The sequence below is a fragment of the Gossypium arboreum genome, chromosome 1, assembly GCF_025698485.1.
Source record: "Gossypium arboreum isolate Shixiya-1 chromosome 1, ASM2569848v2, whole genome shotgun sequence".
In the NCBI taxonomy this organism is placed as follows: Eukaryota; Viridiplantae; Streptophyta; class Magnoliopsida; order Malvales; family Malvaceae; genus Gossypium; species Gossypium arboreum.
In genome coordinates this window covers 118,869,017-118,941,105 of record NC_069070.1, presented here as the reverse complement: position 1 = coordinate 118,941,105, position 72,089 = coordinate 118,869,017, and the positions used below count along the sequence as shown (strand labels likewise).

The 72,089-nt window shown below is 31.6% G+C and overlaps 6 protein-coding genes and 2 long non-coding RNA genes across 10 annotated transcripts; 5 read left to right on the top strand and 3 right to left on the bottom strand.

Moving 5' to 3' along the window:
- Positions 1–8,059: 8,059 nt before the first annotated feature.
- Positions 8,060–8,774, top strand: LOC128289660 (uncharacterized). The gene is made up of 2 exons (XR_008279309.1): positions 8,060–8,133; positions 8,496–8,774. It is a non-coding gene; the product is annotated as an uncharacterized LOC128289660 (long non-coding RNA).
- An 8,442-nt stretch (positions 8,775–17,216) lies between these two features.
- Positions 17,217–18,233, bottom strand: LOC108482311 (glucan endo-1,3-beta-glucosidase-like). Its single transcript, XM_017785435.2, has 4 exons — positions 18,054–18,233; positions 17,848–17,876; positions 17,531–17,765; positions 17,217–17,426 (listed from the first exon to the last, which is right to left on the bottom strand). Exons 1-4 carry the CDS (start codon positions 18,109–18,111, stop codon positions 17,401–17,403), a joined length of 348 nt encoding a protein of 115 aa, XP_017640924.1. The 5' UTR covers positions 18,112–18,233; the 3' UTR covers positions 17,217–17,400.
- Positions 18,234–20,123: 1,890 nt separating this feature from the next.
- Positions 20,124–22,966, top strand: LOC128289385 (uncharacterized). The gene is made up of 2 exons (XR_008279034.1): positions 20,124–20,257; positions 22,557–22,966. It is a non-coding gene; the product is annotated as an uncharacterized LOC128289385 (long non-coding RNA).
- A 501-nt stretch (positions 22,967–23,467) lies between these two features.
- LOC108482675 (receptor-like serine/threonine-protein kinase At1g78530) lies at positions 23,468–26,389 on the bottom strand. The gene is made up of 6 exons (XM_017785797.2): positions 25,735–26,389; positions 25,413–25,566; positions 24,999–25,337; positions 24,661–24,915; positions 24,433–24,566; positions 23,468–24,161 (listed from the first exon to the last, which is right to left on the bottom strand). The coding sequence occupies exons 2-6, from the start codon at positions 25,546–25,548 to the stop codon at positions 23,964–23,966; spliced, it is 1,062 nt and encodes a 353-aa protein (XP_017641286.1). The 5' UTR covers positions 25,549–25,566; positions 25,735–26,389; the 3' UTR covers positions 23,468–23,963.
- A 9,376-nt stretch (positions 26,390–35,765) lies between these two features.
- LOC108481687 (putative disease resistance protein At4g10780) lies at positions 35,766–37,937 on the top strand. Its single transcript, XM_017784784.1, has one exon. It carries the CDS (start codon positions 35,766–35,768, stop codon positions 37,935–37,937), a length of 2,172 nt encoding a protein of 723 aa, XP_017640273.1.
- Positions 37,938–41,775: 3,838 nt separating this feature from the next.
- LOC108481686 (putative disease resistance RPP13-like protein 1) lies at positions 41,776–46,008 on the bottom strand. Its single transcript, XM_017784783.1, has one exon. The coding sequence runs from the start codon at positions 46,006–46,008 to the stop codon at positions 41,776–41,778; it is 4,233 nt and encodes a 1,410-aa protein (XP_017640272.1).
- A 17,576-nt stretch (positions 46,009–63,584) lies between these two features.
- Positions 63,585–66,648, top strand: LOC128289384 (putative disease resistance protein At5g05400). Of its 3 annotated transcripts, none has more exons than XM_053025143.1 (3): positions 63,585–63,765; positions 63,849–63,925; positions 65,489–66,648. In XM_053025143.1, exon 3 carries the CDS (start codon positions 65,504–65,506, stop codon positions 66,074–66,076), a length of 573 nt encoding a protein of 190 aa, XP_052881103.1. In that variant the 5' UTR covers positions 63,585–63,765; positions 63,849–63,925; positions 65,489–65,503; the 3' UTR covers positions 66,077–66,648. The 3 variants fall into 3 exon arrangements, with proteins under 3 accessions (XP_052881103.1, XP_052881106.1, XP_052881101.1); XM_053025146.1 differs by having other exon boundaries at positions 63,846–63,925; XM_053025141.1 differs by having other exon boundaries at positions 63,585–63,925.
- LOC128280879 (probable disease resistance protein At1g52660) lies at positions 66,144–66,614 on the top strand. The gene has a single exon (XM_053019499.1). It carries the CDS (start codon positions 66,144–66,146, stop codon positions 66,612–66,614), a length of 471 nt encoding a protein of 156 aa, XP_052875459.1.
- Positions 66,649–72,089: the final 5,441 nt, after the last annotated feature.

Sequence of the window (72,089 nt, the reverse complement as noted above, 5' to 3'; positions counted from 1 at the left end):
GATAAAACTATTATTGATGAGAATTTTGAACTAAAACGCACCTTAGTAATTTCAACAAGCTGGTCTACTCCACTCTCACCAGGAAACAGAGGTTGGAGTCAGAAAAATAGTATTTGTTAAATAATTTAAAGGGAAAATGCATATAAATAAGCAAAAAAAGTATGCAATGAAACATGTACCTGCCCAAGCAATAGCTTAGCCAAAACATAGCCAGCAAACCAGATGCCAATGGCTGTGCTGTATTCAGCTGCACCAAATATTAATTCAGGAGCTCGATAGTACCTAAAACAGATCTAAGATATGTTTGGTTCCCCTTTCACCTGACAAAGTTAAAATCAAAATTAGGCTCATGAACAATAAGGTAGTGACTGAAGAAGTGACTAGACAAATAATTATAAACAAATAAAACTTCAACTATTCAAGAAAGTCCACAAAATCGACGGTTATGATAGTTTGATAAACCTTTCTCGGCTATGATAATAAGATATGGCTTTTTCGGCTCAAATATGAACTATGTTGCTTGGATTTGATGGGTACGGTTATAATCAAATTTCACAAGTTTCTTCTTACCATAAATGTTGATAAAACTATGGGCTGGAATCTTAAAAATAAAGTCAACTAAGCCACTGGGTTAGAACCAAATGGTCAACCAAACTAGCGTGTCTAATAAGTTAATTTACTTGATAATATGAAGGCCTTTAAATACCAAATGTTCAGAACCAATTGAACAAAAGTAGATTAAATCTTTCATTATAAGAGGGGCAATTATTGAGAAACTATGTGCACATGGAAGGAGATTTGAGCAGAGGATATGCTTTATTCTAAGACTGGAATGTTAAAACCATACAATAACATTACAAACACATTACTGATTCTATTGGAATTTCAAAACAAAATATTGAAAGGCTAAAAAGAAAGGGGCAAAAAAAAGATGCTAATTCAGGAATATAAAGATTTATTAATCACTTCTAAAAATGATGAAAACCTAACATATATAGGCTGTTTCGGACAGCCATAAATAAGAGACCTTAAATACTTGATATTATGATGGAAACTTCCCATGCACAAACTGTTTCGGACAGCATTAAGAAGACAATTCATGACATTTCAACATGCACATTCTATCATCAATTTGTCAAGACTTTACACAGCATTTAACATGGTACAACACAAAACTTATTAAGCTAATTTCACCTTCAATGTGTCTAAATTTGGACAGCATTAACATAGAAATTCCCCATGCAAAAACATGTTTAATCTGTCCAAAAATTGGACAGCAGAAATGCAGCCATTATGCATGCCTTCATTCTTAAAAAACACACAAACAGAGTCAAATCATCAGCTGATTATGATACGAGGTTCATGTCTTAAAAAGCCTACAAACAGAGTCAAGTCATCAGCCAATCACACATTTCATTTCAGCCCCCCAGTCTAATAACGACAAAAATCCTTCAAAGATAAAAGCCTTAGCCTTCTCTTTGTAAACATTTTAAACACCCTTCTTTCCCTCTGCCTTTCCCTCCTTCCTAGTATCCTTATCGATTTATTTTAGCTTTAATTAACTTAATACATTCCTCCTTTTTTTTCTCTCCCATTAACTTGGATTAGAAGGAACTAAATGGAAAGAAACACCAGTTCCAAGTCTGACCTTCCTCCTGGTTTCAGATTCCACCCTACAGATGAAGAATTAATCATGTTTTACCTCAAAAACCAGGCCAAATCAAAGCCATGCCCTGTTTCAATAATCCCAGAAGTTGATATTAACAAATTTGATCCATGGCAACTGCCTGGTTAGTTTTTCTCTTTATTAATATTATCACCCAAATTAATATAATTTATGTTCCACGCACTTTGATGCTAAGCTGAATTTATAAAGTTGGTTTTTGTGTAGACAAAGCAGAGTTCGGTGAAAATGAATAGTATTTTTTTCAGCCCTCGAGATCGAAAGTACCCGAATGGGGTTCGTCCGAATAAGGCCATGTTTAAACAATGATGCAAAAAATGAAGTAGTAGGGATAATTCAATGTCAAAAGTCACACAAACCTCAATAGCATTAGAAAGTCCTACAATAGTTGATATGTCACCACCAATGACTTTTAGAGTGAAATCCAACTTTTTCTGCAAGCAAAAAAATGTACATTAACCTAACTATATCAACTTATTAAAACATTGCCAAACTATTTAATGTCAAATTCTCTGACAATATTTAAAAACTAAGTATTAGTGTTTCCTTATTCCCTCAACAAATATAATGAAGCTTAACAAATATATTTAACTCAATATAATTGGCTATACTGCTAGAGTTTTCATACTGTGATAATCAAACTGTGAGCACTGCTAAACAATTAATTATAAAATATGTTTTATTTTCTTGAGCAATAATCAAACTCTCATCACATCACACTTTATGGTTATTTAATTATTATTTTAAAATATTAAAATATAATATCTAAAATTATTTTAATTTTGCACAAGTAAATCCTCCTAAAAGTAATGCACTACATATATAAATATGTATTTCGTAAGTATTCATATTCAAATATATTTGTTTCATTTTAAAATACTATTTTCTTTATTTAACAATGATTTTTGCTATGACTATTTAAAACACCATCACAGCCTATTACCGACAATAAATACTTTCAACAAAGAAAAAATGAAAAGAAAAGAAAACATCCCGAAACATAAAATAACTGTCGTAACCGTTTTTCGGTAAAACGACGGGAATCGATTTGGATTTTGAAAATGAAAACAAAAAAACGGGAGTCGCCACCGATCCTTTTTTGACGAGGTGTGATCGGGTCACCTCGTAAAAGTGGTTGTTTTTAATAAATGGTTTGATTTATTTAAACAACAATTTTAGTCTACGCAAATCAAGAAAACAGGTTCGGGAGTCAGTTACGCACGAGGAAGGATTAGCACCCTCAATACGCCCAAAATTGGTACCTAGTTGATTAATTAGTGTCTTAGTGTCGAAGATTGAAAACTTGAAAGACATTGAAATACGATCCCTCTTTGTAAAGAAAATGCTCAAATAGTAAGGACCTTCTCGTCTCAAAATATAAAATGTCACATCCAGTGAGTTAGGAGACGACATCTTGAATTTCCGAGAGCGAGCTTGCCTTCTATAAAATCTGTGTATTTTATTAAAAAGGTATTCGATTATTTAGAGTAAACGAGAGAAATCGAAACCCAGTAAGTTAGGGCACGTTTTCTCGAATTCTCAAACACCGAATATTGCCTTTATTTCAAAACAATTTCTTATTTCGAGACGACAAAATGTCATACCCGGTAAGTTAGGGCACAACACTTCGCATCTCCGAGAATAAGCATTTTTCAAAGCTTGTATAGCAATTTAAAAGTGTATTCCGTTATCTAGGTTAAATGAGGAAAATCGAAACCCAGTAAGTTAGGGCACGATTGTCTCGAATTACCAAATACGGAATATCGCTTTTATGAAAGAATTATTTTAAGGTATTGAGTGGAAAATATAATGTGATTTATCGTAAAACGTAAAACCAAATCATGGTGCTAATACACGATAATAAGTGCGACAGTATCAATAACAATGATATAAGTGATTATAAAAAAATGAAAACAAGGCTAGCAATATAAAAACATAAAACACAAGCATAAGGCAAATGATCGAATAAAAATAAATAAAACATGGCAAAATAAAAATGACAATGATAACGAAAATGATAACAAAAATAATAATATAAATAATAATAGCATAGAATGATAATAATATATATGGTATTAAAATATATACGTAATAATAGAAATAAAAGTATAACATTAAAAATATATATACGGAATACATATGTGAAATAAGCACATAATAGTTATAAAAATATGAATAATATGATATTTACAATATATATACATAAAAAACATAATGACAAATGATGTGCATGATATTAATATACATGATATAGTTTAAAACATAAACGTAAGATAATATAAGAAATGAAAATATATAAATGATATAGTATTAAGGTATATGTATAACAATAAAAATACAATATTAAAATATATATATACACGCAATATATAAAAAATGTATCCGTATATGTATACATAATAAAATGCAATATTTAAAATATTTACATAGTATATACATGGTAAAACATAATATGATATTTACAATATATAAAACTATAATAAAATGATATACACGATATAATATTAATTTACATGGGCATAATATGAAGTATAATATATAAATATATATTAAAAGTATGTATATATGACACAAATGTATTAACAAAACAATAATATCAAAACTAATAATAACAATAATATATAAATGTATACGTATATATATTAAAGATATATAATAAATATTAATAATATAGAGGTAAAATAGATATAACAAAATGTACATAATAGAATATTTGAATATGTATACATAAACATATATTAGGAACAATAATAATATATAAAACAACTATAAGAATATATATAATATGTATTTATATAGTATTAATTTAAAAGGGCTAAATAATAATAAAATATGCTAAAATAATAATACAAGAATGGTACAATAGAATAATGAATAATATTAAAATAATAAAGAGTAAAAATAATATAGAAAGTGTATTAAATAGGAGAAAGGGACTAAATTTGAAACAAATATTAAGTTTTGGGGCCGATTTAAAAAGCTAATAAAGAGAAGGGACTAATTTGAAAGCGCAAATAACATACGAGGTCCAAAAGGGCAATTTACCCGAGCCCTTGAAACGGTGTCGCTGAAGGGAAGACCAACTTGCAAAATGCGATAAACCTCGGGGCTAATTTAAAAGAATTAAAAACTTGATTGCAAAACATGTAAAAATCGGAAGGACTGCGCAAGTAATTTGTAACGCCCCAATTTTTGGGAATTCTGTGAATGTTGGCAAAATTTCATGCTTTAATTTTGTCATTTGTGAGTGAAATTATGAAATAGGACCTATGTGAAAATGTTTGAAAATGCTATAGGCTAAATTGAAGTGGGCCAAATAAATAGGAGTGCAAAATAGGATGATTTGCATGACAAACCTCCCATTTTACATGAAGTGGCCAGCCATCATGTTGTTGCAGACAATATGAGCACTTGATATCCATAATTTATGGTACAAATTGATACAAATTGATAATGGGTTAGGTAAATGTTCCATGATAATGGATTAGGTAAATATTCCATGATAATGGGTTAGGTAAATGTTCCATGATAATGGGTTAGGTAAATGTTTCATGATGGGAATTTCATGTCTTTTGTATTAAAGAATTAAATGGATGAAATATGAAATTTTATTAAAAGAAAAAGGGGTGAAAAGAACAAAGTTTTGTCCATCTTTGTTCATCATAGCCTAAAGTTAGAGAAGGGAAAGGAGAGGAGAAAGCTCTTGAGTATTCGGTCATTAGGAGGAGGAAAATTGAAGGTAAGTTCTTGGTACCTTGCTTCTATTTTGAGGTTCATGAGTTCATCTTGATTCTACCTTAACTCTTGAAGCATATTTTGGTTTTTAGTCATGAATTAAAATGAAGGAAATGGTTGTTGTTTCATGTTCTTTTGATGAAAAATGGAAGATAGGTGAAGTTGAGCCAAACAAATGAGCATGCATGTGCCTTAGATGCTAAGGGAAAAATCGGCTAACATGTTGTACTTTAAAATGATGAAATGGAGATTATACTTAAGTAAAATCATAGATATGTGATGATTGATTGGTGATATACATGTTTAAATAACAAGCATGCAAGTTAGGTGTGAAAGAGTGATTTGGTAATAAATCTGCTTGGGACAGCAGCAGTAACGTGACTTTGGAAAATCACCATAAATTGTGGGAGATGAGTTAGAAGCTGCATAAATTATGTAATTAAAGATTAATGAGTCTAGTTTCAAATGGAATAAACGAGAACATATTTTGAATTCTGTACAATGAGAAATTTGATTCGTAATGAAGAGTGGTCAGATTAGTCAAACAGTAAAACATGGGAAACTTTGAGAAAAATCTGGTATTGATTGGGTGAACCAAAAATTCTGAAAATTTTATGGATAGAATATATATGAGTCTATTTTCAGGGAAAATTAACGGCACTTGATTTGGAGTTTCGTAGCTCCAGTTATAAATGATTTAGTGACTGTTGCTCAGGTAGACAGCTTGCAGTGAAATTATGATTATGTGGTAAACATTGACAAAAATTTGTTAATGAGTTGCTTATTGATTTCTTATAAGCTTACTATGATCTGTAGGTGTGGTTGGCCGAATATCGTAAGGGGTTAATCGTAGTTTGTATTTGAATAGTTAGATTAACGTGTTAGTAATCCAATTGTAGGCGGTTCGTGTATGGATCTCGTCAAGATATCGTCATAAAAGTGTGTAACTAACACCCTCTTTCTTAGTCTAGATCGGCAAAAGTCGAAAAGCGAAATGCGAAAACCGGTATTTTGTAGATTTGCGAGTGTGCGAATGCTCGTGAGGTAAATCGATTAATGTTTTTGGTAAGCTGCAATGTTTGGACTGCAAAGTGCATGATTTCTGTGCCCTCGATATTTTTGGGCTTAATGGGCCAAAATTGGAATGACGGGCCAACGGGCCCAATTCGGTAAGAACCCTCGGTAGTGATTCTGTTAGTACGTGAAAGGAAGGAATATGCATGAAAAACCCTAAAATAGATAAATTACTGAAATACCTTTAAAAGTGGAAAATTTACAGTTTTACCCTTAGGAGATAAATTACCGAAATACCCCTAGGGTTAAATTGACCTAAATGCATGTTTGACTGTTGTTATTTACTGCATGCCATGTTGTTATTATCGATGCATGGATGGGATATTGACGGAGGAAGTAATGAAAGTGGCTTGTCCACGTCTTGGAGGCTTTGCCTCGAGTTCATCGATAATCTGAGAAGCAAGGTCGCAAGCTGTGGAGTGTTGGGTTGGGTGGGTTGAGCTATCCTCACATGGAGTGTATGGCTGGTGCGGGTGGAGTGTAGTGGTTGGTGGGTTGAGTAGTCTCCCAAATGGGCTTGCATATGTTTCTTGATGTTGCATGTATTTTGAAATGGGCCTATGGGCCATCTTGTTATCTGAATAAGGGACTAAGGCCCGGTTTATTGTAATCTAAAAGGGCTCGGTCCATTACCCATCATTACTGAATGGGCTTAGGCCCAATAGGCTTGAGTGACTTGGGCTTTGAATGGGTTTTCCTTACACACCGAGTTTCCCCAAACTCACCCTTTTATTTTCATCCACGCAGAAATCCCCAACCATAGTGGGCTTGGAGCCGTGAGGGAATTCAAGTGGCCACCCGCTCGAAAGTTTGATTTTCTTCCGTGAACTGGACATCCTTTTATTTATGTTTGAAGTTTTGGGTTTTAAATGTAATAAGGCCGCTTAATTATTTTTGATGGTTTTAATATGTATTACTAAGATAGGTATTACTTATTTTAACTGTTGAAATTGGATAGCTTTACGGTAGCGTTTTCAAAAACAACAGATTGATTTCAAAATAACACGACAACAAGCAAAGCTTCCATAATGAAAGAATTTTCCAAAATTAATCAATTTTCCTAAAATGACTTAATCGAAATGGTTTCCTAGAAATATCCATGACGTTAAGGTGTGGCAATGGCGGTATGCATGTCTAGGATTGGATCCGAAGGAGCTTGGTACTTAGCGATCCGATGGACTCACCACCTCTTTTCCGGTTTCCTACACGGTGCACGACTTCCATTCACTTTAACCCTTAATGAATTAATCTTTTGAACATCAAGTACGATTTTCTGGACTTAGAATGGAAATTTTTTTTTACGTTTTTGATGTGGCATGCCGGATCCGGCCATAACTTCTGGGCCGGGTTTGGGGTGCTACACAATTAGACCATGCTTGCAAAAACACACGGATCTTTCGGGCGGACGGGTCGGGTCGTGGATTGGGTAGGGCGAAACGGCGTCGTTTTGGTGCTTATGGGTGCCGACCAAATCGACGTCGTTTTGTAATATCTATATAAGTTAAAAATTAGCCTTTTAAACCCATTTGTTGTTTGTTTTAAAAAAAAACTGAACTTTTCTTTGCTCTCTCTCTGCAGGTCCAAGTCCGGTCAGGCCCCGACGAGCTGCCACCGCCCTCCGCCGTGCACGGCGGTCGGAGGTAAAAATTTCTCTTTTTTTTTGTTTTAAAATGTATTTATTTTTCTTTTGTATATATTGCCTATTCACACATATATAGGTATAAAATAGATCGATTGGCCATGAAATATCAACGAAAAGGAAAGAAAAAATAAAACTAACCACCTTAGGACTACGGCTTCTGTTCTTGAGGGCTTTGGGTTTGTTTGGATGCTTTTTTCTTATTTCTTGAAGGCTAATAATGTTGTTTTTAGCTTGAATCTATGTTCCTTTTTTGTATTTGAAAAATGTCCGAAATTACAATGGTTTTGGATTCGGCCTTAAATAGCCGTTTTACATGCCTTCCTTTTCTACTTTCTATCCCTTCTTTATTAATGCTTGCAGGTGCAACTTGGGGCGGTGGGGTGGTGCTGCAGGCGTCGATGGTGGATGGGACAGGGGTCAAAGGCTGAACGGCTAGGGTTTTAGGTTTTCCTTCATTTTTCTTTTTTCTGTTTTGTGTTTGGGCCATGTGGGTTTGGGTATGTTTTGGTTAGGGCTAGAAAAGGGTCCATTGGGTTTGGGTAGGTTATTTAGGCCCGCAAATTGGGCTTGTACAATAACGATTCCAACTTGAAGCTATCCTAGACTTCGTTAAAAAAGGGAAAGGTAACCATTAAAGAATTGCTTTGTTAAACATCAAGAACAGGAGAAATTGACGTTTTTAATAATGTTCCAAGTTAAATAGAGATAATATATTTAACACAGGCATTATATTCAAATTTTAAAATTGGCTATACTGCTAGAGTTTTTAAGTCTGTTTCAGAAGCACCCAATGATGACAAACCCCCCATAATATTTGCTGTAAAAGATGGAGAGGAGATAATACCTAGTGATAGTCGGCGTTGAACAGATATGCAAGAATCGGAAGAGGTTTTAACTTCATAACCCCATCTATCCAGTTTCATAAACACCTCAAAGGGACTTCACGAAAGTAAAAGGGATTTCGATTTGGGGATTTTGGGAATTTTGAATCGGGAGAATTTTTGAGGATTTGAGGGTTCCGATCGTTGGGGTATTAAGTTGGGGAAAATTTAGGGATTAGGAGAAATTTTGTTGGGGGGAAAAATAATGAGTTTAGGTATAACGGTAGGGATAAAACTGATGAAACCAACACGACGCCGTCTTGGTCAACATAATGACCTTTTGTGGAGTTTTCAACAACCGCTGCTAAAAATTAATCTATTGCGGCGTTTATTAGATAGCGCCGCTAATGAAACGCCGTCCTTTTACAAGGTACAGAAGTAAAATAATTTGTATTAAAATTTTAAATAATTTTATTTTATTTAAAAGTAAATTAATTTTATTAAACTTTTAAATAAAATAAAATTAATTTGTATAAATTTATAAACTTTTAATAAAATTATTAAACTTTTAAATAAAATAAAATTAATTTGTATAATTATATAAACTTTTAAATTATTTTATTTTATTTAAAAGTAAATTAATGAAATTAATTTACTTTTAAATAAAATAAAATTAATTTGTATAATTTTATAAAATTTTAATAAAATTATTAAACTTTTAAATAAAATAAAATTAATTTGTACAATTATATAAACTTTTAAATTATTTTATTTTATTTAAAAGTAAATTAATTTTATTAATCTTTTAAATAAAATAAAATTGTTTTGTATAATTTTATAAACTTTTAATAAAATTATTAAACTTTTAAATAAAATAAAATTAATTTGTAAAATTTTATAATTGTGGACGAAATTAATCTTAAAAATGAAACCAAACCTTAAACTCTAAAATCATAATCCCTAAACCCTAAATTATATTACAAGGTGCAAAAGCTATTAAAATTAATCTTATTGTTTAATAAAACCTAAAATAATTTTATTTTATCATTTTATCAAAATCCCTAACCCTTAAATCCTAATACCCTAGCCCCTTAGAACTATAAACACTAAGACAACACTAAACCACAAACCATTAACCTTAAACCCTAAACCCAAAATAACAATCATAACCCCTAAACCTTGAATACTAAACATTAAACCCTAAAATCTAAAGCCTAAAGCCTAAAATTATATACCCTAAACCTTAAACCCAAAATAACAAACCCCAAGCCCAAAATAACAAACCTTAAACCATAAATTTAAAATACTAAACATTAAACGCTAAATTGTAAGTAAAAACGCAATCTTATCATTTTGATAGCATATATTTTTATAATTTTGAAATGATTAAATCAAAAATTTTCCATTTTTAAAGGGATAAAGTGCAATTTTACCTTTAAAATTTTTAAAAATTTCAAAAAGCCTAAATGAAAAATTTTTCATTTTAGAGGGGTCGAGACACTTTCAACTCCCTAGTTATGCCCCTAAATATATATTAATTATAGAGTTTAGGATTTAATTGAATATGATTCACTTGAGATTAACATACTACCAGCCCATGGCCATTAAACCTTAAACTATAAAACCCTAAACCATAGACCTTAAACCTTAAATATTAAACCCTAAACCCAAAAATAAATTTAATCAATATTAAGTATTGCTTCCATAATTTATAATGAACATAAGCTTTTCATTAATATCTATGTATATACACATCAACATCCATATATATATATATATATATATTTGGGGTTTAGGGTTTTAGGGTTTATATATAGATTATTGTTTATATATGGTCTATGTTTAGGGTTTAAGGGTTTAGAGAAAGCCATACGGAGTCGATTTTAACAACTTGATAACTTAAATGAAAACTTCTAAATAGTTTAGTTATCAATTCGTAACTAAAATGAAACTTTCTCATAGCTAAGTGAATAGTGTAGTTTATATTTTTTATAAAGTCAGTTTCAAATATCAAAATAAAATCAAATTCAAAACAAAAATAAGAAAATAATAAGAAAATTAAATCGGATCAAATCTGTAACAGCCTAATTTTCAGTGGTGTTGGAATAGTGATTCGAGATCACTAAATCTGACAAATGAGTAGGAAATATTATTAATTTGGTGAGTATAAGTTAAATGTGAAGTTAGGAAAAATTTTGAAATAGTGAAATGTACAATATATATATATATATATATATATATATTAAAATAATTAGAATTGAAAACGAGGTATCAAGACCTCGAAATTTAATCGAGCCATAAATATTTTTATAAATATTTATGGAGCGTTAATAAGTTAGTATTAAAGTTTCAGTCAAGAAATTTTAAAATCTTGATAGCTAATTGAACAAAAAGGACTAAATTGTATCAAATGCAAAATTGTGGGAAATTATTAAATAGCTTAAATGATAAAAGAAAGAGGGTTTAAAAGGAAATAGACCCAAGGTCTATTTGGGCTGGACGGCAAGAGCATGAAATCACCAAGAAAATAAGGGCAAAATTGGAAAATTGTAAAATTTACTTAATAAAGCTAGGACTAAAGTGGAATTATCTAGATTTCTCTTTATTTTTCTGCATTCTCATCAGCAAAACACCATGGAAGAGTTCCCTTAAGCTGGTTTTTCATATTTTTACTGCAAGTAAGTTCAATTCTTGATTATTTCTTGAAATTTTTGTGTTTTTGTGACTTTTACAACTAGGTCCATTTGTTGAATTCATTAGTTCTTGATTCTATGAAAGAAATTGAAAGTTTCTATGAATATGTGCTGGAATTATATGATGATTTGACATAGAATTAGAGCTTTAAATTGTTTATATGCTGATTTTATTGAAAGAATTGAATAGAAACTGAATGTTTGGGACCTAAATTGTAAAAGAGTTTGAAGTTAGAGTTTTATGTGGAAATTCTGAATTTCAATAGTTAAGAAATAACTTATAATGTCTAGGAAAAGTATTAATTGATAAAATTAGTTTAATTGAGGGGTTAATTAAGTAAGGACTGAACTGTATGAACTATGAAATTTGGGGCAAAATGAAAATCAACATTTTGCATTAAAACAGTTTTAGACAGCAGCAATAGTCTAACTTTGAAAAATCTCCAAAAATTGTAGAAATCTAATTAGAGGATGAATAAAATATAAAATTAAAGCTTATTGAGTCTAGTTTCTTATAGAAGAAACGGTGTAAGCAATGGAATTGTAAATCATGAGATATAATAAGTTTTGTGAGACAATGTCAGAATGATTTCGGGTTCCCCTGTTCTGACTTTGGAAAATCATCAAAAATTGGAGAAAAATAATTAATGGATTAAATTTATATGTTTAAAATACTTAAAGAGTCTATTTTCAATAGAAATAAGCAGGAACATCATCCGAATCTCGTACGATAAGATAATTAATTCTTAGTGAAGAAGGGTCGGAACTGTCAGACAGCAGAATAGGGGAAACTTTAAAGAATAAACTGTACTTATTGGCTAAACCAAAAATTCTGAAAATTTTATGGTAATAAGATAAGTAAGTCTAGTTTCAGGGAAAATTAGCGGATCTTAATTTCGAGTTCTGTAGCTTAAGATATAAATAATTTAGTGACTATGACGCAAATGGACAGTTTTGAATATACATAAGTAAATAGTGAAATTATTGATAACGTTACTTGTTACATGTTATATAAATTAAGGATGTGGAATGGAGAGGAGGAGGAGGAAAATATGTATGAATATTCAGCTAGCATGGCTAATTTGTATGTTTTAAGCTCATGGACTAAATTGAATAAAAGTAAAATTTTATAGGTAATTTTGTAAAAAAAATGTTAGAAATGACCAATTTAAATTACAAAATTGAATGAAATTATTAATTTAGCTCAAGATCAGGGAAAAACATGTTTTAAGGATTAAATTGAAAAGTGTTGAAATTATGGAAAATTCTGACATTTTATAGAATTCATAGGTTGTTATCAATTTGTGTGAGAATAACGGCTGGAAATAAGGATTAAATTGCAATAATTTTATTTTATTTTAACCTAAGGATGAAATCATCATTAATTAAAAGTTTAGAGGTAAAATGATAATTTTGTTTAGAGCATTAGTTGAATGTATTATAACATGAAATAAATGAAAACGACGATCAAATTTCTTTATAAAGATCCGGATGACTTGAATACGAGACTTGAACGTGGAAAAAAAAAGATATCGGATTAATGAAATATCTGATAAATAAATCGGTAACTCTGGTAATGCTCCGTAACTCTATTTCGGTGACGGATTCGGGTTAGGGGCGTTACAAGATCGAAACGAGTATCGGTTACCCTACTCGAAAATGGATGCTCAACTTTTTGTGGTGTTTGGACCAAAAACGCCACTATAGATAAAACTTTTTGCAGCGTTTTAACCAGAAACGCCGCTATTGCTCGATTTTTAGTGGTGTTTGAACCTGAAACGCCGCTATTGCTCGATTTTTAGTGGCGTTTGGACCTGAAACGCTACTGTTGCTCAGTTTTTAGTGGCGTTTGGACCTGAAATGCCGCTATTGCTCGGTTTTTAGTGGCATTTGGACATGAAACGCCTCTATTGCTCGGTTTTTAGTGGCATTTGGACATGAAACGCCTCTATTGCTCGGTTTTTAGTGGCGTTTGAACATGAAACGCCGCTATTGTTCAGTTTTAGTGGCGTTTGGACCTGAAACGCCGCTATTGCTCTGTTTTTAGTTGCGTTTGGACCTAAAGCGCCGCTATTGCTCGGTTTTTAGTGGCGTTTGGACTTGAAACGCCGCTATTGCTTTGTTTTTAGCAGCGTTTTAATGCTCAGTTTTTAGTGGCGTTTTATTCTAAACGCCACTAATGTATACTTTTTGCGGCGTTTTTTGTTCAAACGCCGCTAAAAATGCCGCTAAAGCCCTATTTTCCTGTAGTGTGCATATGAATTAACTTCTAAATTAATTGTCTTAATTTCAATCTTTCGATTTCTTCTTCGACAAATTTGATGAAATCTGTATAATGAAATTTTTTTTGTTCAAATAGTACCGGCTACCATCCCTAGAGAAGAGGGAGCGAGGATGGGGGGAGAGCATTGGGCTTCAACATTTAACTGACCCTATCATGACATCCAATATTTTAAAGAAAAGAGAACAACATTATAATGAATTTCATGCTATGTGATAAGCTAGTTAATTACGTACCTTTAGAAGACAAAATAAACCACTACTTTCTTGAAGCTCAATTCAATTGGCAAAGTTACAAGAATTCATTGTTGCAGTTAAGGTAGAGGAAAAGGTCTGACCTGTGTTTGAGGATTTGATTCGTGAGTCACCTTGGTTGGTGCTGCCGTAAAAGTTGCATCAACAAATCATCATTTATTGTGAATACCCAACAAACGTTTCCATAAGGATTAATGTTGGCCCTCAAAAAGCTTATCAATCAAATTTTGTCCAAATAGATTCGCAAAGTAAAATTATAATGGAGAACAAGATTAGAGTAGCTCCATTTATAAATTAATGGCTAGGATTATGAAAGGGAGACGAGTGGAAAAGAAAGGAAGAAGAAGAAGAAGAGATGGAAAAAAAGGAAACAAAAAAAGAAAAGAGAATAGGGAAGTTAAATTAAATTAAATTTTAAACAACTAAACTGCTCAAAAGGAAAAGAAATATGATTTTTATCCGAAATGATTATTTAACGTGCCATGTTTGCTCGCAGAGGCGAATCTAAGGGGGTTGGCAAGGGTCCCCCCTAAAGACCATTTAAAATTTTTAAAATTTTAAATTAATAAAAATAAAATTACACTTTATCCCCCTAAAATTAATAAATTTTTTATTTAATCCTTTAAAAATTATATTTTTACTATCGTAAAAATTACAATTTAATTTCAGCCCCCTAATATAATTTTCTGGCTTCGCGCTTGTCCGCTTGATATTATTCCATTAACAGCTCATTGAGAAAAATGTAACAAATCGATAGCCTTAATGATCATATTATAATTTTTAATATTTTGCGATCAAATTATAATTTAAACCATATATAATTGGCTAAATATAAAAGATATATTGTGAGTAAATATAAAAAAATGTTATTCAATTTTATAAAACTTTTATTTTATGGCAATATAATAGGACATCTCAATTTGAATTTTCATTTCTCAAAATTTTATTTAATCTAAACTTAATTCTTTTTTTCTTAATTCGCTACTGTTTTGTTCAATTTGAAACATCTTCAACTCGTAAAAATTGTTTAATGGTAGCTACCAGTATAATTTACCCTATAAATAAATCTCTCCAAATTTCCCAGATAGTCATCTCTCCCCTTTTTTGTAATTATGTTGAACATTTTCAACACGTAAAAATTGTCTAATAGTAGCTGCATCCATTATTGCACCGTCCTAAGGACAATCTATTTGAGATTTGGCCCACTTACTTCTTACGGATCGTAATTTGTGTTTAAATTTTCTTTTTGATGTTTTAATATTTATTGTCTTTTTTAATAATATTTTCAAATTCTGAATCTGTGCCTATTTTTAATAAATTTGAATTCAATTTTAAATTATTATGTTTTAATCCAATCAATATAATAATTATATTTTAAAATTTTATGAACATGATGTATGCAATTATATTATAAATATTTTAAAATAAATTCCATCTTTCGTTTATTTAATATATAATATTCGTAAGATATTTAAGATTTTGAAGTTTGCCTAATTAGTTTATTTAATAATCTGACGTGTACATCGCACATGCACTTTACCTAATTACTTTTCTTTTTCTTTTTCTGTAAAGACTCTATAAAGCTGAATAAAATATAATTCATCAGGAACAAAGACATAAAAGAAATTAAAATTAGTTACCGAAAAGTAAAAAGTTTTGAATAAAATTATCTGTATTAATAATTTATTTGGATAAAAAATAAGAATTATTTTCTAAATAGGACGCTCGAGTAAGACGTTTTGGTTCGTGCCTAGCCATGAATTAGTTATTTATTGTTGTTTTGCTATCATTTTATTATTATATTTTTGTTATTGTTTGGATATTATATATCTCTTAATTTATTATTAATTTTACTACTATTTTAGAGTATTTGCTTACTAAGTTGTGACTTAAAGACTTTTTTAATATATTTTTAATTGTTGGGAAACATTTATTTTAATATTTTAGTGTATTTGATGTATTATATTTTCTAAATTTATTTTATATAAAAATAATCAAAGATAATAATATAGGCAGACTAAGTCGAGCTGAAACTAGAGCTAATCATGGGCCGGGCCGGGATGGGCCCAAACAAAATTTTAGGCCCATTTTCTAGGCCTGGGTTTGGCCCGACCCGGCCTGAAATATGGGCCTAAAAATTGTCCAAGTTCAGCCCAAAATAAAATTGCTAAGCCGAGCCTGATCCGGCTCGACCCATATTAAAATTTTTTAGCTTATTTTATTAAATAATTTTTTAAATATAATAAATCAAATACATCTAAAACATAAAACAAATATTAAAACAAATAAAAATGATATTAAAACAATTCTTAAAACAATACATAAATTGAAAATATAATAAAAAGTGATTATATTAAAAATTTAAAATGATTAAAAATAAAATAAAATATAAATTATTATATAATTCCGGTCGGGTCGGGCCAGGCCAGCCCTAGGCTAAAAAAATTTACCTGAGGCCCGACCCTTTTTCTAAGCTGGCCTTTTTTTTTTTGTCCAAGACCATTTTTTGGGCTTATATTTTTGCCCAAACCCTCTCATGTTTCAGGCAAGCCTTTGGGCTAGCCAACTGGAACTTAAAATATGAATCTAAAATTTTATATCGATCCAACTTAAATTTGATCTGCTCGACTCATGATCAGATCTGTATCTACTTAATTTACTGTAAATGTTTCCAAGATTTGTGTTGTAAATATGTAATATCCACTAATGCTGATTCCTTTTATTTCATAAATATGAACAAAATTAAAGATAACTATATATTTAATTTACTATGGTATATAACTTTATATAGTAAAAATAAATGACTCAATATTACCTACTAAAAACATAATTACTGAAAGGGACTAATCATAATTATTTAATTCAAAATTCTTGCAGGTGATGAAAATTGAATAATAAATTTTATAAAATTAAAATATAATTTTATTATATATTAATTTATAATTTTAAGAATTGAAAAGTCCTTTAGATTCATTAATTAATTATTGAGTGTAATTATCCTACTATCAGTATATAAATTATACACAGATAAATTCACACCTTAAAGAATTAGCTTTCCATGAGAATTCACTTTTATCAACCTAGTTAAATACATTTACATAATTCTTAAAATTGAAACAAAGATGATAATTTAAGCTACAAGATTCCCTTTTTCTCGAAGGAATTACAATATGTAAAGCGGCTTAAACCACACCAATGTCCAGTCATAAGCTTAGGCTAGTCATAAATGCAGTCAGCATAACCTGCACAAACATCAAAAACAACACAAAATTTTAGCACATCCAACATATATATTAAGAACAAATCACACCAATTAATCAAAGAAACATAAACAAAATCCACTTACTTGGATTAGTGATGACAATAAGACCTGAGCCTCTGAAATCACAGTTCCACTTGTTTCTTCCCTTGGCTTGGTAGTAAAGATTCATAGCAATGGAAGCATGGTTCATCAGATTATCAGGGCTGAAACAAGGACAACCCTTTTGCATTACACGGCAATCCACTTGAGAACAAGCGAAATTAATGTTTGCCAGTAGAGTTGCCTGATCCGATGATGGCTTAGCCACACACCAACTTTTCTGCAAAAATTTACCCATTTTCAAAAGCTTTAACACAATTATTTTCACCATCAACTAGTTTCTGAGTTCACAATGAATTTACCTGTCCATTTACCATCATCAAAGTTCCACCTAAAAATAAAATTAGAAAAACCAAGTAAAAACCCAAGGTAGAACTGAACTAGATTCATGAAAAGCATGCAAAGAAAGAAAAAGATCCACAAAAGAAAGTACAGAAAAAGAAAAGTGTTTTTTTACTTGGTACTTTGTAATGAAAGTGTGAAACCTAGGATTACTAATTAAAACTACCTGGAATGAAGGAAAAGATGAGGAAAGAGAGAGAGAGAGCTGCTGCTACTTTAGCCATTGACACCTGCTGTTGTACTTGAGAATATGAAATGACGACTGTGAACTTCAAATCAAAAAGATGGTTTTTCTTTATTGAGAGAAAACAGAAAAAGGCAAAGGGGGGATTTTAAAGGGTAATAGATAAAAGAGAAGGAAAAGTCAGTGTAACGGCTAGTTAGTGGGCTACAATACATTGCATTGAATGAAGAGCCGTTGGGGAATCGTTAAGGATCTCTTTTTGAAGGAAATGGATAAAGGGGAAAAGACTTGCACTTTGATGGCCTACTTTATTGCCCACCTTTCCTCATTCTACACTCTAATTGGTTTACACCTCCATTCTTAAATTTATTTGATTTTCAATCCCTATTTTTTATTAAATTTGAAAAATTAGTCTCTTTATTTTAATTTTTCATATTTTAGTTCAATTGTTGGTAAACACTTTAATAGTTTTTTTTGTTAATTTGTAGCATATAGATTGTTTTACTGCTGACTTTTGTTAAGTTTTGCATATATATATATATATATTATTGAATGGTTAATCTTCAAAGTTAGTGATTTAACAAAAAGGTTTTATAGCAAGTTTATTAATAAGACTAATTTCTTAATTTTTATAAAATAAAATAATTAAATTTTGATAAAATAAAATAGAATGATTAATTTCTCTATTTTCCTAAAGTAAGGAGATAGTATCCAGGCTGAAATCAAAAATTTTTTAGGAGGTTAAAATTAAATTGTAATTTTATAATAATAAAATGTAATTTTACCATTTTAATAATTTATATCTTTATAATTTTTAAAGGATTAAATTAAATTTTATCACTTTTAAGGATTCAAAGTATAATTTTACATTTACTAATTTAAAATTTTTTAAAATTTAAATTTTAGGAGGATCGGGCACATCCACTCCTAAAACGCATACGATATTATCCAAAATTAGGCCATTAATTTTCAAAATTTTAAAATATAAAAACAAATTCCAATTTTATTTATTTATGTACTTTTATTGGTACATGATATGAGTATATTTATAATATATATTTACTTATTTTAAATAAATATAGTTGTAAAAATAAATAAATAGAAGATAAGTTTTATTAAAAAAATTATGTAACATCTTATATATAAAAAGAACGTCTTTTGGACTTTCCTTCTGCTGCCACGTGGCAACCCAATGCTTTTAGTATTATTTACAAAAATAGTTAAATATCAGATGTAGTCCCTTTAATATGCTTGATTTTAAAATTTAATCTATATATTTTAATTTTTAATATAGTTTAGTTTCTATACTTTAATAATATTTTTAATTTGTTCAAATAATTAATATTGTTAACTCTTTTGTTAAAACATTAAGTGATTATATATAATTTCAACACTTAAAAGTTTTACACGTGCTTCTAAGATTCCTCTTTGGTATTTGATCTGAACTCTTATCTTTGCATTCGAGTTTACTGTTTCTTGTACCACCTCAGCAAGCTCAAGCATGGTGAATTCACCTAGGTTTCCAAGATTTAAAGGTCCAACATCTTCTCCATGAGGCCTTCCACCAAATCAAAAACATATTGGAAACTCTCTGTCTTCTCCACATCACCATACTATAGAGAAATACGGGCTGTTATTTTGTTGTTTACTCCATCATCTGTTTACTTGAATAAGATCACTTAAAGCATAACATTTCAATTCAACTCAAAATTTAATTGATTTAAACTCAAAATAGTCTAAACTTTAACATCATGTTTGGTTAGCTGTAATGGCTTAGCATTACAGCTAAATTCAGTGGGCCCCCCATTAAAACTTTGTTTGGTTGGGTGTAATGGGTTATTTGACCTCATTCAATACGGCCTTATTCAACGCAAAAGTGCGTTTACAATTCGCACCTCCCCACGGAATAGGGATTCAACGAATGGTGGGTAAAAATTATGTTGAGACTTTCAACTTTACCCTTCTCTTTCTCACGTCTCAAGCAATCTCGCTTTTTCATTCTTCTTCCTATTTTATTCCAAACTTGTCTCCCTCTTTTCATGCTTCATTATCACCAACTCTATCTCCCTTTGATAAACCCTAACAAGGCCTTCAATTAAGATTCATTTTTTTAACTCCAACCCTTAACAAGGCTTTCGATTGAGATGGAAACTTGAGAAGTGAAACAATCGGCAGTCCTCCCTCAGGTAACTCTTCTCCAATTTTGATTTCTTTTTTTTTTTCTAGTTTTTTTGTTAAATTAGTAGAAATAATAGGCATTTTCAAGTTTTTTAATCTATTTGCTGATAATTTTTGTTAACTTTTTTGGTTTTTTTTTTAATCTTGGGGTGTGAAAACATGTTGATGTAATCTTCAGTTTTTACTATTGTATGTGAATTGGATTTTCCCCATGATTGGAGAAATCAAGGCTGGAGTCTCGATTAGGGCTCTTTTTTTGCCAAAAATCCTAAGAAAAAGGGTTTTTTTTGGAAAGAAATACCGAAGGAACTCGAGAATTGGCGTACGTTAAGTTTACGCCATAGGCCTTTGGTCTTTGGGGGATCCATTTCCATTCAGTTCGCTAGATCTGTTGCTCTTCACATGTTTCAACATCAAGATTCAACTCTTTTTTCTTTCATTTTACACTTATTTTGAATTATTTCTGAAAATCATTTTTAATCCTTTTATGATGCTTCAAAATGGATCATCATGTTTCAAAATTTCAATAACGATTTTGATTTAGCTTAATCAATACAATTTTAATCAACCCAATTTTCTACTTCTAGCAGATTCATCTATTTGTTTACCTATATTAGCTTGAATTTTGTTGTAATCTCCTATACATCTTTATAGATCTAATAGTTTGTCAGTTTGGGTTCATAGGAACAATGTAGATTGAATCAAATTAAGTTTTAAAATTTTCATTTATTTTAGATTTTGCCAATTTGGGTTCGGACTGTTATTATTTGGGTTTTTGTTGTTTTATGACCAGCTAATTTGGATTTGAAGCTCATGTTTTGGTCATTTTGTATTTGGATCAATTTGGGTTTAGGTCAAATGGATTCCGGTTGTCGACTTTATGGTTGGATTGTATAGTGTTGGTCTACATGTATGAATATGTTCGGGTTAATTCAGTTTTAGGTTAAATGGATTTCCATTTTCTAGTTTATGTTTGGGTAATTGTTGAAATCTTCAAATACCCAATTTAGTCTTTGGGTTTATCTTTTACTTCTAATGTGATTAAATATTAATGTCCTAAGCTGAAATTAGAAGATGTCATAGTTATAATTAAGATTTCCTACTGCTTGATCTTGATTAAAATGTAAGTATTTATGTTGTCTTAAACCATTATCTAAAGTGGATTAATTGTCGTAATTTAAACGGTCTTAATAATGAAATTGTGGTATCTTCAAATGACAAATTAGGAGGGGTTATAGCTGTGATTTATAGTGCTTTGGTGCCGTGGTTAAAATGTATAACTCTGGGATTGATATTGATGATGTGTCGTTAATGAGTAAACTGCGTTTTATTTGCCGAATGACTTGTCATTTTAGAAGTACAAATTGAGTGTTGCTAATGGTGAGTTTTCTTTAAACTCATTTTGTTATTTTCATGCTTAAAATATATATATATTAAATTAGAATTGATGTTTCGGCTTTGATTTAATGGCTGAAAATGTTCTTTAAATTTTCAAGGCTACTTACTATCTGGCATTAGCTAGATTCGTTTATTGTAAGTTTAAATGCTGCTCGGAAATAGTGTAAAAATTACTGCTATCCAATTTTGTGCCCTTATTTTGCTGTCCAAAATTTGAACAAATTAATGGTTCTATTTTCATGTTGATTGAGGGCTGTAAAGACAGTCCCATTTGTTGCATTATGCTATTTAGTTTTGGGACCAAATAATTGAGTATTACTGGATTAAAAATCATGGATTGTTGCTGTGATGAACTAATAAATTTTAATACTATTGAGTGTGTTGTTGCGGGATACAAATGCCCTGCATGTTGCTGTCTTGTGCTGTCCAAAATAGGACAAATTGAATGTGCTTGTGAGTGAGTTTTTCAAAGGAAACTTTGCAAATTCTCATGTTTAAATTCTGAAGTTTGCATGCAGGTAAGCTATGGTTGTAGGGGTTTATAAATCGAGTTTAGTAGCTAAAATATTATGTTATTCTTACTAAGTTCGGTTGTTAGTAGTGAAGTGAAAATTTGACAATTAAATGCTTAAATGACTGCTGGAAACTACAGCTTGAAAGCTCATTATTCCAGCATATAAATACTTATTTGAATGTGTTGTAATATGTAGAGCAATTGGTCTTTGCATGTATGAAATAAAAGAAAAACAATAGTTGTTAAATATTAGTTTTGTTGCTGATCGAAAAGGTTAAATTCGTTGTTAAAGGGATGTAAATTGGTGTTAATTAAGTCATCGGATAGGGCTAATAAAAGCAGTTTGAATGTGATGCTATTAAGCTGATTTAATGTAAAGTGAACTTTTTTTTCAGAAACAAGCACATTATGATTGATCTTGGCATCGATAATAACAAGATTAACTGGGCTCTCAAGGACAAACAGGAGTTCAGAGACATCATTGGGACTGTATACCGTGAGGCATGGAAAGGCCGTGGTTTGAAAGATTACTCGAAAAAGTACTGCTATTGAGTATTCTTCCAACATGTAGTTGATCAGAATGTAAATTGTATGTAGATATGTGTGTCATTTGCAATGTTTGGTTGCATGAATGTGGAGGATAATCCAATTTGAGATGAAACTTTGAAATATATATTTTATGTGCTCTTTTGATGCTTGTTTACAGTATAGCACCTTAGCTTGGAGTGACTTTCCTTACAGTTGTTTGATAAGGAACAAGTGTTTTAATTTAACTATATAAAAATATAAATGATATGTTTATAAAGATGATAATATGTTGATTCACCATGGTTGTAGACGAATTTTCCAATTAACTCAATTGAAGATTATATAAACTTGATTTTTATTATATAAAAGATAAAAGAAATTTAGTAAAGGAAGAAAAAGAGTGCAAGGAAAAAATAAATGGATAATAGAACATTTAGCACATTAAATATGTGTTTAAAAATAATAAAGTAGTTATATATTATTTTATAATATTATATATTATGATTTTATTAATTCATAATTTAATAATAATATTAAGAATGTTATTAAATTATATATTATTTTATTAAATTGTATTTAATAATACTTATGTTAAAATATGATTAAATTATTTATTATTTATTATTATTTTTATTAAATTATATTTAATAATAATTTTATTAAAATTTAAAATAATAATCATTTATCTAAAAAATTCTACTAAGGGTATTTTAGTCATTTAAGTCTTTTTCCTTATGATATTACAACATCTATTCCATTCAACCAAACACAAGAATACTATTACAACTCTATTCCATTCCATTCAATCAAACAACTGAATTATTCATTACAGGTCTATTCTATTACAGCTCTATTCCATTACAACTCTATTACATTACAGCTCTATTCCATTCCTCCCAACCAAACGTGCCCTAAATGATTCGATTAGAATGAACTCAAATAAAATGATTGATAACAAAATAATTCATACTTGAAGATAATCCAAATCCGAATTACTTCACACTAAACTTGAAGTAATTCCATTCAAACAAACCTAATCCAAAATTTATCAGCTCCAGGAGTGATGTTTCATATTTTTGAGTTGGCCCAGATCCACCCAACATGCTCGTAAATGAGATTTGAAACGGACACATGGTTATGCAATGGAACAAAGCATTTTACACAGAGATGTTAATAAAAAAACCTGTCCAGTTTCACCTCTTTTGTGACCATTTCAATCAAAAAGAGGGGGAGATAAAAAAAGGGATGAGTAAAACTAAGAACACCATTAAAAATCAGTTACAGTTTTCTCTGACATTGATCTGCTCCAACATCTTGACAACCTCAGCCATTGTTGGTCTCTTGGAAGGATCTGTTTGAAGGCACATCAATGCTATATCGAATGTAGTTTTAATCTCAACCACTGGATAGCAACAACCTAAGTTACTGTCAACCACATATTCTTGCTTCCTTTCTTCAACAACTACCTTTACCTGTCGTAATATTTGCACTAACTATCATTAATATTCTCATGGTAATTTATGAAGCTATCACAAATGTTACAGAAATCAGACCGGATAGATTAAATGGGGAACTAATAACCTATCTGGTCTAGCACATTCCAAGAATCAAGGTGTTAATAAATCGGTTCAATTGATTCAATCTGTTGAATTAATGTGTCACACTAGTTTGACACTCTGATCAGTTTTTTTTTTTAATTATAAAGGTTTGAATTAAATATTGATGAAACAATAAATAAGTTACCCATGTAACAAGCTTTGTTCCTTCTTCAAGAAATGCTTCATCCATGGGTTTCTTTCCAGTTAAAAGTTCAAGCAAAACAACTCCGAAGCTATAAACATCGCCCTTCGCCGTTGCTCTTCCGGTATCGAAATATTCTGCATAAAAAAGTACCAAGTTTTAACTTAATTATCAAACAATCAAACAGATCAGATGAAAAAAGATGTCTGCAAATGTTGTTTTTTCATAAACCTGGGGCTAAATATCCAAAGGTTCCAGCCACAAACGTTGAAACATGAGTCTTGTCTGGTTCCATCAATGTGGCTAACCCGAAATCCGAGACTCGAGCCTCCATGTTCTGGTTCAGTAATATGTTGCTTGACTTAATATCTCTATGGATTATATGAGGGATACAATCATGGTGAAGATATGCTATTCCTCTTGCAGCACCTAAAGCTATTTTAGATCTTGTTGGCCAATCCAAAACATTGTCGTCCATTGATTTTCCTGCATCACAATTTAATCTAACAGTAGCATCAAAGTCAAGACTCATATGTTACTCGGACTCGTATGTGAGTATTTATGCATACCATGGAGAAAAGAATCCAAGCTTCCATTAGGCATTAGTTCATAGATAAGAAGATTGTAGTGAGGATTGGTGTAATATCCATGGAGAGTTACAATGTTGCGGTGTTTGATATCGGCCATGGCTTCCAATTCTCGTTCGAATCCTTTATCTCTATCTGCAGTTCCTCTGTTAAGCCTTTTTACAGCGAAGACCATGGTTTCATTTATCATTAATTTGTAAACTGTACCATACCCTCCAGCACCAATGATGTCTTTGTTGCTTAATTTCAATGTGTTTTTTAAGAACACATCAGATGATAGTGATTGCAATAATGGAGATCTGAACATCACCATTTTCCCCCCTTTAAAAAAAAATCATCAAATTCTACGGAAAAAAATAATCAATTTATATTCATTTAGAAGGCTTAAATATATACCTGAGAAATCGTGTTCATAAATGGTATTCTTTCTTTTCCATCGCTTGTAAAGGAGGATCATAAGAATGGTCTTAGATATGATGAAGAATATGCAGCATATGGTGATGTAAAATGCTATTCCCAGATCATTTGCCATTGTTAATTTCTGCAACAACTTGAAAAAGGAAAAAACTCAGACAAAAAAACTCCAATTGGCTGCCATTGATAGATTTCTTACAGCAAACACAGATTTTGGAAGCTGTAACTTTTGATTTTAAAACCACCATTGACAGCAACTAAGGTGCCATTAAGAAACAACATCTCCCAATTATTAGGAGCTTACCTGGTTAGCAGCTTGTTAATTAAGAAACCCTTACATTCAATCATTGTTTCTTAGACCAAAACTCTCTCTCTATATCTTTTCATGCATAAGAAATAATTACTACAAGACAGCAAACTGGGACCTGCCATGGGACACTAAAATTCAATTTTCTTCAGTTTTGACCATACCAAAAAAGTGTAAACAAACAGAGATCTTAAATTCTGTACTAAAAAAAACAACGGAAAATGTGAAGTATATGAACTTGCCAGTTGCCAGAAGAGTCTTGAAAAAGCTCGAAACAGTCTTGTAATGTAGGTATCAGCTGGACCCTAGAAAATCAAAGTGAAACAGACAAATACAAACGCCTACCTCTGAAGACAAAAAAAAAAGGGGTTTAATTTGTTGATTATTCAACATTTTTCTGTATGCTTTCTTTGACATTTAAGTTTGGTGCATGTCAACCCCCTTTCACTTTCTGGCGGAGGAGAAGGCTATTTTTCTCGAGAATCTTGGATGGCCACGTCATCTGCATATGTGGCAGTCGGTGTATGATCTGACACCTGTCTGAACCTTTATATGATTCATGTGTGGAGACAGATTTTTGGGCCAACTTTTTTGTTGTACAAAATTCTAACCAGTTTTCATGCTTCTAATCATTTCTGATATTGAATTCCCTTGCTCTATTTTTTCTGTAGAATTTATTCAAGAAATACATATATATTAAAATATGATTACAAAATTACGATTTCTGAAAGAACTTATCAAATACTCATAAAAAGTTTTGTTTTCACCCATATCGAATACGTATTCTAATATCCGACACTCACATCAGAAGTTCATCATGTGAAAAGTGGATGCTGTGACCATAAATTTTCCACCATCTGTCCTTTACTATTTATGTGGGGGAGATGGAATTTCCTTTTTAAGCCAATAGGATGTTATCTATTTGTTTTGATGAAGCAAATTAAGTGTAAAAGCTGTGAAGGCAAATTGGTTAGGTACTCTTTTGTTGTTGAACTTTTTTTAATCCATTAAAGTCTGCCTTTCACATTTGGTGTCTGATACAAATGGTAGGTTTGGATAAGGATCACAGCTGAGCTGGTTACATATATGCAAATATTTTAATTTGAATTTATATAATTGTTTTAAAATTTATATTTTTTATATGATTGGAAGAGTGGGAGTAGACTACTTTTCTAACCATTCCAATAAGTTTAAATCCTAAAATCATTGTCGGAGGACTTTACTTGAACTTGATCGTTGGCAATGGATGCATCCTTTGGAAGATCAGGTTCGATGTTCTGCAATGACACGAGACATTTTGCATCCATCATGTAGTGTAACCATAAGAAATAAAACTGCAAAAAAAAAAAAAATTAAGAATAAAAGAAGGGTGCTGCAGCAGCAGGTAATCTCTAGCATTGCATGGAAAGTGTTCTTGCTAGAGCTGCAGAAAACTCCATAGTAGTACAAGGTACTTGATTTCTCCCAACAATTCGTTCTGCTACTCTTTGCTGAGCTATTTGGCAACCCATCAATTGCTTTGTAAAATGATGGATAATAAGCAATCTGTTAGATACAAAATGGCATGGTAATGAGTTCAAGCATGGCATCGTCAAGAGATCGAAGTTACATTGCTATTGGAACTAAGAATGAAAGACGAATGAAGTTAACAGAAACTTGAGCTTCAAGGCTCGAGACTTGCTGAGCAAACACACAGGATCGGGCTTGAAGAACAAATGAAAGCAAAGAATTAAGAAAAAAAATTGATGAAGAATTCTAATGAATTTTCATTAACATTGAAAGATGGCATAATGCGAATACATATACTAGACATAAGCTGGTCAAAAATGAGCAAATTGTCACCTAAATATTACCTACTACCACTAAGTTACATTGAAACTCATAAAACATGACTTGTACACTTTATAAAGCTGATTTATCAGCTCAAACTTCATCTAATTACATCAAATATGTTACCTACTTAGTTCAAATCTGACTAAATTACAAAACAACAATTAAAATAACAAAATAAAATGAAATACAATAGCAGCAATGTGCTTCAGCAGTTGTATACATGGTTCGAGCGACTTGTTCTGCTTCTTGATGCTTCATGTGCTGCATGCAGGCCAACTTCAACACTCCTCCTTGGCTTGCATGATGCAAACTCCCATTTTGCCTCTTAAATCCATGAATCTTGGCACACTTAGGGGCTTTGTCAAGATATCAGCAAGCTGATCCTCAGAACTGCAGTGAATCAGTTTCACTTCTTAAGCTTGTTCCATTTCCTTAACAAAATGAAACTTTATCTTGAAATGCTTGGTTCTCCCATGGAACATTGGATTCTTTGCAATTGCAACAGCAAACTAGTTGTCACATTTGATCTCTGTTGTTTCCCTTTGGTGTAGGTTCAAGTTTGCCATGATTTTTCTTAGCGATATAGTCTGTTTCAACATTTGATTGAGCAACGAGATTCTGCTTCTTCGAACTCCAACAAAAAATGGCTGAGTAAACAGATACCCTGTGGTGCTTTTCATATCATCCATTGATCCAGCCCAATCATTATCAGCATAACCAAGTAGCTTTATGCTATCAACCTTGGTGAACATCATTTCAAAGCTCAATGTACCTTTGATGTACTTGAAAACTCTTTTGGCAACTTGAAAATAACTTGCATTGTAACAATGAATGAACCTGGATAGGAGATGTAATACCCCTAACCCATATTTGTCACCGGAACAAGGTTACGGAACATTACCAACAATTTCAAAACAATTACAAATAATTCAGATAAATTACTATTCATTTTCCGAGATCATTCATAACGTCCCTTAAATGGGTCCTCGAGGCCCAATATGAGTATTAGAATCGAGTCGAGACTAAATCAGGGGCTCAAAGAATTTTTCAGGAAATTTCAAATTTTTTTCAAAATGTAGGGTTCACACGCCCGTGTAGTCCAAGGGACATGCCCGTGTGACCGTAGGACATGCCCGTGCTACAGGCTGTGTTCAAAACTATGTAGCTCTCTGACATGTGCCACACGGCCAGCCACACGCCCGTGTGCTAGGCCGTGTGGTAAATTAAATTTTCCAAAATTAGGTGCACGTTTCACACGACCAAGATACACGTCTGTGTTTTAAGCCATGTAGCACACACGATCGAGACACATGCCCGTGTCTCTACCCATGTGCTCAATTCTGGGTATTCTGTTTCTCAAATTTAAGTTGCAGAGGACACATGACCAAACCACATGCCTATGTGCCAGGCAGTGCGTCACACATAGTCAAGACACACACACCCGTGTGTCTATCCGTGTGGACGAAAATAGGCCATTTTAAAGCCACTTTTCTCACCCTTTACACAACCAACCTGCACACAATACTTTTATTTACCAATATACTCCAATCCAACAACCAATACAAGTTAAAAGTCATATTTTTCCATAGAATGTACTATCATAAAATTCATTTTTGCCAAACTTATCAAAATAACCTCATTCATCATTCTACCATAACCATCAACTAAATATATGCATACTAACATGCATTTATATACATGTACATCTCTAGCACTCTTAACTTAGGTTTAACCTTTTTCCATTCAACCCTATACATGTCATATAAACCATAAGTTGTAAATCAAAAGTTCTACCGATGAAATCTATATAGTGTGCTTTGATGTGTTGATCCGATCCACCGATCTCACATCAATCTACACAGAACATCAAACACACAGGAGTAAGCTTATGGAAGCTTAGTAAGTTCATAGGTTTATAGGTATATCTTACCAAAATGAGTTATAATTAAAACAATAAACGAAGCATTTCACTAATATTCCCTGCCAATCACAATATCAAATGATGAATTCACTTGATTGAGCTCAATATCAAAACTGATTGAGTTCTATCACTTTAATTCATATAACTCTTACCATTTCTTGTCAAATTAGAAAATGTCTTACGAATTTGAGTATATAATTTGCTTAATGCTATAGTCCAACTATGGTCTTACACATATGTTGTCATGAACCAACCATGGTCTTGCACTTTATCACAATGCCATAGCCCAGCTATGGTCTTACACTTTATTACGATGCCATAGCCCACTTATGGTCTTACACGTATATACATATAATGCCATAGTTCAACCATGGTCTTACATTCATGATGCCATAACCCAATTATGGTCTTTTCACTAAAATGCCATAGCCCAGCTATGGTCTTACATTCACACAATGCCATGGTTCAACCATAGTCTTATCCATCAATCATCACTATAGCACGAAACAATTGTACTCAATCCAGCGTTCTGCTGAATTTGAACTTTTGCTTCGATTTTCATATTATCACAATAATCATAATTCCATAACAAAGATATGAAATAATACAGTATATAATCTCTAATTTTAAAAATAAATCATAAAATTCAACCACATGAACTTACCTGTGTTAATTTGTAGAACTTGTAAAGATTCATGGACTAGTCAAAAATTTTCCTTTTTCCGCGTTTATCTTTAGATTCTTGATTTATAATATAAAATTTTCAATTCATTAGCATCTAGTTCAATATAATTCACTTCACACTTTATGCCCTTCAATTTTTGAAATTACACTTTTACCTCAAATTTTACAATTTTTACAATTTAATCCCTAATCAATTAACCCATAAATTGAGCTTATTTTTCTCAATTAACACTTTATCTAATCATTTTAGGCTATTATATAGCCTTTTTATTCATAATTTCAGCATCAAACACTAATTCTCAACTTTTCACAATTAAGTCCTAAAATTAATTTCGTTAAAATCACTTAATAAAATCATCATATAATGAAATTAAAGCTTCAAATACATGATAATTCATCATAAAATTCTAGCACTCATTCATAGTAACTTTCAAAATGACACATAGAATAAAAAACTAATGAATTCAATAGTTGGACCTAATTGTAAAAGTCACAAAAACATAAAAATTACAAAGTAAAAGCAAAAATTGAACTCACATGGTGTAAAATATGAAAAACCAGCTTGAAAGACTCTCCTATGGCGTTTTGGCTGAAGAAAAATGAAGAAATATCTAGATTTTTCAATTTAGTCTTTGTTTTATTTAGTTAATTTGCAAAATTTCTAATTTTGCCCTTATTTCACATTGTTTTCTTGCTTATTTCTTTGTCCTTGCCGTCCAGCCTATTTAAATTTAGGCCCAATTGCTCTTTAAATCTTTCTTATTTATTATTTGAGCAATTTAGTCATTTAAATAAACTTTGCACCTTTTTCAATTTAGTACTTTTTATTAAATTAACTATCAAAATGTTAAAATTTTTTAACGAAACTTTAATACTAACTCAATAACACTCAATAAATATTTGTAAAATATTTATGGTTCGATTTATGAATTCGAGGTGTCGATACCTCATTTTCAACCTAATTTACCTCATAAATTCTTCTAATTCTCAAAATTCACTAATTCAAAAATACTTTTAATGTCACATTTGACTCATTATCTTAATTTTATTAAATTTTCAAACTCACCCGTCAGATTTAGTGATCTCGAATCACTGTTTCCGACACTACTGAAAATTAGGATGTTATAGGAGACTTACAGCAAACATGATGTCTTTGAGGATTTAAAATAACGGGAATAGCGGCCCGTTATTGTCGCAATTGGCTGTTACCCATTAAATTACGACCGCGATCCACCGCTATTGGTGTGAACAGCAATAGCGGTTTCAAACGGTGCCGTTACCACTATATAACGGCCGCTATACCGGTATCGGACCGTTATTTAAATCCTCTTTTGGAAATGGCATATGATGTGAACAATAAGATAGTGACAGTTCCTTTAGAGCAGTGAGGTTCTGCATGTTGAGAAGGTCTCCTAAACCTTGACAGTCTCTAATACAAAACGACTCGAGTTTTTCGGCCGGCAAGCCACTTCTGTCAATGAAACCAGACTTTGACACTGCAAAATATTGATCTTCTCAACATGGTTGTGCTTGTTTAATCCTTGAGGTAAAGATTTAATATTTCTACAACTCCAGATTTCAAGAATTCCAAGATAAGATGTTTCATGGATTGTGTGCACAATGGCCAAGACAATCCTTTATCACTAGTTGTTTAGGCCCCACAGGTAACTCCCCACTTGATGATAAGGAGGCAAGCTTTAAGCACTATGAAACTATAAGAAGTTGAAGCCTAATGGGACAGTCCATAATTTCCATGTGCTCAAGAAGAAACCTGTTATCACCTAACTGAAGTTAAACAAACATATTAAGATAACGGTTTGATGAAATTTATTATATGTTAATTTATACATCACCATGTTATTCGAAATATTTAATTATTTAAATTAACTAAGATTATTATCAAAATAAATAACATTATGTCATAAGGATTAACTTTTGAATTTAGTATCACCAAATTTGACCTCTCTATCAATATAATTATAAAATGTAGGCCAAATCCAACGGCCTATAATAATTTATCATGCTGGGAAATAAAATTCCGACATTGCCCTACAATCATTTAAATATAAGGGCTAGTTTAGCATTGCTTTTAAAAATATTTTAAAAGTGTTGTAGAAAAGTGATTTTGACAAGTATTTTTGAAAAGTTTAGTTTAAGATTTAAGTATTTAGTATTACTGTCAAAAAGTGCTTATGATAAACAAAATGTGTATTTTAGATCTTGTGTTATAAAGTAATAAATATGCATTTAAATAATGTTCAAATTAGTTAATATTATTATATCTTAGTAAGAATATAAAAAAATTATTATAAATTGTTGTTAATATGTTAATATATAAAATATAAATTTTAAATATTTTTAAGCAATTAATATTAATTATTCATAAAATTTAATTGAATATAATATCTTTAAGATTAAATATTCTATCGCACAAAAAATTTCAAACATTCTCAATATAATATCTTTACGATTAAATATGCGTAAGCTTTTATGATGTTTGTATATTTTAATTTTAATTTTTACTTTTATTTTAAGGAATTTTTATTGCAATTTTATTTCTTTTGTTACATGTTTATTTTATTTTAAAATTTAAGACCAATAAATTTAATAAAAATTAACAGTTAAATCTGAAATTGAAAATAGAAAGGACTACTAAATTCCAAATGTACTAAAATACAAGGACTTTATGCATATTTTGACCTATCTATTATCTTTTATATATCAAGACTGAGTCAAAAAGTTTTTATTTGTCTTTTGAACAGCATTAAATTTTTAATAATATATCAAACAATTTTAAACAGAGGACAAAGGACTGAATGTATAATTTAAGTCTAATAGGAAAACCAAAATCAGAGTATGAACTCTCTATTAATATAACAAAATCCATGTTTCGTCACACTGATCTGCAATCATTTAACCAAATGTCAACTGAAGCAGATCACCTCTTTTATCTTCAACATTGGTTGGTACTTCTCTCATCTTTAGCCAACAATTCAAGAATTTATGTTGTAGAAAAGGGGAAAGGTAACATCGTCTTCCACAGTAGCTAATTTTGAATAATTTTCCATTTAATTATCTGATTTGAATCGCTTTTCTGTTCATTAGGTTTTGAATATTACTGCCAGCAAATTCGTAACTTTTGTCAGGTAAGCTTATCTTTCATTTTAAAGGCTATTTGAGATTATTCTGAGTTCATCATTTGTTTCAGCTATGGGGTTTGAGGGAATTCCAAATCTCACTTCACCTCTTTTGAGTTTCCTATCACAATAATCTTACCTTTTATACCTTTTGTTTCACCTATTTTGTTTCAGCTATGGTATTTCACTAGATTTCATCCCATCAATAATTCTAACACAAAACTAAAATTTTAACACGATACCAATATTTTTAATAGATATAAAAAATTTAAAAAATATTTTGATATATCAAAATTTGTAATATAATATTAATTTTTTAAAAATATCAATAATTCTAAAATTCTACCAAATTTTCTAAAATATACTAATATTTTTAGTGCTTAACCTTCCAAATCTAATTTTGGTTATTCTTTAAAATCTTCTCTTTAAAAATATTTGTATTATATAAAATTTGATCTATACTAATAAATTTTGGTGTTATATATTTTCATGATAAATTGTAATATATATAGCAAAATTTCTAACACGATATTAATATTTGTAAGAGAGATTGTTAGTTATTTTGATATACAAATTTTTAATAAAATACTAAATTATATAAGACAATATTAATGCTGGGATCAATTAATACACTATTTTTGTTGGTGCTCTTTTCTTACTCGCTTGTGCCACATAATAACGTTCACTATACCTATATTTTTAAGAGATATAAAATTTGTAAGATATCAAAATTTTAATACCGCATCAATACCAAAATTCTTAAGAGCAGCTCGTTAAATATTTTGGTATATCAAAAATTTAATATACTTTTAGAAATTAAAATACCCTTCAATAGTGTTGGTATTGTTTCAAAAATTTGGTACATTATAGGAAATTTCAATACCCTTTGAAGTTTTCGATATTTATTCACATATTTTGATTTTATATTCCTTTAGTAATATTGGTATCTTTTCAAAAATTTAGTATAGAATATAGAAATCAAAATTTAATCCATATTAACAAATATGGTTATACTAACAAACATATTAGATTAGATTATATCAATGTAGTATTTATAAAATTATATAAATGATTTAAATTTGCTATTTAGAACCATAACGATTAAAATATAAAGTAGTTTAATATAATTTTTTATTTATTCTTATAAATTCAATTATTAAAAGTCTTTTAGTAGAAGCAAAATTCTTATTTGTAAGTAAAGTTGTTTAACCAAACAATTTAATAAAATTAAAATTCTTTTTTTATAAATATGATTAGTCTTATAAATAATAAAAATATTTACAATAAAAATTATATTGGTTAGTTCAAAAGTTTCTTCAAATTATGTTTTTGTATATTCTAGTATTTGTTATCACGTGCAACATTTATATTTTTATTTTTTTATAATATTAAAAAGTAAATATGTTTGTTTAAAAGATGGACATATAGCAAATCTTTACTTTTGATCTTTACAGAATTTATTAAAATAAAATAATTTAATATAACATATGTATTTAATTAAATAAATATGTGAAGATAATGAATGAAGATTATAATTTTGCAATTAATTAAAATGATGTTTCATCTCTTTATAGTCCCATTGTCTTTTGACTATAACATATTTCTCATAAGCAAATTATAAAAATATTCAGTAATTGTTGGTCTAACCAAAACAATTTAGGAGTTTAAAAAACATATTTTAATTTAAAATTTATAAGAAAAACACTTTTAATAATGAAAAGGAAAAGAAAAATAATTAAATGGTATAAGAAAAATAATTTTAATAATAAAAAGAATTCACAAAGAATACTGTAATACAAGTTCAATCCTCGTCTTAGGTGGAACAACTTTAAAATTGTAACTAGTATCTACTCCTTAATGTACTTATAGAATGTGAAGGATTAGTTAGTAGGCTTGCGTTAGTAGATACCTTGGAAAATAAAAAAAAAAAAAAGAAAAAGAAAAATTGTAATTTCATATTATTTTAAAAAAATTATAAAAATAATTAAACATTTTAGAAATTCAAAAGTGTCTTATTTAGATTTTATAAGAAAAGAATATTTTAAATAAATAAAAAGAACAAAAGAAATTTTTAAGTATAATTAGAAAATATGTTTCTCGTAAAAGAGGAAAAATAAAAGAATTATTGGGAAATTAATTAAATACTTTATAATATTATTTTAAAGAGCTCATAAAAATAATTAAATTTTATTTAAATATTTTTATGGGTATTTTAAAAGATTTTATATAGCGATATAAATAAATAGATATTTTATTTTTTTCTTAATACTTTTGGAATTGACTCATAATTTATATATGGATAGATATATAATCATACACTGTAAATCTATCCTTTATAAAGAACTAAATGTAGTTGTTATTATTATACCTTGCAGAGTATTTGGTGCATTATGGAACTTGTGCTACCAATTTGTGAAGCGCTGAAGTGTTTTGGACATCTAACATGTACATACATGGAGCATCACAGAAAACTTGAACGAAGGTTGAATGATCTTCTGGCAAAACAACGCCAACTAAATGCTATCAAGAGTGATTTGGAAATGAAAATAAAAATAGAGCTTCGATTGGGAAGATGTGTAAGGCAAGAAGTAGAGAACTGGCTTCTAGATGTGCAAACCATCAATGGCAAAATACAAAGCATTGATGAAAGAACGCAAAATCTGTCTTGTTTTTCACGTGGGCACCTTGGGAAACAAGTTTCCCAAACAGTTGAAGAAGTGAAGGAAATTATTGAACAAGGCAGGTTCACTGGAGCTCTTGTAATTGATGATCCATCTACTGCTGGAGTGCCTTTTCAGTTGGAACATTTGGAAGGTGAAACCGCGGTGATTGCAGACATTTGGAAGCATTTGATGAGTGATGAAATTGGAATGGTTGGTGTATGTGGAATGGGCGGGATCGGGAAAACCACTATAATGAAGCACATACACAATAAACTATTGGAGGAGACTAAAACTAAACCCTTGTTTGAGAAAATCATTTGGGTCACTGTTTCACAGGACTTCAACATCACCAGGTTACAACAAGACATTGCAGATGCTATGAATATTGAAGATCTTCCGAAACCTGAACAAAAACGTGCAGCTGTGTTAAGGAACGAATTGCGACAAATAAGACATATGTTGATCTTAGATGATGTTTGGGAAGGGTTCGTTCTTGAAAAGGTCGGGATCCCTATACCAATATTCAGCAATGGGAGTAGGTTGGTATTAACTAGTAGATCGAAAGTGGTTTGTAGATCTATAGGTTGTTGTGAGATAGTCGAAGTGTCTCCACTTTCCAATGAGGAGTCCATGAATTTATTCTTGGCGCATACCGGACGTGGGATTTTAAAGGTTCCATCTTTGGAAGAAATTTTGGGCGATATTGTTGGAGAGTGTGATGGGTTACCCCTTGCCATAGCAGTAATAGCCGGGAGCATGAAGGGAATATATGATGTTGTTGATTGGAGGAATGCATTAACAGAGTTAGGTGACCATATAACAAGTGTGAAGGGCACAGATAAAGAAATATACGGGCGATTAAAGTTCAGTTTTGACCGTTTGGAAGATTCAAATATCCAAAATTGTTTCCTTTATTGCTCACTGTACCCAGAAGACTGTAGAATTCCAAGGGTGGAATTAATAGAATACTGGATAGATGAGGGATTTCTTGAAAGGGGGAGTCGACAACAATTGCATGATAGGGGTCATACTATATTAAATAGGCTGGTAAACAACTATTTGTTGGAAATGGCTGGAGATGATGTTAAGATGCATGATTTGATGAGGGATATGGCATTGTATATCAAACACCCTTATTTTATGGTAAAAGCTGGCACCGGATTGAAAGATTTACCAAGCAAGCAAGAATGGAAAGATGTTAAAAGGGTTTCATTCATGATGAATATGGTATCAGAAATTCCTCCAAGCTTGTCACCCAATTGTCAAAATCTTTCGACCTTGTTATTACAAAACAATGAGTCCTTGAAAAGGATTTCAGAATCATTCTTTCAGCACATGCATAGTCTCAGCGTTCTTGACCTTTCTTATACTAGTATTGAGCAATTGCCCAATTCCGTATCAAACTTGGAAACACTCAACGCATTGGTGCTTCGTGGATGCAAGGAGTTGAGATATGTGCCTTCACTAGAAAAGCTTAAGGCTTTACGAAAGCTAGACCTCCAGGGTACAGGTATTGAAAAGGTGCCTAAAGGTTTGGAAATGTTGGCAAATCTAACATATCTCAACTTATGTACTGAAAGCTTAAACGAGCTGCCAATAGCAATTTTACCTAGGCTTTCTTATTTGCAATGTTTGGTATTATACGTTAAATCACCTAGCGTAAAAATGAATGGATTGGAAGCTACCAGATTAAGGAAGTTAGAGGTATTTGAAGGGAGATTTAATGAGTTGATAGACTTTAATGCCTACATCAAGTCTATACAAGGTCGAGAGCTTACTTCTTACTTGCTTGTCATGGCATCGCCTAAAGCTAAGTTTGACGCCAGACCACTTGTAGAAGGGCTAAACAATGCTTTCTTTTTCAACTTCGACTTGCTTGGGGATTGCGACGTCAGGAATGTGTTCAAAATTGTGGCAGGACACCAAGGTACGGATGCAATCAAATCTATAAAATTTCAGTAGAGTAGGGCCCATTTGGAAGGCCGATTAATGTCAGTGCGGGTAAGTTGGTAGTCCCAACTGTGCTGAAACCCCATTTGTGTCTCATCCTCTGGCGCGGTGGAGAATACTGTATCTCCACCCTGCCCTTATAGCTCCAATGGCACTACTGCAGTCCCCTTCCCATTATACCTTCTAATGCTTTATTTCTTTATTTTTTGGGGCTTAAGGCTAAGTTTGTCCATGTTTTCGAATTTTGATATTTGAATTTTGTTTTTCAGATTTATACTTAAGCTATAATTTAGTTATCAGGTTTCGTCTTTCTTTTTAACCAATATTATGAAATACATCCACCAAGTGGCATTAACTAAAATATGCCACATGACACATTAAACCAATCACAATGTGTCATGTGACAATTAAATTTATTTAAATTAAAAATATTTTTTACTTTGATTCACTGTTGGCTAGCTTTTGACCGACATTGACCAACGTTGATTGGCCCTAATTAATGTTGATTGGCGTTGACCAATGTTGGCCATCGTTGACTGCCATCAACTATTTATGTGGGACTATTAGAACGTGCAACGTAATTTTTTTTAATATTATACATATTATATTGATTAAAATTGTAAACAAATTATATATATAATATAAATAATTCAAAAAATTTAAAATTTTATAAAATTCTAAAATATATAAATAGAAATTTCAAAAGCTAAATATAAAAATTAATTTTTTATAAAAATTAAAAGGTTTTAAATTCTAAAAAGTTGCAAAAGAAAACTTAAAATTTTAAAATATATATTCTATAAAAATTAAATTAATTTAAAGTTTTTGAAAAATAAAATTTATGAGGAATTTTTAGAATATATATTTGAGAATTTAGGGGTTTTTTTGCAATTTTTAAAAATTTAAATGCTTTTTAAATTCTTACAAAATTTTCAATTTTATATATTATTTTGATATTTTAAAATTTATATTTATACATTTTAGAATTTTATAAAAATTATTTTTTATAAATTATATATTTTTACATTTTTAATTAATATGATATGTATAATATTAAAAAAAAACAAAAAGAGAACACATGACAAATTCTAATAACTTCAAGTGAATTGTCAACGACAATCAACGGCTAGTCAGTGGTAGTCAATTTCGATCAATGGTGAGTCAAAATTAAAAATGTTTTTAAATTTAAATTTATTATTTTTAGTTTAAAAAATTTAATTATTATGTGATATATTGTGATTGGTTGAATATATTACATAACATTTTTAATTGACTATCACTTTCTTTAATACAGTTAAAAAAAAAGACTAAGCTAGATACCAGAATTATAGTTAAAGTAATAATCCGAGAAAATAAAAATTCAAATAGGAAAACATATGTAATTGGGAAAACAAATTGAGGATTAAGTCTTCTTTTGGATAAACCTTTATCTCTCTTCCCACATTTTGTTGTTTTTCTTCTTTTTCTAGAGTTTCTAGCTTTTTCTTTTTTGGGTAGGGAACGATAACATAAATGGTCAAAAATCACTTTTTAGAGCTTTCAATATTTTGGAATTTACATGATAATATAAATGCAAATTTACACTTTTAAAATTCCTAAAAATTTGTAATTCATTTTTAACCTCCTAAACTAATTTTGCTCCAGTTAGAAGTTTCTAGGTAATTATTTAGTTATTTAAAATAATATATAAATTTATAAAATTAGGTAATAAATAATAAAAGTTTTGAGTAAATACTTTGCACATCTAATTAATTACATAAAATAACTATATATAATTAATGGGAATAATTTAAATTAAGATCAACGTGAAATATATAATTTTTATGTATTAATAAAATGGATAATATATAAGTTTGTGCTGGTTTTAGGCGTTAAAAAGTGGTACAATGGCAGGAGAAACACTAATGGTTAATCAGATCGTTACCTCATGCAAAGTAATAATTATTATATAAGAAATTGAGTTTCATAGTCTGAGCATGCCATTTAAAGGTTTTGCATTATTGGTTGGTGAAGGTGTGAAAACTGTCTCCTTAACTTGGGGGGAGAAAAAGCTGGAAGTGGTTTGTGAGATGGAAAGGGATCCTGCCACATTTGTAGAGAGCTTGAAGCAAAGGGGGTATGGAGTGCAGCTCGTGGATGTGCAGGAGCAGGAGCCTCCATTTCTTCCACGCAAGAGAGTCGTGATATTAAGCGGGTGTCCAATAGGAAGAGAAGATCCGGTAGAGCTCCCAAGTGATGTTAAGTGTCTTAGAATTTTTGAGTGCCCCGATATCAGAAGCTTAAGTGATATGCCCTTCTTCCAACAAACAAATAAGTTGGGGTTCTGTTCGATTCACCATTGTAGAGGGATAGAATCCCTGCTTGACCTGTCCTCCACATCTCAACCATGCAACTCATTTCAGAACCTTGAGCTATTGTGGCTTGAAAATTTGGATAACCTTCATATGCTTGTTAAAGTAGCAGAAGAAGCATCTGTTGTTTCTACATCGAGTTCACTGCCAATGCCAGGCATCTTTTCCAATCTTGAATCATTTGTGATTAACGGATGCCCGAACATGAAGCAGCTGTTCCCATGTAAGCTAGCACATGACCTCCAAAACCTGAAGAAGCTGGTGGTTTGTCATTGTGTGCAAATGGAGGAAATAATATCATCAGAGGAAGAGGAAGAAAGGCACAAGGGAAAAGGAATAAACACTCGCACGAGATTCAGTCTTCCCAAATTACAAGAGTTAGTTTTGGCCTACTTACCAGAGTTGAAGAGCATATGCAGTTCCAATAGGGCAGTGGTATGCGACTCTCTTTGGGATATTGAAGTAAGGGAATGTATGAAGCTAAAAAGGATGCCTCTTTATCTACCTCATTTCCGAGACACTAACCAATCAATTCCTTCCGAAGATATCAGCATATCTCCAAGGGAATGGTGGGAATCAGTAGAGTGGGACTATTCCAAGGCTAAGGAGGTTCTGCGACCCTGGCTGTATTTTGTTTGAGAACTGATGAAGCCTTTGCACTTGATAATGAACTTCGATTTGATTTTAATCTGGTTGGAATGTTGATGTTGCAATTCAAGATTTCATCTTGATTTTAGTTTGCATCATTTCGTTGTTTGGTTGTATTTTCTCATCTTACAAATTGGAGATAATCTAAGATGTTTGCTTATCTCTCCTTTTAAGATTGCCCCTTAGTAAGACTCAAGTCAATTATAAAAGAATGAAAATAGGAGGAAGGATTGGTTTTTTATTTCATGTAATACCCAATACACAGCACCAAGAGTCTTTCAAGCAGCACAGAGGCTCCAAAATTCCATCTATTCCCTGCATATGATGGTGGGTTCATGTTCACACTGCTTGCTAAACTTAAATTGGAATGCACCTTTACAAAATATTTCTTTATTAATTCATTACACATTATGATTTATTTAAAATATAATTAAGGCATTGTTTTATTGATGAGTTTAGGAGTTCCTGCATCATGCTGTCCTCACAGCAATCTAAGACAAGCTTCGATAGCATTGGAAGGTTTCTAGTCATTATCAAGATATCAGCGATACAAAAAAAATTGATGTCAAACTTTCATACAAGCCATCGTCTGCTTCAGCTCATTTTTGCCCAAAGGTTTCTATTAGGAATTGTCTGCTTCAACTCATTAATCTTCGCTGTTTTGTCCACCTTAAAATGTCTCATAAGTTGAAAATATATGAACACTTTTACACCACGTTGAACTCTAGTACGCAACCCACGTGTGATTCGTGACTCTTCCCTGCTGGTTTACATTGGAAAAATGCAATACATCATTAAAAGAACATGCTAAGATCCCCAACTTGCAGGTAGAGGCAGGATTAACGAAATAATCAGTACTGAACCCAAGTTGCCTTTGGGATGATGCTTTGACGATCAACAATAACATCAGGAATGTGAGATATCTTCAACCACTCTGCTCCATCATTCATTATGAACTGGGCTAGTAGTGTTACATGACACCTCCAAATATATAATTTCCAAACCGAAACAAGCACTTCTTTTTCCGGAAGAGATTCAAGTTCAGGGCAATCGAGTACCCACAATTCTCGAAGAGAGTCCACATTTCGAAACCCCGTTGTGGATAAGCTTTTCAGGTTTCCAAATCCGCTTATGGTGATGGTATTTAGAGTGGGAGGCAGCACGCATCCCTCTGGTGGAAATGTCACCACATGTGGACATTCTTCACCGTCAATTGAGAGTTTTTTAAGAGAAGTGAGTCTATGCAGTCCCCATTCAAGCAGTGTGCGACAAAGTTTAGGCCCTGTGACTGAAAGTGATGTTAAAGTTGTAGGAAGACCCTCTTTTGGAAATGGCAAGTCAGGTGAGCAATATGACAGGGACAGTTCCTTCAGAGCAGTGAGGTTCGGCATGTTGGGAAGGTCTCCTAAACCTTGACAGTCCATAATACAAAGCGACTTGAGTTTTCGGGCCGGCAAGCCACTTGCTGTCAAAGAAACCAGACTTTGACACTGCAAAATATTGATCTTCTCAACATGGTCGAGCTTGTTTAATCCTTGAGGTAAAGCTTTAATGTTTCTGCAATGCCAGATATCAAGAAGTTCAAGAGAAGATGTTTCATGGATTGTGTGCACAATGGATTCCAATGCAAGGCAGTCCTTTATCACTAGTTGTTTAAGCCCCACAGGTAACTCACCACTTGATGATAAGGAGGCAAGCTTTGAGCAATATGAAACTATGAGAATTTGAAGCCTAATGGGCAATGATAAAGATACTAGAGATGGACAATCCATAATTTCCAAGTGCTCAAGAAGAAATGTGTTATCGATGTTGAAATTTTCTCCTTGATCCACCAAACACCGCAAATTCGTGCAACTTTGAATCACTAACTTCTTTAAAGCTGGGGACAAGTTGTTCTTCGAAAAAGAAACTATGCATGGACACCCTTTGATTTGCATCTCAGTTAGAAATTTGAGGAAATGCAAGTCTTGCGGTAGCCTCTGAAGCTTTTCACAGTTTCCTATTGTCAAAGATTCAATTGTGCAGACCTTCTCAAGTTGCAACTGCTGTACTTCAACCTCAAGTAGTGGAAAACTCGACATTTCCAGGCTACGGAGAGACCTCAAATGCCTGACCGAACTGAACTGCTTCCATGACAAGGACGCCAACTCATTACAATTACTAATCCTCAGATGATCCAGGTTGGTTAGGCCTGACACTAGCCTCTCAGTTAGGGGAGAAAACTTTGAAACATTTGAAAGAGAGACTTTTCTCAATTTTGAAACATTTGAAAGAGAGACTTTTCTCAATGGTGGCAAGTTTGCATCATCTCGAAGCACCAACTCTTCACACCCATCTATTTCTAAGTCATGCAGCTGAGGGAGGTTCGAAACTGAAACGATCAATTTTGTACATCGACGAATTACAAGTGTCTCTAAGGAATGGAGAGAGCTTGGAAACCTTCCTGACAATTGAGGACAGTTTACGATGCAAAACTCGCGTAGGCAGGGAAATTTCGCAGCATGCTCATCGATGTCCCATTCCTTCCAATTTGACATATCCTTAAAGCATAACGTCTCCAATGACACGAATGCATTTGAGTGGTTCTCTCCATAGAACTCGATGCCAACTTTAGTCACCGTATGCATTCCCCTTATACAAAGATCCTTCAGTAGTGGCAGGCTTCCGATTGATGGCAAGAATTTGCAGTTTCTGCAGTTGTTGAGATCCAAAGACCACAAGTTTTTGAACGAAGAATCTGCAATCCAATTCGGAAACTTCGTACCCCCATAGTTCTGTATGACGAGCACTTTAAGATCCCGGTAAGTTTCAAGCATGTTCAACACCTCTTCTTCAACTACTTTATCTCTTATGCTACTGCCAAAAATACTGCTCCACATTAGCCTTAATGCATCAAGGCCTGGCTTGTCAATTAACTTAGCTTCCAATGCATCTCGAGCTTCGACAACATTCTCCAACCCAGAAAGAGAAAGATCACCCTTAAGATGTAAATTCTTCAACTCTCGTATTCGATATCCATCACCTGCTCCCAAAATAAAATCCGACAGCCTTCGAAGATCGGTCAATTTACCTATACCATAGGGCATTGCTTTCATCTTTACACCGCTGATATCAATATGATTCAAGTTTACTAGGCGTTCTATGTCTGAGGGTAACCACTCTAACAAACTCTCCTTTAATATTAAGGTTTCTAAATTGTAAAGGGTGCATATTGAAGCAGGCAAACTTTTGATTAAAGTGTGTGAGAAATTTAGGTAGCGTAACTGTACCAAATTTTCAAATATGTCCGGTAACACGGTGATGCCGTAACCTTTTAAAGAAAGCACCCTTAAGCATCGAAGCTTCGGCAACAAATCAACGAGCACGGTGTTGGTTATATAACAAGTTCCATCTTTTGGCATCATAAATGGTAGAAAGGCTCGCAAGCGTTTCATGTGATCAAACACTGCAAACTTCTCCACTCCGTCGTATGAGCCACGAACATAAGATGAATGTCGAGTGCCCTTTGGAATTTTCGGTTGTTTATCATCCTCCAATTTCAAGCATATTTCTCCTGAGACCAATTGAGCTAGATCATTGATTAGATCATGCATTACATACTGGTATTTATCCCGAACTGAAGTCTGGAAAAACGATCTTGACACTAGATCTTGAAAGTATCTGCTACCAAGATCTTCAATGTGAGCTTTCGAGTCCGCTTGTTGTAGAAAGCCTTCTGCTTTCCATAACAAGGTGATCTCTTCCTTCTCAAACTCGTAATCTTTAGGCAGTAAAGAGCAATATGCAAAGCAACGCTTCAAATTCGACGGAAGATGATGATAGCTCAATAACAAAGCTGGAATAACTCCGCATTGCTCTTGCTGTAAATCCCATATCTCACTCTCTGATACATATTTCCATACACCATACTCCGAATGAGTGCCAAGCAAGCAACCAATGACTTTAGCTGCCAAAGGTAAGCCATTGCACTTTTTCACTATGTTTTCCCCAAATGTTTCCAACTCTTGATGCCCGCTAAAATCACTTGCTTTCAATGCATGATGAGTAAACACAGAGAGACAATCATTATGTGATAACTTCTCCAACAAGTAAGCTTTAGCACTACTAACAACTGAAGAAACAACACCGCAATTCCTTGTTGTCAAAATAACTTTTGTTCCGACAGAAAAAGGCTTTAACAAGAGGGCCAAATCATCGTAATTCTCGTCCCGAATATTGTCTAACACGAGCAAAAAGCGTCTGCCGAACAACTTATCCTTCAACAAGGCCTGAAGATTATCCAAAGAAGGAACTATACAACGCACATCAGAGATGGACTGCAAAATTGTCTTCGTCACCAGAGTGACATCGAAATCTTTTGAAACACGTATCCAGAACCTGTGATGGAAGGCCTTCTTTACATCATCATTGCAATAAACGAATTGAACGAGAGCTGTCTTGCCGATCCCACCATCCCCAAAAATGTGGATCAAAGAAGCTCCATTGCCGTTCCCATTATTGCAGAATAGCAATTCAAGTATATCAGCCTTCTCCTTTTCCCTACCATAAACATGAGATTCATCCACCAAAGACATAAATTGCAGGCTTACTTTAACTCTTTTAGACATTGCAGTTTCATCAATCTGTCTCAAACCCAATCTGTGTGTCTCTCTTGCCAAACCATTTAGTTCATCAGTGATCTCTTGTAATTTGGAAATCATCCTCTTATTAAACGTAAAAGCTCTTGAATTAATGAAACTAGTAAACCAAGAAGCATTGGGTTTTTGTGCCTTACTTGTGCTGGCTTCATCTTCATGCAACTTTCGTTGTAAAGCCTCGATTTCAAATTCATTCAAAACATCACCCACATCGTAACCCAAGTTTTGGAGCTGAGTCAACCAGATCTTCACATTGGGGTCTTCCATTTGCTTCTCCTCTGCATCATTGAGCACTGCTTGAATACTTGGCAATATCTTTTGCCACTGTTTGAGTTCCTGGTTGACCTGCTTTTGAGTGACGAAGTTGAGGATCTGATCATAAGAAGCCAGCTTAGCGAAAAACTCCAGAAAGACTGAAAGTGCAGTTTCTCCACCAGCAATAGACATGGTTGTGAAAGAAACTCAACAATGGAGGATTGAATTAGAGAAAAAGAGAGTGGTAAAATGATTTGTAAAAGCTTAATGTTGAAAGTATTTTCTTTTTTAATCTAGCTTAGTTATGAAGTATCGAATTGGAACGTTGAAACTGTCAATGATCCCCATGTGATTGTTGGAGGTCAACGTATATGGTTGAATATACTAATATATTTTCCTGAGTGAAAAAATAATCTCTGAAGAAATATCATATCTTTTATTGATCTTTTCAATGAAAATTTAGCTGTGTGAAAGCATGGGGAAGAGTTGAAGTTTTCAGTATATTCTAGTTTACATAATATTAACTATTTTATAATAATATTAATTAATTCAAATAATTTTCATAATATTTTTATAACATCGTTCATTAAATCGTTCAAATAGAATAGTGAATAGTGATCGACTCTTAAAGTGATAGCTTTAGGTCCTTGAACATTTAGATTCAAGTTCAACAATGCACAATTAAAATGAGTAAGTCTTCAATCTTATCATCTGCTGCGTATATTATTTATATATGTAAAATATTTTTTTTCAAAAATAATTATTGATGGTATAAAAATAATTTAAGCATAATAGAAAATTTAAAATAAAAATGTCAACTCTCTATTAATATAACCGAATCTTTGTTTCATCATGGTGGTGGGAAGCTTAAAAGATTCCCGCACTGACCTGCAATCATTGAACCAAATTTCAACTGAAGCAGATCACCTCTTTTATCTTCAACATTGGTTGAAACTTCTCTCATCTTTAACCAACAATTGAAGAATTTATGTTGTAGAAAAAGGGAGAGGTAACATCGTCTTCCACAGTAGCTAATTTTGAATAATTTTCCTATTAATTATCTGATTTGAATCGCTTTTCTGTTCTTTAGGCTTTAAATATTACTGGCAGCAAATTGGTAAAATCAGACGCTTTGCAACTTTTGTCAGGTAAGCTTGTCTTTCATTTAAAAAGATGAAGGCTATTTGAGAATAATCTGAGTTCATCACTTGTTTCAGCTATGGGTTTTGAGGGAATTTCAAATCTCACTTCACCTCATTTGAGTTCCCTATCACAACAATCTTACCTGTTATAGCTTTTGTTTCACCTATTTTGTTGCAGCTATGGTATTTCACTTGATTTTATAACAATCTTATCAATATTTTCATATTTCTAATGGATATAAAAATTCTTAAAAGCATTAGATATTTTAAAATACTTAAATTTACAGTTAAAATTTTTAAAATGATACCAAAATTTTTAAGGGAGATTGTTAGATTTATATAAGACGATATTGTTAAAAGGTGGCAACAAACAGCATATGTAAGTTACCCGGGTGAAATACAGCAACATGCAAAAGTACCATATGTTATCTGGATGAAGTATATTTTTGTACCAGTTGACCTATATTTGTTCTGACAACTTTTTTTTTGTCTGTTTAAATTGAGTCAAGGACTAAGTAGCTTTAGACTATCAGCAGGTTACTATTGAACTGTTTTTGTGCAAGTTACTTTTCAGAAAATTTATTGCTCTTTCAATGTAATAGTTTAATATATGTACATTTTATCTTTAAACATTTTGATGAATGAGAAGAAGTCAACTAATGTTTTTTCTCCTTCAACTTCTGAGTTCTGTTTTCTGTTTTTGAGCTTTCAAACAGAAAATTTGTTTGCTTTGTTTTCATTGATCATTTGGTTGAAACTTAACACATATTTTATCCAAAATTATTGCTTTGTTGCTCTAGCCTCAACAAGAGCTTCATATTTTATCCGGGTAAATTAGTTCTGTTTTTCTTCCTGTGTGAAAAACCCAACAAATGGTATCAAGAGCCTATTATCTTTGAGGGCCTTGGTTGTGTTTTGTTTGTGAGTGACAAGTGTTTGAAAGAAAAGAAGCAAGAGCTGTTTTTTGTTGGCTTGTTTGGTTGCTGCAAAGATGAGTTTTTCACCACCATCACCACCTGTTTTTGTTGGTGAAAACTACAACATTTGGGCTGTAAAAATGAAGACATATCTGTAGGCACATGACCTGTGGAATGTTGTTCTAAATGACACAGAGCCACCTCCCTTGAAAACTAATCCGACCATAGCTCAAATCAGGCAGCATAGTGAGGACACTGCCAAAAAGTACAAGGCCATGTCGTGTCTTCAGAGTGGAGTTTCAGATGTCATCTTCACAAGGATAATGGCTTGTGACATTCCAAAGTAGGCCTGGGACAAACTCAAGGAGGAGTTTCAAGGGTCAGACAAGACCAGACAGCAACAACTGATCAACTTAAGGAGGGACTTTGAGAATCTGAGAATGAAGGACTCAAAGACCATCAAGCAGTATGCTGGCAGGATTATGGCCACAGTAAACAACATAAGACTGCTTGGAGATGAGTTTAGTGACCAAAGGGTGGTTGAGAAAGTCATAACAACCTTACCAGAGAAGTATGAATCAAAAATCTCTTCTTTGGAAGACTCGAGGGACCTATCAACCATTCCCTTGACAGAGTTGATAGATGCTCTCTATGCACAAGAGCAAAGAAAAGCAAACAGAATGGAAAAGCACTCTGAGGGAGCTTTTCAGGCCAGGTGTAGAGAAAGCTCAAGCTCAAGCTCAAGTTACAAAGTCAATAAGCCTTGGTTAGAAAAGAAAGAGAAAGGGAAGAATGATGCTGCTAAAAAGAAGTTTCCACCTTGTGCTCATTGAAAGAAGACTACTCACCTTGAAAAATACTGCTGGTACAGACCAGACATTCAGTGTAGAGGTTGCAAACAGCTTGGACACATTGAAAAAGTGTGCAAAAACAAGACAAAAGCATAGCCACAGCACCAGAACCAAGCTCAGGCTGCTTCGCCGAAGCCGAACCGCCGTTGTACACGTCACCCACCCCTTCTCCACCTCTTGTCGCTTCGCCATCTTCTTCTCCACCGTGTGCGCCAACCGACGGTAACTACATGGGGAGTTTTTCTAAACTTTTTTTTCTCCACCTATTTGTTTTCCTTTTACTTTCACATCGAGAACTATGTGTTTTAAGTGGGGGGGAGGCATTCTTCGTTGTTATTATCTGCTATTTTTGCTGTCATATTATTGTTGTTCTTTGTTTTACGCTTTCGTTTACGCCCATTTATTTTAAGAATATCCTGCTGCTTTTCATGCCCAAGATTTTACCAGGAATTGCCTACTGTTTGACCTACAAGCATGATTCTTACCTTCTAAGGAAGTTATGATTTTTCCCATAATTGATGCCATCTCTACTGTTTTATTTTTATTAGGCTAAAAATAATTGTGATTAATAAGGTTAATTCTATCTTGCTTTTCGTAAAATTGATCAAGTTTAATATAAAGTGAACACTTAAAATGATTGCATGCTTAATTAATGTTCATGGCTATTAGGTGATTATTGAAACTTATTTTTGACACTTAAATTTTTTCTTTCCGAGTTCTCAAGAATTTTAAATATCGTTTAATTTTTAATAAATGTTTTCCATGGTTATGAGTACTGACTTAGATCGTGGATCGATGAGTAAGGGGTAAGGTGCTTGGGTTGTCATTCTACTTGCGTCAAAAGGTTGTGTGACGTGACAAGTAAAACTCCGCTAGCCGAGGTTATGAGTATAGCTCAAATCGTGGATCGATCGAGTAACTGTGGTAGGGTGCTTGGGTTGTCATTCTATTTCGCGTCAAAAGGTTGTGTGACGTGTTGGGTAAAACTCCGCTAACCGGAAATAAATAATTTTAGGAGTATGTTAATGAGTAACGGGGTGGGGTGCTTGGGTTGTCATCTCTCTTCGCGTCAAAAGGTTTAATATATTCCTAAGTAAATAAATAATAATAAAATTTAAAAAAAAAAGAAAAAAAAAAGAAAAAAAAGTACTAAGAAAGTTGCACTTCAAGGACTAAAGGAGGAAATAATTAAGGTGTCTTAGTAGGTTTGGTAATTTACCTAACTAGCATAACTCAAGTCGATCTTAATTTTTGTGTGAATTAATTGGAATACTTTTTCTGTTTTACTTAAAGCAAGCTTAGAGGTCTCTTTATTTTTCATATGCATTTTTAACTAATTTTTATGAAACTTTGGAGTGGTATTTCTTTTATGGCAGAATCTAGCTTTCACAGTCGATAGGAACCATACTTGAGGGCAAGCATGGGCTAAGTAGGGGAGAATTTGATAATACTCTAAAATGACGTGTTTTTATATATTAATCATGTGTTTATTTTGAGCTTGAGCCTACTAATTTGAGCTATTTATGTCTTTTTATCTTTTAGGGACTAAATTGGAGGCGAAAAGTAAATTCAAGAGAAAAAGCGTCAATTTGGAGATTAAATGGGCCAATATGCAACGTGGGACAAATATGGTGCCAAAAGTGCGAACATGGAAGGCACAAGGACTTAAAAGCAAATAGAAAAGATTTTATTTTGGAAGACTCTATTTTATTTTATTCTATTAGAATAATTAATTTTAAGATAATTATTAGGATTTTAATTATCTTTGTTTATCTTTAATTAAATGTATTTATCTTTTTAGAATTTAAGTTCAATTAGACTATCTCCCTAGCACTATAAATAGGGGGTGAAGTGACTTTATTTGGGAGCATCTTTTTCTGTAAACACTTTCCCCCTAAAAGTCTTTTGTTCTTTCCATATTTTTTTCTTTTAATAAAATTTCTTTTTCTATAATTTTATTTTCTTTTCCACCATTATCATGAGCCACTAAAACCCTTCTAGCCAAAAGTTGTCAATATTTCCCCAAAAAGGGTTCTTGAGGCCTAGAATCCGTACTTAGCCTTCTCGCCAAGTATTCATCGTTTCTCCGCATTACGGGCTGACGCTTTCGTCCATGGCCCTTAAGAAGTAAGCTTTTCAGCATATGCAAAGGCGGCCGCTTTGTATGTTTTGGAAGGATTGCATAGTCGGTTCGTTAACTTACTGCGTCAGAGGTTGGCGAGCCAAAGAGACAAAATGGCGTGGGATTCGCCATTGAGAAGCGTTGATCTAGCATAGATTACTGGCTAGAGTCAGGTTCCCTAAAAATCATAAGTCTAATCTTTGGAGTTGGTGGTCGTAGGCGTCAACTGGCTTACTTGAGTTGAGAAGGATGCCAAGGATTGAGCCCAAGGCGGAATGAGACAACCGGAGGCTGGAACTTTCCCATAAGAATTTCTTTTCACTTAAAACTCTCTTTATTATTTTTATTATTTTAGTAATCATAATTTCAGTAAACTTTAAATTCTGTTTTTATTTTATTTTCGCTTCCAAAATCAATTTTTAAATTCTGTTTTTTTATTTTTTCCAGGAACGCAGGTTTTCTTGGGCATGATTCTGCCCAGGATTTCGAGAAACAAGCATTCGTATAATCCGGTCCCTGAGGATTCGACCCTACTTCCCCTTTACTGTTCTTTTTCTATTATTTTTATTATTTTACAGGGAATAGGTTATTTTTGGTACTCTCAACGACCGCATCAACCTTGGTCGTACAGCTATTGAAAAGGTACCTAAAGGTTTGGAAATGTTATCAAATCTGACATATCTTAATTTATGTACTCAAAGTTTAAAGGAGCTGCCAGTTGCAATTCTACCTAGGCTTTCTTGTTTGCAATGTTTGGTATTATACATTGAATCAAGTAGTGTAGAAATGAATGGATTCGATGCTGCCAGATTAACGAAGCTGGAGATATTTGAAGGGAGATTTACTGAGTTGAAACCAAGTCTATGCACGGTCAAAAGCTCACTTCTTACTTGCTTGTCATGGCACCACTTGAAGCCAAGTTTAACCTCAAACCACTTGTAAAAGGCATAGAATATGTTTACCGTTTCAAGTTCAACTTTCATGGGGACCGCATAAGCAGCACGTCGGAGGCTTTTGAGCTCATGGCAATGATCAAAGGTACGGACCCAATCAAATCAATAAAAATTCAGTAGAGTAGGGACCATTTAGAAGGCCGATTAAGGTTAGTGCGGGTAAGTTGGTAATCCGAATTGTGTTGAATGTCATCGTGTGGCGCTGTGGAGACTGTATCTCCACCCTGCTGCATACCCATGTTTTTTGACTGGACCCTTAAAGGTCCAGTGCCACTCACCGCACTCCCCTTCCCATTATATCTCCTAATGCTTTATTATTATTGGACAAGCCTTTATTTCTCCGCCCTTTCATTTTGTTGTTTGTTGGGTTTTTTTTTTCCCAATTTTTCTATTCAAGGCTTTTAGTTATTTAAAATAATATATGAATTTATAAACTTAACAAACTAAAGGTTTTGAGTAAAAACTTCACACATAAAATTAATTACATATAATAACTTTTATGTAATTAATTACAAATAAGAGTAAAGAGCCAAATTCATAAATATAAGCATAAGAGTAAAATATATAATTATATAAATAAATCAAGAAATAATCGAATAAATTGCCATTAATATATGATCATTTTTAATCTAAAATAATGTGTCAATATATTGAAATTTTAAGATTTTAAATGTCAAACAATGTTATTTGGTGAAAAGAAAGTTAAATAATATTAAAATACATATAAAACACACAAAAATCATTTTTTAAGTTTAATTTATGTGAATATGTTATTATCAATTCTTTTTTAATTAATTACCCATTGCTTATAATAAAACTACTATTTGGCATTAAAATATTTTAATAAAATTTAATTACTTATGACATAAGTGTCATATTATTTAAAAATTAGATTACACTCAAACTTTAGTTTGGCATTTGTAATTGTTTTAATATAATTTACTCACTACCACTTTTTTTCATTATCTAATTACTTATCCCATTATTGATTTTGGTTTTATTGTGTAGTTACCTTTATGTAGAGTAATTAAACTCTCTTTTACAAACCTTTTAATATCACTTAAACTAATTATTTAAATCCTAAAAATTCATATAAGAATCCACAAAGAAACGATATGCACAATAAAATCGAATCCATACGATTTTGTTTATATATATTATAGAGTTATATTAAAAATTTATATTACTTAAATATTAATTTTTTCTAAAATTACATCTAAAAGTATATTATAAAAATAATTTAATTGTTATAAAAATATTATAAAAAATCTTAACAGTATACTATTTAAAAAATCTTGACAAAAAATAAACATAACTTTGTATATTTATCTATACTATATGTTATAAAAATATATACTTATTTTTAAAAAATATTATAATTTTGTCATATTGTGAGAAAAATTACATTATTAACGAGAGAGATTTTAAAAGTTTTTAGTCACTTTATAAAACTTTTTTTATAAAGATTATATCTTATAAAATATATATTATTTTTATCTAATTTACTTATTATACAAATGATTATAGCATAACTCTTTATGCAAATTAAATTTATTTAAATATTTATAATATGTAGAAATTGTAATAATAATGATTTACTTATTTATTTCAACATTATATATTTACTTAATTTTAAATTATATCAACCAAACACTTAAATTTAGATTCCAGTCAAACAAAATAAACTGTTCATAATCTTACATTCCTATAAATCTATTATTAAAGGTAATATAATATTCGACCAACTAAACACATATTTAAAGTTTTTTATAATTATTTATGTTTTGTGCTTTAATACGTCGCTTTACATAGGAAAGCGGTATGGTGGCAGCTGTAGTACGCAAAAAAAAGAATGGTACAATTGGCAATACTAACACTAATTATTAATTATATCAGAAATTGAGTTTGATAAGTAATCACTGTTGATAGATGGAGCTGTGCGTCAGGCGGCCTTCATTGGGGAAAAGATGACGATTATGGAAGTGACTGGTGTGTTAGAAATGGGACCCGATGACGTTCTGAAGGTGTTTAAGAACCAGGGTTTTGAAGTGCAGCTCGTGGATGAGATGCCGGAGCCTCCACTTCTACCTCTGAAAGATGTGATATTAAGCGGGTGTCCAATAGGAAGAGAAGATCCAGCAGAGCTCCCAAGTGATGTTTTGAGTCTCAGAATTTTTGAGTGCCACAATATCAGAAGCTTAAGTGATATGCCCTTCTTCCAACAAACCAATGAGTTGAGGTTCTGTTCGATTAACGATTGCAGAGGGATAGAATCTGTGCTTGATCTGTCGTCACAATCCCAATCATGCACCCCATTTGTGAATTACCTTGAGCTCTTGAGGCTTGAAAATTTGGATAAGCTTCATGTGCTTGTTAAAGTAGCAGAAGCATCTATTGTTTCTACATTGAGTTCACAGTCTATTCCAGCCATTTTTTCCAATCTTAAATCATTTCATATTGAAGGATGCTCAAACATGAAGCAACTCTTTCCCTTTCACTTAGTACATGACCTCCAAAACCTGGAGGACCTCATAATTCGTGGTTGTGGACAAATAGAGGAAATAATAGGATCAGAAGAAGAGGAAGAGAATCACAAGGGAAATGGAACGCAAGCTCCAACAAGGTTCAGCCTTCCCAAATTAAAGGAGTTAGAATTGTGGTACTTACCAGAGCTCAAGCGCATATGCAGTTCAAATAGGGAAATGGTATGCAACTCTCTTAGGGAAATCAAAGTAGTGGAATGTACCAAGCTAAAAAGAATGCCTATGTATCTTCCTCTTTTTCAAGATACACACCAATCAGCTCCTTCTGCTCATCCTTTCGAAAAAATCCGCATATATCCAAAGGAGTGGTGGGAATCAGTAAAGTGGGACTATCCGAATGCTAAGGAGGTTCTGCGACCTTGGTTGAAGTGGTTTTAGAGCTGCTGGAAGCCTTTGCCATTCAAATCAAATTCCGGATCAAGCTAGACAGTGAGTCTTCATTTGTTGCTTTTATTTCTAGAAAAAAAATTGAAGATTTTTTATTCTACCAAAAATAAAGGGGGAAAACCTGCAAGAAGAGGATTATGATTGGCAAAATAGAAATCAAAGAGAACAAAAATATTACTAATGTTTAAAACAAATTTAGATCAATTAGCATCATGCTTTGTTACCAGCTGTAGGCTAATTTGGTCGAAAATGGTTTCAGTCAAGCACGGTCTCATTTGCTTCTATGTTTAACCCCAATGATTAGACTTGCTCTAGAACCCTTGAGATTCTCATTATGACATCAATGATTTGAATGAATGAGCAGCCCTTTTTTCTTCTTTATTTTGTAAATATGTTTTCCAATGTGGTATTCTTGTTTGCTGACATCAATGTCAAAAACCTTGCCTCTAATGCTTCCTTTTCTTCCCTACTCTTTTTTTTTAATTCTTTGTGGGGTCTTATTATATGCAGGTTGTTTATGCCATTCTAAAGCTAGCGAAGCAGTTGGCTTGACAATCAAATCTTGGAGAAACAAATCAACCCAACTCATCACTGTACCTTCATTCTTCTGTGGTGGTTCTTTCTTTGATGTGGTACTATTTCGGATGCATCCTTCTCTTGTGGTTTTATCTGTAATAAATGAACTTCAATTTGGTTTCAATGTGATTGGATTGTTGATGTTGTAATTCAACTTTGTACTTGATAATCCTGCTTCTAGTTTGCATCAATTTTTACTATGTTGTGTTTCTTGTGGCTTAATTGTCTCATTTGATCTTGAACTTGCACATTTATATATATATTGAACCATTCCACAGGTATATACCACTTCTTGAAATGGTGTTTTATTTAAGCAGGATCTGCTACCTTACTTGGTAATGCTATAGCGCGACTGGAAGCCTTTGTACTTTGATCATATTGATTTTAATTAATTTGCATCATTTCATTATTTGATTGTAAGTGTATTTTTCTCATCTTGCCAATTGGAGTTAATAATGTAAGTTGTTTGCTTATCTCTTCTTTTATGATTTTGCCCATTTTGTAAGTCTCATATCAATTATATTTTTTACAAAACAAGTCCCTGAAAGGTTGAAAATAGGGTAAAAGGATTGCTGGGGTTTCTACTTTATGTGTGTCGAAACTTTTTTTTTTTTTTTAGATTGACTTTATTTTGAAAACGAAAATAGGAGTCGCTACCAATTCTTTTTATGAGGTGTGATCGGATCATCTCATAATTTGATTGTTTTAATAAAATACTTGATTTATCAAACAATGATTTTTAGTCTACGAAATTCAGAAAACGGGTTCGGGAGTCGGTTACGCACGAGAAAGGATTAGCACCCTCGTAACGTTCAAAATTTGTACCTAGTTAATTAATTAATGTCTTAGTGTCGTAAGTTAAAAAACTCAAAAAGAATTTAAAATACGATCTCTATTTATATTATGGCATTAATTTTCGTGAAAAGGGTTTACTTCAAGTCAATCGAGAAGGAGGGATCATATCCCGTAAGTTAGGACACAATGCCTTAAATCCTCGAAATCAAGAGTAAACGCCATTTGATCGTTATTTGAATCTTGTTTTTTCTTATATTTTTGAAATAGATATTCGATTATTTTGGTTTTAAAAAGAAGCCATATCCCGTAAGTTAGGGACACTCTCTCTTAATTCCAAAAATAATGAACATTTCCTCGGTTTTAAAAAATTTCCTTTTTATGCATTGTGCGAAAAAACGAATGCAATATTTAAAGTAATGTGTATTTAACTTACTCGGGCATAATATACAGATGGATAAATGTTTAAAGAATAATGAAACCATTTAAAATGGATATGTGGGTAAAACAATAAATAATAAGTAAATAAGGAATACTATAATAATAATAATAATAATATGATTATAATTAATATTAATAATCGCATCATATTGTACCAGCCCACTTTTGCCCGGCCCACCGAATTAAAATACCCAAACCCCAACTAAAATTACATAAGCCCAAATTTAAACCTAAAATAAAAAAAACCCTAAAACCCAAATTCTATGGCCCACTACCTAAACAGATTTTGGCAGAGATCAGAAACCCTAGCCCCCTAGCCGCCGCTTCTGTCCCATCGCCCATGCCAGTCGGCCACCTGCTCCACCGCCTTGTGTCCCACTTGCACCTGCACCATCAAATGGAGAAGAGACATAAAGTGGTAAAAAATGCATGTAAATGGCTATAAAAGCCGAACCAAAAATCCATTGTAAAGGTCGGATTTTTTGAAATACAAAAAAAATTTACAGGGAATATTAAACACAAAAAATCAGGGATCCAAATACAAAAACAAAAATCCCAAAAACAGATCCAGAGAAATAGCAAGGTATACAAGGGCAAGGGTTACTTCATCTTTTGTTTTCTTTTTTCGAATCTATTTACAGACATATATCAATATTTTCCCCATCTTTTTTATCAAAAATATCAAAGAAAATAAAAAGAAAAAGAAAAAGAAAAAAAAAGCACCTTTTGAATTCATGGTGGCGAAGACGGCGGCGTGGTGTGGCGACAACAAAACCCTCTGGCCGGAGTGGACTGGTCCAGAGAAACTCTCTCTCTCTTTTTTTTTCCTTCCCTTGCTGCAAAGTGATTTTTTTTAAAAAAAATTAGGCCTTTTATAGCCTCCCAAAACGACGTCGTTTTGGGGCTGCCTTTTAACCCCAAAACGATGTCGTTTTGAGGGGACCCGACCAGATCAGACCCGCTCCACTCAGGATCCGCATGTTTTAGTTTGGAAGGGCTAATTGCGCTTTTAGCCCTTCCGCTTTTTTTATTACCTTGCAATCAAGTATTTTTCCTTTTCAATTTTGCCCCGAACTTGTGCTTGGACTTCAATTAAGTCCTACCCGATGCTGTGCGTTTTAAAGGGAGGGTTTATTTCCGGGTTTGGTCCCTCTTTATTGTTCGCATGTTCGATTTGGCCTTTTCCTTCTTCATTAATTTTCGAATTCGCCCTGAACTTCTATTTGAAGTTCAATTTAGTCAATTTTTTTTGTTATTTTCACTATTCTATATTAAATTAACTAACTTAATATAATCATTACTACTATTATTTTACTATTATTATCTAATATATTTTTATTATCACGATTTTATTATTTCACTATTATAACTTAACGTGTCATTATTACTATTATTTTTATTTTTATTACCATTATTATTATTATATTTGTATTTATATTTATTTTATTTTAATACCATTATTATTACTACTTCCATTATTTTTTATTTCTAACTATTATTATTTTTATGTATATATTATTATTTATATTATTGTTATTATTACTATTATTAAATATTCTTATTATTACTATTATTTTTATTCCTTTTATTATTGTTTATTTTCATTATATTATTATTATTACTTCTATTATTATTATTATTATTTTTTGTACTGCCATTATTGTTCACACATATACGTTATTGTTTATATTATTATTATTATTATTACTATATTTTTATATTCTTTCTATTATGTATCACCCATATATTATTACTATTATTGTCATTATTTTACTATTGTATTTTAAGGTATTATTAATATTACTCTTATTTTCATTATTATTTTTATTACTATGATTCTTTATTGTTATAGTTAATATTTTTATTTTTATAGCTATTATTTTTATTACTAATATCACTATTGTTATATCTAGTATTATTTTTACTTTCATTATAACTACTACTATTATTATTATGATTTCTCTTTTATACATTTACGTTTTTTATATAATACATTGATTTTGTTATTTATTCATTTATACTTTTACGTAATTTCAAACTTTGAATTTTTTTATTTTGTATCATTATTTTGTTTCATATAATACTTATTTATATTTATACCATTATTATTATTTTATCATTTTTTATTATAAGTTTGTTTACTTACTCATATGTTTATTTGCTTATCCCGATTTAAAATCAAATTTACACTACAATTTGCTTTGTTATTTCATTTATCATCATATTTATTTCATATTTATTTCATTTTGTTCTCATTATCATTATTTCATTATGTTTATTCGTTTATTCATGTATGTCTCAATATATCTGCAAATTTATATTTTTCGTCATTATTATTGTTGTTTATATCATCACCTTTGTTATTATTATCTATTATGCATGTTAATGCTGCGATTTGTTTCTCATTTCACCATGCGATTATGATTACATTGGTTTTTTACTCGACGCATATAATTGTGTTTTCTAAAATAAAACAAGCTTCGTATTTAGACAATTCGAGAAAATTGTGCCCTAACTTACTGGGTTCGATTTTTCTCGTTTAATCTAAATAACGACATAATCCTCTTAAATCGCAATACGAGTTTTAAAAAATGCTTATTCTCGGAAGTACGAGGTGTTGTGCCCTAACTTACTGGGTATGACATTTTGTCACCTCGAAATAAGAATTTTTTTTTTAAAAGGCAATATTCGGTGTTTGAGAATTTGAGAAAACGTGCCCTAACTTACTGGGTTTCGATTTCTCTCGTTTACTCTAAATGATCGAATACCCTTTTAATAAGTTAAAATACGTAAATTTTATATAAAAGGCAAGCTCGCTCTCGAAAATTCAAGATGTCATGTCCTAACTTACTGGATGTGACATTTTATATTTTGAGACGAGAAGATCTTTAACATTTGACCGTTTTTTACAAAAGAGGGATCGTATTCCAAAGTCTTTCGAGTTTTCAATTCTCGACACTAAGACGCTAATTAATCAACTAGGTACCAATTTTTGGGCGTTACGAGGGTGCTAATCCTTCCTCGTGCGTAACCGACTCTCGAACCCATCTTTCTGAATTTCGTGGACCAAAATCATTGTTTAAATAAATCACACAATTTATTAAAGACAACCACTTTTACGAGGTGATCCGGTCACACCTTAACAAAAAAGGATTAGTGGCGACTCCCATTTTTTCGTTTTCATTTCCAAAATCCAAGTCAATTCCCGTTTTTCAAAAAATGGTTACCACAATAATAATAAAATAAATGAGGTAATTTAAAATAAACTAAAATGAAGGATGCTTAATAACGAGAATAAATAAAAGTAATATGTAAAAATATAAATAAATAATGAGTAAAAATGTACAAATAATGGGTGAAAATGTATAAATATGAATAACATAAATACAAGGTAAAGAAATAAATAAATAATAAATAAATAAATAATAGTAAAATAAAAATGCATGAAAGGTGGAAGTTGCAATAATAAATAAATAAATAAGTAAATAATAATAATAAAATTTCATGAGAGGCTAAGGTTAAATACATAAGGGATTGAATTGAAATTTAAATAAAATTGCAAGGGTAAATCAAAATAAAATAAATAAATTAAATAATGAAATAAAATAAAGGACCAAAGTGAGATGCGGAAAGATAGAAGGACTAACCGGGAAAATATCCCAAACCTAGCTAAACGCATCGTTCCTTATGGCCAATCGAGGGACTAAATTAAAAATAAAGTAAAATTAAATGGTACAATCTAAAAAGACAGAAAATAAAAGAATTAGGACCAAATTGAAAAAGATTCCAAAAGTAGAGGGACCTAGATCGTAAATAACCCATTTTACAAAAACAAGCGGATCCCAGGGGTCCGGGTCGGGCAATCGGGTTGATTCTCAAAACGATGTTGTTTTAATGTGTTTTGAAGCTGAACAAAATAGCATCGTTTCCTGGTTACTATATAAGTCAAAATATCAACAAAAAAATCATTTTAAGCCACATTTAAAAAATATATATTTTCTTCGGTTTTTTCTCTCTAGTCATGGCCCAAAATCCAGCCAAGGGGTCGCCATCGGCCGCCGTGGCGATCGCAGGTCACCGGTGACGGCATTGCCGTCCACTGTGGCCGGAAAAGTAAAAAGGCCCTTTTTTTTGCTTTTCGAGTCTTTGAACACGTGAGACGTCGTTTTTCATCGGAAACGACGAACCTCTGCCACCTACGACGGCGGAACGCGAAAAGTCAGGTTATTCTGACTCCCTTTTTGCTTTTTTGTTTTATTTACAAATAAAAAAACTAAAATACATTAAAAAAAATCACCTTTCAATTGATTTTTTTTTTGATTGATATTCTCCGTAAAAAATTACATTTGGTGTTTGTGGTGGCTTTATAGCCGAACAATACAATATTTTTGAATTCTTTTGTTCCTGTTCATTGCTGTTATCTGCGTCTCTGTCCTGTTCCTTTTCTTGCTTTGTTTGCAGGTCTAAAGAGTCAACGAGGTAGGGGGCTTAGCTATTTTGGTGCAAAGAAGGCCACCTCGGGTTGTGGGCGTGCTGTGACAGCATATGGGGGGTTGCGGCGCGAGGGGAAACTCTAGGGTTTTGTTTTACTGAAAACGTTTAATCACTTTGGGCCATTGGGCTTGTATTTGGGTTAGGGTTTTTGTAAATGGACTGTTTAATTATTATTATTATTATTATTATTATTATTATTATTATCATCTTGGTTTTTATATATTTGGGCCTTGGGCCCGGACAAATTTGACCATTTACAATGTGTATGGATCATATTATTCAATTTCTTAAGATTTATTTATACTAGATTTATGGCACACCCAATTATGTAAATTTTGGTTACAATGATAAAATTAATTCACATCATGCATGAAGTTCTAAATTCAAATCACTTTATAGTAACATTTTATTGATTTATATTAGGTGGAGAAAGACAAAAACATTCTCATTAAAAAATAATTTAAGTTAAAATTGGTGAATGTTTTAATAATTTCATAAATAAATTGATACCTAACTGAATCGATGTCTAAATGACGAATCGATGTCTAAATGACTTGTGATATCAATTCCATAAAGTAGATAATAATTATAAAATAATTTAGGCATTAATTTTAGAGTGTTGTTATATCCAATACCCAGCACCTAGAGGCTTTCAAGCTATAGAGAGGGTCCAAAACTCTCATCTATTCCTTGCATATGATGTTGGGTTCATGTTTAGACGTAATCTTTATATAATCTTTGCAAAACTTAAATGGTTAAATTAGAGTGCACCTTTAGAAAATATTTCTTCATCAATGGTTACACATTATAATTAAGGTATAGTGTTTTTTATTTTTATTTTTCGATATAATTAGGTAATGTTTTAGTGTTGAATTTAACGAGTTGCTAATAACTTGTGAAGCATAAGTAGGTTTTGCAAAAAGAATTTTAAAGAGTTACTATTACAAAATCATATACATTAGAAGAAGATTTTAAAAACGTTTCTAGTCATTAATGGTCAAAAACAAGATATAAAAAATTTTATGTATGTCAAATTTTCTATAGACATTTAATCTTATAGAATTGAATTACTCAAATAATTTAAATTGTTTTAAAATTTTAATCAATTTTTAATAAATCAAATTTTACCGTCCCTATTCTTTTATATATAAAGAAAGACTCTAAACAGATTTTTTTTTATATATATATATTTTCAACCAACTTGAAGTTAAACAAACATAATCTTATATATAAAGAAAGACTTTAAACAGATTTTCTTTTATATATATATATATATATATATATTCAACCAAGTTGAAGCTAAACAAAATAATTTCTTCAATCATGGTTTAGTCAAATTTATCATTTTAAATTTGAGAGGTAGTCTTTGAACTCCAATTTTACATAATTTATTCATTACTTTGACAATATCATTTGTTAGTTTAAACAATTAACATTGATTAATTATTTCAATTAAAATATTAATATGGTTTTTTTTAAAAAAACATTATCTCACACATAATGAGTTAGAAGTATATTTTAAGAAAAAATTTACGTTAAATTTAGTCTTCAACACTTACATATTATATTAATTTTGTCATATTTTTAAAAGATTAATGCTCTAAATTTACAAATAATCTTAATAAGATGCTAAAAATTTACCTTCTGCTCCCACTTCCCCATGGTTGCCTCCACCCTTTTCCAAAAATATATTCAAAATTTACAGCTGCATTTAAAAGCACCGTTAAATTTAGTCTTCAACACTTACATATTATATCTTCATTGCTTTTGAAAAGTGCTTTTGAAAAGTGTTGTGGAAAAGTGCTTTTGAGAAGTACTTTTGAGAAGTGCTTTGGAAAAATTTAAGTGTTTGATATTGCTGTCAAAAAGTGCTTTTGAGAAATAAAATATCCATTTTAGACATGATATTATAAAGTAACAAATATGCATTTAAATAATTTTCAAATTAGTTAATATTATGATATTTTAGTAAAAATATAAAAAATAATTTATTATAACTTATTGTTAATATTTTAATATATAATATTAATTTTAAATATTTCTAAGTAATTAATATTAATTATTTATTAAATTTAATTAGAATATATAAACTATATTTAAATATTTAAATATAATAATTAAATATTTGTAATTAGATATTGATACAATTGTATTATTTTAAAAATATTTTTATTTTTAATTAATGCTTTTAACACATTTATAAAACTCATATTAAATAACCAAAAAGAGAATACAAAATAATAGCATCAAACATATTTTAAGTAAAAAGTAAGGTTAAAAAAGTAAAATAACAGCCAAAAGTGCTTTTTGGCTGAAAAAGCTAAAATTTACTGCTTTTTCATATATAAAAAAATTCATCTCAAAAGTTAAAAAAGTTACCCCAATGATATGTGTTCTTTATTGCTTTTAAGAAAAAAATATTTTTTTTAGAAAAAGTTTATCCCAAAAGCAATAGAGAACACACCCAAACTCAAATGTTTAATTTGGTGAAGTTGGTTTGATCCAGCAGTTTACAAAGCTCTTCTAGCCAGTAATAAGCCAAATGTGGGGGAATTTAAAATTCTGAGACTCCCCTGCAATCATGTAAACAAGTCAACTCAAGTTAAGCTCGTCTCCTTTTATTCTTCAACATTGGCTGCTCAAATACCATTATTTTTCACAACATTTAGGCAAACAATTTCAGAGTTCATATAAAAGAAAAAACCAGCAGACACGGTGAAGCAACGCCAAGGTAACATACATTCTCCACAGTACCTAAGTATATTTGTTAACTCTGAATCAGTATCTGATTTGAATCGCTTTTCTGTTTAGTAGGTTTTAAATATTACTCTCAACAAATTCCTATTATCACACGCTTTCCTCGTTTGCCTCATCTGTGTATAATATTTCAGGTAAGCTTTTTCTTTTATATTCAAACTTCAAAGATGAAAGACTATGGGTGTGGATTTGAGAAAAATCTGATTTCTTCTTTGTTTAAGCTATGGTTTTGGAGGAATTTCAAATCTGACTTCCAGATTTGAGTTTTGCAGCAATCTCTTGTTTTTTCTTTTAAATAGAATTGATGAAATTAGTTATTCCGTAACAAAAGACTAACAACGCATTTCTACCTTAATCACACTAAAGCTAGGGGTTGTTGCTACTTTGGTTTACCCAAATATATATATTTAAAAGTGGATAACATTTGAACTTATATTTTTATTCACGTTAGTTTTGTAATTTGATAACTTTTCTTAATTTTGATCATTGCAATAATATTAAACTATGGTATTCTACCATGTTATCACCTAAATTCTTTTATAAAAATTATAATTTTTAGATGAATGTGACATAATTTTGGAGTGCCATGTTATCACATAAATCAAAATTGAGAAATTTGTTAAGTTCCGAGACTAATGTAGAAAAAAAGTATAGAGACTAAGTTAGAAAGTTATCAAATTCAAAGATTACATGTTGCTTAATCCTATTTAAAAAGAAACTGCAATTATTTATAACTTTTTTTTAAAGTTACTTAATATAACTCAATTTAAAGTGTGTTTGATAAACCATTGAAATTAAAAATTTTAATTTTCAAGGTCTATTTAGACAGCACATAATATTTAGATGGAAATGTAATGACATTAGACATCCATAATTAACAAAAAAATACTAAAATATTTAATTTTAAATTTAGAAAATATTTAATTTTAGAAAATTAGGTGGCTAAAACAAAAGAATTAATAGTTGATTGACCAAGATATAAATAGTTGAATGAATATTCATAAAATATTTATTAATTTAAGTTAATTATATTTCCGATAACCAAATTGCAAAAATATACAGTATTTATTGGTCTAAGCAAAATAATTTACGTGTTTCACAGAAAAGTATATTTTAATTTAAAATTTAATGAGAAAAAATTTTAACAATGAAAAAGGAAATGACAAAAAAATTTAAGCTATAATAATAAGAAAATCATATTTTAATAAGAAAAGGAAAAACTACTTAGACATTTTAGAAAGTTAAAATGTTTTAGTTCAATCAAAGTACTTTGCACGTTGTATCGAAAGTATATTATTTAAATTTTATAAGAACAATATTTTTAAATAAATAAAAAGAACAAAAGAAAAATAAATATAATAAGAAAAATATTTTTCTGGTAAAAAGAGAAAAAGTAAAAGTAATTCATAAAAATGATACCAAAAGGAAAATCAATTAAATACTTTGTAATATTATTTTAAAAGAACTCATAAAAATTTAAATATTTTAAAAGGGTAAAAATGTTTTATTTAAATATTTTATATGCGTATTTTAGAAGATTTTATATATTTTGGAAGAATATTTTATTTTTAATACTTTTTGAGCTGACACTTAATTTGTATATTGATAGATATATAATCGTACAGTGCACTAAAAATCTATCCTTCATAAAGAAATAAGTGTGACTAATGGACGTAGTTATTACTACTACATTGCAGAGTATTTGGTGAATTATGGAACTTGTAAGACCAATTTTTGATGTGCTAAAGTGCTTAGGAGATCCAACATGTACATACATAGAGCATCATAAAAAACTTAAAGACAGGATGAATGATCTTCAAGCGAGACTAGACCGACTAAATGATATCAAGAGAGATGTGGAGCTGAGAATAAAGGCAGAGCTTCGATGGGGAAGACTTTTAAGGGAAGAAGTAGAGAAGTGGCTTCTAGATGTGCAAACCGTCAATGATACAATGTGGGACATTGATGAAAGAATGCAAAATGTGTCTTGTTTTTCACGTGCACGCCTTGGAAAACGTGTTGCTCAAACAGTTGAACAAGTGGAGGGAATTATTGAACGAGGCGGGTTCCCTGAAGCTCTAGTAATTGATAATCCATCTACTGCTGAACTGCCTTTTCAATCGGAACATTTAGAAGGTGAAACCATGGTGATAGAAGACATTTGGAACTATTTAATGAGTGATGAAATTGGAATGATTGGAGTATGTGGGATGGGTGGGATCGGGAAAACCACCATCGCGAAGCACATATACTATCAACTATTGAAGGAGACTAAACCTTTATAAAATCATTTGGGTCACTGTTTCAAAGGAGCCCAACATTCCCAAATTACAGCAAAACCTTGCAAATGCTATGAATATTGTAGGTCTTCCAGAATCTGAACCAGAGCGTGTAGCAGTATTAATGGATAAATTGGGACAAAGAAGATATGTATTGATCTTAGATGATGTTTGGAAAAAGTTCTCTCTGGCAGAGGTAGGGATTCCTAAACCAACCTCCAGCAATGGGAGTAAGTTGGTATTAACTAGTAGATCGATTGACGTTTGTAGATCTATGGACTGTAAGGTAGTCAAAGTGCCCCCACTGTTCCATGAGGAGTCCATGAATTTGTTCTTGGAGCATGCTGGACATGGGGTTCTAAAGGTTCCATTTTTGGAAGAAATTTTGGACAACATTGTTAGGGAGTGTGGTGGGTTACCCCTTGCCATAGCTGGGAGCATGAAGGGAATAAATGATGTAGCGGAATGGAGGAACTCATTAAGAGAGTTACGTGAACATGTAAGAAGTGTGAAGGACACAGATGTTGAAATATATGAGCGATAAAAATTTAGTTTCGTTCGTTTGGGAGATTTGAAAACCCAAAGTTGTTTCCTTTATTGCTCACTATATCCAGAAGACTATATAATTCTAAGGGAGGAATTAATAGAATATTGGATATGTCGAAACCATTTTTTGAAAAAACGGGAATCGACTTAGATTTTGAAAACGAAAACGAATAGAGGAGTCGCCCTAATCCTTTTGATGAGGTGTGATCGGGTCACCTTAAATTAATCATTTAAATAAAAGTTAAGATTTACTAAAACGATGATTTTTGGTTTACGAAAATCAAAAAATGAGTTTGGGAGTCGGTTACACACGAGGAAGGATTAGCACCCTCGATACGCCCAAAATTGGTACTTAGTTGATTAATTAGTGTCTTAGTGTCGAAGATTGAAAACTTGAAAGACTTTGAAATACGATCCCTCTTTGTAAAAAATGCTCAAATGTTAAAGACCTTCTTGTTTCAAAATATAAAATGTCACATCCAGTAAGTTAAGACACGACATCTTGAATTTTCGAGAGCGAGCTTGCCTTTTATATAAAATTTGCGTATTTTAGCTTAATAAAAAGGTATTCAATTATTTAGAGTAAACGAGAGAAATCGAAACCCAGTAAGTTAGGGCATGTTTTCTCGAATTCTCAAACACCGAATATTGCCTTTATTTTTAAAAAAATTCTTATTTTGAGGTGACAAAATGCCATACCCGGTAAGTTAGGGCACAACACCTCGTACTTCCGAGAATAAGCATTTTTTTAACTCGTATTGCGATTTAAGAGGATTATGTCGTTATTTAGATTAAACGAGAAAAACCGAAACCCAGTAAGTTAGGGCACAATTTTCTCGAATTGTCTAAATATGAAATTTGTTTTATTTTAGAAAACCCAATTATATGTGTCGAGTAAAAGACCAATGTAATCATAATCGCATGGTGAAATGAGAAACAAATCGCAGCATTAACATGCATAATAATAACAAAGGTGATGATATAAACAACAATAATAATGACTAATAATATAAATTTGCAGATATATTAAGACATATATGAATAAACGAATAAACATAATGAAATAATGATATGAGAACAAAACGAAATAAAAATGAAATAAATACGACGATAAAGGAAATAACAAAGCAAATTATAGTGTAAATTTAATTTTAAATCGGGGTAAGTAAATAAACATATGAATAAGTAAACAAACTTATAATAAAAAATGATAAAATAATAATAATGGTATAAATATAAATAAGTATTATATGAAACAAAATAATGATACAAAATAAAAATATAAAAATTCAAAGTTTGAAATTACATAAAAGTATAAAGCGAATAAATAATAAAATTAATGTATTATATAAAAACGTAAATGTATAAAAGAGAAACCGTAATAATAATAGTAGTAGTTATAATGAAAGTAAAAATAATACTAAATATAACAATAGTGATATTAGTAATAAAAATAATAGCTATAAAAAAATAAAAATATTAACCATGACAATAAAGAATAATAATAATAATAATAATAATAATAATAATAATGAAAATAAGAGTAATATTAATAATACATTAAAATACAATAGTAAAATAATGACAATAGTAGTAATAATATATTAGTAATACATAATAGGGGAATAAAAAATAGTAGTAATAATAGTAATAATATAAACAATAGTGTATATACGTATGAAAAATAATGGTAGTAAAATATAATAATAATAATAACAATAGAAGTGGTAATAGTAATGATATAAAATAAATATAAATATAAGTATAATAATAGTAATAATATTTATAGTATATGTATATAAAAAAGGGTAGTAAAAGGATGTGTATATATAACAATAATAATAATAATAATAATAATAATAATAATAATAATAATAATAATGGAAATAGTAATGAAATGGCATTAGAATAAAATAAATATAAGTATAAATATAATGATGATAATAATAATAATAATAATAATAATAATAATAAAATAGAGCGACAAATAACAATAATAACACATTAAAAAATAACAAGAACATGTTAATAATAACAAATTAACGAATTAATAATAAAATGAATAAATAAGTACACAAAAATAAAATATAATCATAATAGTAATATTAGCAAAATAATCATAGTAATAATAATAAGTTAAAGTAATAATAAAATATTAAATATGTTAATTTAATGTATAATATGGAAAAAATAAAAAAAAAGACCAAATTGAACTCAAAACAGGGGTTTAGGGCGAATTCGAAATAAAGGGGAAAGGGGGAGACCACTTTGAAAGGCGCGAATAATATGGAGGGGTCAGAAGGGGAAATATTCCCTCCCTCCAAAACGGCGCCGTTTGCATAGGTATTAAAATGAAATGAAAATAAAATTCTGGGGGAGAAATTAAAGTAAGAAAAAAACTGGATTGAAACACAAAAAAAATGCGGAAAGACCGCGCACGCAATTATCCCATTTGTAGCGAAAACACGCGGATCCTCAGACGTCAGGTCGGGTCTTGCGCGCGCAGGTTAGGTGAGACGACGCCGTTTTGGCGCTCAGATCCTAGGCACAAAACGGTGCCGTTTTACCCTTCTATAAAAGCTGAGTTTTTTTTTAAACTTTCATTTTTCCTCTGCCCTAAAAAAAAAAACTCCTATTCTCTCCTCCTCTCTGCAGATGGCCATTATGCCGGCGAGGGCTCTGGCCAGAGGTCCAATCATCGCCCGCCGTAGGTTCCGCAGTGTCGGCCACCGTACACAGTGGCCGAAAATCGTCCAAAGGTAAAAATTTATTATTTTTTTATTATTTTTTTAGATCTAATATATATATGTATTATTTATAATGGAATAGAGATTATATATTCACACAGATTCGAAGAAAAAAAAAGAAAGGAAAAGTAAGTAGACCTTTGACTCGGTTTTTTGATATATATCTTACTGCGATTTTTTAGTATTTGAATCTGTTTTCTATTGATAAAGACTGCTGAATACTTTGTATTTTCAAAGAAGAGAAGATTGCCCAAGAAGAAGAAGACGAAATTGATTTAGGCTTTTGCTTTTTAAAGCCAAATTACATGCTTTATTTTATATTATCTGTCTTTTCTTCATCTGTTCTGTAGGTGCAAGTGGCGGTGGCAGGTGGCTGACAAGCGGTGGAGCAGGTGGCTGACAAGGCTAAGGCGGCGGCTAGGGTTTTTCAGTTTTTTTTTTTTTTTTTGTGTGTGTTTGGGTTGGGCTAGGGTTGAAATTAATTTTGGGTTTGTTTTGGGTTTTGGTTATTGGGCTGTAAACTGGGTTTGGGTTAATGGGTTTTGGTTTTGGATAGGTAGTTGGGTTTATTTCGGGCCAAAATTGGGCCTCAACAGCTGCCCCTCTTTGCTTGTTGTCGTGTAACGAGAACAAAGCAAAGATTTTAAAAAAAGACCAATTTTTCCCGATCGTGTCGAGTCCTGACTTTTTTGGTGCTTCTATTCTTCAGGTAGCTTCATTCTAGTCCACCGCATGTTGATGCTTGATCCACTCCACTACAACTTTAGAGAGATGAGACTTGTAACTTCAACCCGCTCTACTATAACTTCAGGGAGATAAGGTTTATTTTGATCTGCTCTACTGCAACTTCAGAGAGATAAGATCTGTTTATCATAGCTTCAATCTGTTCCACTGCAGCTTCAGGGAAATAAGATTCGCTATTCTCAGTCTACTCCGCTGCAACTTCAGGGAGATAAGACTTGTGACTTCAATCTTCTCCGCTAAAACTTCAAAGAGATTTGTTGTGGCTTCGAGCCGCTCCAATGCCATTTCAGAGAGAAAAGATTTGTAATTTCTAGCTTGTTACCCTACTGCATAGGGGTTTAAGGCCCATCGCCTTCGATCTGTTTCCCTACTGCTTAGGGGGTTAAGATTTGTAAATTCAGTCTGTTACCCTACTGCTTAGGGGTTTAAGGCCCATCGCCTTTGATCTGTTTCCCTACTGCTTAGGGGGTTAAGATTTGTAAATTTAGCCTGTTACCCTACTGCTTAGGGGGTTAAGGCCCTTCATCTTTGATTTGCTCCACTACTGCTTAGGGAGACAAGATCTGTAAATTCAGCCTGTTACCCTATTGCTTAGGGGGTTAAGGCCCTTCGTCTTCGATTTGCTCCACTACTACTTAGGGAGACAAGATCTGTAAATTCAGCCTGTTACCCTACTGCTTAGGGGGTTAAGGTCTGTGAATTCACCGATCTAGGGACATGATCCTTAGAATCAATTCCATGTATTTATGCTTATGCCAAAGAATTAGGATGCTATGATCGAAATGAATCAAATGTTCCTAACTAGATGTGCTATGAATGATCTATTAAATGCATGAGTGCAGCATGTTGTGAGAATGGATCCCTTTTTAATGTTTGGGTTGTTTTTGCTCTTTGTTCATCAAGGTTCTTTCACTGAATCGGTACCCTGTCTTTTTGTTCAGCTTAGATATTTGAACAGAAAACCCGAAGAGGTAGTCCCAATTTAAACTTTTTCTTCTCAAATGTTTTCAATCTTTAAGTTTGGGTTAGTTCTAAATAACAGTCCTGTTTCAGTTCCGTACTATTTAGAAACTTTCAGAGTAATATGCAGAACTTCTTTTGTGAAAGTGTCATTAGCCCATTAATCATCATTTCGATGCAAAAATGCTTGAAAAAAATCATAACAATGACAGAACTGAAATTTGTCAGAAACAAAATTTGAAGGGAATAGATTAATCACGGACAACAGACATTGCTGGAATACAAAATGAATAAAAAGAAAATAGGTGCCCCCAGATATCGCGGCGTGAGCTTCTCTGTACGAACTTCTTGAGGACTCCCTTTTTGCCCAATATGTGTTTAGGGGATCTAGAGTACCCTTGTAGATGCCCCAAGATGTAACATCTCTCCTCCTTGTTGATTTAGGTATCGTAAGACTACCGCATGCCCCACCTTTGATCAAAATTTGAATCGTCCTTTATGGGTTTTCAATTCAAAATCCTTTTGGTCTCAAGGTGCCCTTTGCGAGTTTTCACCTTGGCCTCTCCTCTTTTTTTTTTTAAGAAGAAGTATTTCTTAACTGAATCTGAATTCACAGAATTGGGTAAAGTCTTGCCATCCATTTTGGCCAATATCAATGCTCCTCCAGAAAAGGCCTTCTTTACCACATAAGGTCCTTCCCAATTCAACATTCATTTTTCTCTGAAATCCTTTTGTATGGGCAGGATCTTTTTCAATACTAAGTCTCTCTCGTGGAATTATCTAGGACGAACCTTTTTGTTGTAAGCTCGCATCATTCACTTTTGGTACACCTGACCATGATGAATAGCTTTTAGCCTCTTTTCTTCAATCAAATTCAACTGATCGTATCGGGACTGGATCCATTCTGCTTCATCCAGCTTTACTTCTGACAAAACTCTGAGGGAAGGAATCTCAATCTCGATAGGTAAAATTTCCTTCATTCCATAGACCAACGAGAAAGGCGTCGCCCTGGTGGAAGTCCT

What these genes read in the sequence shown, in the direction of transcription:
- LOC108481686 (XM_017784783.1), bottom strand. Translation starts at nt 46,008, where the DNA reads ATGTCTATTGCTGGTGGAGAAACTGCACTTTCAGTCTTTCTGGAGTTT.
- LOC128289384 (XM_053025143.1), top strand. Translation starts at nt 65,504, where the DNA reads ATGGAACTTGTAAGACCAATTTTTGATGTGCTAAAGTGCTTAGGAGAT.
- LOC108482311 (XM_017785435.2), bottom strand. Translation starts at nt 18,111, where the DNA reads ATGGCTAAAGTAGCAGCAGCTCTCTCTCTCTCTTTCCTCATCTTTTCC. An exon ending in TGATGATGGTAAATGGACAG is followed by an intron (nt 17,766 to 17,847) that starts GTAAATTCATTG and finishes AAATTTTTGCAG; the next exon opens with AAAAGTTGGTGTGTGGCTAA. An exon ending in TATTGTCATCACTAATCCAA is followed by an intron (nt 17,427 to 17,530) that starts GTAAGTGGATTT and finishes ATGTTTGTGCAG; the next exon opens with GTTATGCTGACTGCATTTAT.
- LOC108481687 (XM_017784784.1), top strand. Translation starts at nt 35,766, where the DNA reads ATGGAGCATCACAGAAAACTTGAACGAAGGTTGAATGATCTTCTGGCA.
- LOC128280879 (XM_053019499.1), top strand. Translation starts at nt 66,144, where the DNA reads ATGAATATTGTAGGTCTTCCAGAATCTGAACCAGAGCGTGTAGCAGTA.
- LOC108482675 (XM_017785797.2), bottom strand. Translation starts at nt 25,548, where the DNA reads ATGGCAAATGATCTGGGAATAGCATTTTACATCACCATATGCTGCATA. An exon ending in TTATGAACACGATTTCTCAG is followed by an intron (nt 25,338 to 25,412) that starts GTATATATTTAA and finishes TTTTTTTTAAAG; the next exon opens with GGGGGAAAATGGTGATGTTC. An exon ending in CTTGGATTCTTTTCTCCATG is followed by an intron (nt 24,916 to 24,998) that starts GTATGCATAAAT and finishes ATTGTGATGCAG; the next exon opens with GAAAATCAATGGACGACAAT.